This window comes from Cyprinodon tularosa, unplaced genomic scaffold (assembly GCF_016077235.1).
Source record: "Cyprinodon tularosa strain WSP-4 unplaced genomic scaffold, ASM1607723v1 ctg152, whole genome shotgun sequence".
NCBI classification, from domain to species: domain Eukaryota; kingdom Metazoa; phylum Chordata; class Actinopteri; order Cyprinodontiformes; family Cyprinodontidae; genus Cyprinodon; species Cyprinodon tularosa.
Window position 1 is genome coordinate 1,157,118 of NW_024038354.1, and position 64,309 is coordinate 1,221,426.

General features: G+C 39.5%; 2 protein-coding genes across 3 annotated transcripts; both read right to left on the minus strand.

Annotated features, from left to right (window-relative positions):
- Positions 1–661: 661 nt before the first annotated feature.
- cdc42 (cell division cycle 42) lies at positions 662–14,669 on the minus strand. 2 transcript variants are annotated; one of them, XM_038279712.1, is made up of 6 exons: positions 14,546–14,668; positions 12,303–12,443; positions 9,337–9,409; positions 9,114–9,223; positions 5,582–5,779; positions 662–1,947 (listed from the first exon to the last, which is right to left on the minus strand). In XM_038279712.1, the coding sequence occupies exons 2-6, from the start codon at positions 12,405–12,407 to the stop codon at positions 1,858–1,860; spliced, it is 576 nt and encodes a 191-aa protein (XP_038135640.1). In that variant the 5' UTR covers positions 12,408–12,443; positions 14,546–14,668; the 3' UTR covers positions 662–1,857. The 2 variants fall into 2 exon arrangements, with proteins under 2 accessions (XP_038135640.1, XP_038135641.1); XM_038279713.1 differs by lacking the exon at positions 662–1,947 and adding an exon at positions 4,781–5,001 and having other exon boundaries at positions 14,546–14,669.
- A 550-nt stretch (positions 14,670–15,219) lies between these two features.
- snrpe (small nuclear ribonucleoprotein polypeptide E) lies at positions 15,220–24,769 on the minus strand. The gene is made up of 5 exons (XM_038279714.1): positions 24,587–24,769; positions 22,990–23,016; positions 22,844–22,906; positions 22,430–22,508; positions 15,220–15,374 (listed from the first exon to the last, which is right to left on the minus strand). Exons 1-5 carry the CDS (start codon positions 24,638–24,640, stop codon positions 15,319–15,321), a joined length of 279 nt encoding a protein of 92 aa, XP_038135642.1. The 5' UTR covers positions 24,641–24,769; the 3' UTR covers positions 15,220–15,318.
- Between the last annotated feature and the right edge of the window lie 39,540 nt (positions 24,770–64,309).

A 64,309-nucleotide genomic window follows, 5' to 3' on the forward strand; every position in this document is an offset into this window, starting at 1 on the left:
ACATTGGACTTTATTTCCAAGTCTGAAGACGTTTCACTTTCCATCCTAAAAGCATTTTCAATTGAAAATGTCAAAATGTGACACAAAGTAAGGCAGCTTTAGCCCTTTCCCATTGGTTATCCTCCATCCTTGATACTCTGAACAGCAATGCCTGCTATATCCAGTTACTCCAGCCAGCTCTGCTCCAAGCTTCCTTAGAGCCTGAGATCATGCTGGAAAGGTATAATTGCGCAAAAGTTGTGAATATGACAGAACTTTTCCTTTTAAAATTTTATTTCTATGTCTATATTTACGATATACTGAAACCACTTGTCATTCTAACCAGAATCATTCACTGTTAATTTTTTTCTTCTCCTTAATGTGATCCTGGTCCAGAATAATCTGAAATCCTTTCCAAGCTTGGTGGCCGGTTAAGAAAATCACAGAAAATCCTAATTTAAAGTTTACAATAACTAATTCCTGTCCTTATATGTTCTTCAAGTGAGATGAAAGTGAACCATCTCACAGAAGCCAAAAGGAATAAAAAAATAAGTAGACATCGCCACCTTCTGGATAACAGCAGCATTACAGGCTCATCAGGCCGTTAGGCTAAGAAATAAACAGAAAACATTTATTTCTATTATTAAATTTTAAATGCAGAATAATGACAAGGCAGACATGGTAAAGGCAATTAAGGTATAAGTTTAATAATTCTGAAAAGAATGCATATACAAAGAACAGACTTTAGACAAAGCATTTGGTTTTGCACCAAAACAACAACAGGTTATAATAATCATATTGACTTGGGCTGGAGATCAACCCAACTCTAATCCACCAATAAAAAAAACAAAAACAAGGGAAAACAAAAAACAGAAACCAGTCAGTCTTTTAGGATTTTAAAATGAATTGTTTCTGGTCAAACTAAGCCGATCATCAGTTTTCTCTGTGAAACTGGCAGCAAAGAGTTCAGATGAGCTCCAACCCTTAAATGTGAAAGGAGTGAAAGTAACCTTTTTATATATTTATATATTTTTTATATATAATAAAAAAAAAACATCACAAACATAAAACAAACAAAGAAAAGATTTTGGTAAAAACACCTGGAGCCAGCTTCCATTAATCCCACGGTTTGGAGCAGAGACCAAGGCTCAGCTACGCAGCACCACACACTCTGAACGGTACAACACACACCTCAGGACGGACCGATGGAGACCGCAGGAAGCCGCCATAGAAATCTGGTGGAGCTTTTAGTTTCACCATTAGCCGTCTACAAACCCCAACGGTCAGGAAGTCTCTGCTGCATCGCTTCAAAGTGTGTGGTGACGACAAACGTTACAGCATCCTGCATCCCTTGGTCCCTGATAACGCATGAAGAACACACCACTTGTTCTGCTAACACTGTTTAAACGTTCTCTGCTTCTTAAAGGCCAATTTCTGTGGTGGACCTGCAGAGCCTTCAGCTCCACATCCCAAATGGACGGACACTCGGCCCTGTGGAGCTCAGACGGACAGTTAGTGGTTGGGAGTGCGTCCATTTGGAATGCTGCTGCTGCTTAAATATGGTCTGGTTATTGTCTGTGGGGCGGGAGGGGGGGGGTTGGCAAATCAAAACAAAACATCACCACACATCTATTGGTAGTGAGGAGAAAACCCAAGTGGCGGGGCGATGGATGTGCTCATCCGCAGCAGCATGAGGAGGATCAGCGACGCCGCTGCGGCCTCCTGGCTTCCAGCTTCCTCTCACGTCTGAAATCTGCTCTTCCCATCGGAGAACAATGCTGCCTTATTAGAGCGAGGAAAACGGGTGTGGGAGGGGGGAGATGGGATGTTGTAGAGGTGTGTGTATGTGTGTGTGCGCTGTGAAAAGTGAGGAACCTCTCATAACAGCACACATTTGCGTTTCTTCTTAGGCTCTGGGGGCTCCAGTGCAGCCAATATGGCCTCATCAAACACATTCTTTAGTCCTTTCTGTGAACAGACAGACAAACGGAATCAGGCAACAGAAACCGGGAGCAACACAAAGCAACCTGCAGCTCAACTCAAACTAAATGATAAGAAACGGCAAAGAGAAAATTGGCTTCATTTCTAAGTCGAACCGACAGCCGGTCTCTGCTGCCGATCCTTCATTATGTGAGAAAACTGAAAAGATTTGAAACTGAGAAATAATTTAAACTACTTTTCATTTCTGGATTTCTTTTTTTTTCTCAGATTCAAGGCCGTTCCCTCTGGGGGGCGGGGCTTAGATGGGATGTAAAATGATGAGTGGCAGTTTAGGTGCCTGGACAAAAATACTCTCAGATGTTGCATTCAAGGACCCTGGGAAAAACAAATGTCTTTGAAGCTTATTTGATCACATGTTCATGTGATCGGTTCTAGGAATAAAAAAAAATAACACTTCAGTTTCTATTTTTCTTACCATCCAGTTTTAAATTGTTCTGATTTAAATCTTTTCTTTCCAGTTTAAAAATTATTTTCAGTTTTAAGCCTTTGTTTCCTTCGACGGAGTTTTACGGCCAGGCTAGAGATTTTTTTTTTTTTCTGAGAATCAATTCGTTACAAGAATAGTCGTAAAATTATGAGAATGAAGTCATAAAATTACCAGAACAAGATTTGGACAAATTGTAGACTTTTAATTGAATTAATTGGATTTATCACCCAGCCATGGATGAATATATGAAGTTAGTAAAGATGTGGTCAAAGGGTGTATTATCGTCGACTCAGCAAAGCTTCCACTTCATATTTCTGCTTTAGTTTCTGATGATCTTAATATCTTCATAAATATACTGAAGTTCTCATATCGAAATGTGATCAAATGGGAAAAAAAAGGTTAAAAGGATGTGAGAACTTTTGGAAAGATCCTATAAGTAAGGGAAGTGGGAGGAGTTTGGGACAAAAAACATCAAATTATAATTGCAAAACATTGTAAACAAATAAAACAAACCAAGAGGATTTACAGACACGTGTCACTAAGCTGTAAGGAGGGAAAAACAATTTCAAACTAAAAATGTGAATGTTTGCTGAAATCAAAGACAAGTGAAGCAAGCAAGTGGAGGAAAAACCCTGAAACAGTAAAACGCTTCTTTCAGCTCAGGCTTCTGCTTCTTCTAAATTCACTGATTAACAGAAAAGACTCAACCAAAAAGAAAAGAGGCTTTCCTGTAACAGCAGAAATAGAGAAAGAAAGAAGCAGCAGAGAAGAACGTGTTCATTGGTCCTTTATTATCTTCAAACAGCATCAAAATGCTCATTATAGTTCAACCTTTAGCAAAACAGTTATTCCCACGTGCAAAGTCCCTGATCTGGTTAAACTGTCTTTTTGCAAACTTCTTTTAAAACATTACAGTAGAGCAACAATCCTAGATCCGCCCATCAGAATCTGATCTACGGTTTGTCTCAAGTCGTCACCTGTTGGTACAGATTTCAGCAAACACTGATTTCTGTCTTCAGAGCTATGAAAATAAAAAGAACAGCTTTCCAAATATTCTTCTTGTAGACGTTATGCGTATAAGTTAACCCTTTATAGGCGCTCAGTGTTATTGGAATCCAGGACCAGACCTCATTACCTTTGGAACATTGAAAAAATATTATGATGGCAAGAATTAATGGCAATGTAACAAGAAACGGCAAGTTGCCTGAATATACGAGGAAAAATAAAAAAAGTGCTTCTAAAAGAAATTCATGAAAAACATTTTATCTTGGTCCAACATAACCTTAGAGGCATTAATGCTGATACTGGCACTGACATTTTATAGTTTATAAACCTAAATATGATTGACAACTAGGCTTATTAACTTTTTAACTTTTCAATTAGCTTTTCAACTTTTTTTTTGACTTGTTAACTTTTTTCAACTTAATTTCATATTCAAGGACTCATCTAATTAGTCAAATTCCAAAATCAGATGTACAGCCATGTAGCAGTATCTTTGCTTAATGGCTGGAAATGGATGTTGTGCTTCTAGACCTCACTGAGGGTTGGGGGGGTATGCAAGTAGTCAAAAAAGCTAACTTGCCCTATAAAGGGTTTAGCCATGAACCAGTGGCCATGTTAGCTAGCAATGCGTGCAGGAGTACCTTGTACGCCCTTTACCAAACATATTAGAACGCCCTGTTTTTCGGACGTATGTGGGGACAATCAGATTAATCGTGATTAATAGATTATTGAAATAATCATCAACTAGTTTAGTAATTGATTAATCATTAGTTGGAGTATAGAGACTGTAAAACCTGCCTCTAGCAGACAGAGGAAGGAATTATACCGAGATTGTAAAAACAAATCTCTATAAACTTTTTGCATTTACGATAAAAATCTTGTTCTTCTGTCCATCTGATCTATAATCCAGAATTCCTCAAGAGGAAACTTTTTATTTTCACCTGGTTTCATTTTGCATTTCTTCACATCTCGCCACAGATTCGTGCTATTGGTGATATTTGGGCGTAACGCTGCGAGGATGTGCGCCGTTATCGTTTATCTAATTATAACAGAAAACAAAGCAGTCCTGGCTGCTGCTGCTGCTCTCCTCTGTTGGTTTGCTGATGGTGTTGAAGATGCTTCAGGTTCTCATTATTGTTCAAACTGATTTCTATGAAACAAGTTTCACCTTTAGCAGAAAGTTTAAGGTACACTTTCTGATAGTAAGAATTAAAGTAAGCAATATGTTATTTAACCTAAAAATAACCTCATGTATTACTTAGAAAAAGCTCACATCCCTCCCATAACCAGGACTAAAGTAGCGTTGGAACCAAAAGAAAAATACGGGAAATAGAGTTTCAGTCTAAATTTCAACATCTACCGCAGAGTAAATACCCCCCTGATATTTATTAGAAGTAGCAAAGCAAACCTTAGTAAACCCCCCCCCTCAGAGAATCTCCATCAGATTCAAACAGTCAGGAATAAAGGATGTAGAGGATAAACAAAGAGCAGCGGAAGACAGATTAGAATATACAGCATTTCCTCTTTCTTTGGGTCTCTGGTGGCTCTAGGGCAGCTAGGATAGCTTCATCAAAAACATTCTTCAGTCCTCGCTACAACGACAGGAGAGGACGGAGAGCAGAGCCATTAGCAACCAGAGCCACGGGATCAATGGGGAGGACTAGAGGAAGATGGAGAAGCACATGACACAGAGGAGTGCAGCTGGGATTAGCAACAGGAAACAGGAAGTGACATTAGCAGCTATGCCAAGTAGAGGAGGAAGGAAGGAGCAGAGGTGGAGGCTACGCCTTGGCTTCATCAACACTATTGTTCTCTGTCCATGCATGTTCACTTCCTGCTCACCTTCAGCCCGGCTGGACAAAGACGAGCGAACAGAAAGACAGACAAGTTTGTAGCTATGGAGACGACTAAATGTCTCTGAGCAGCCTGTAGATGTGCAGCATATTGATCAGAGGGTGAAACTACCAAACCACAGATTAGAGCTTCATCCCTAGAGCTTAACCGGCCCCCATGCGCCTGACAGCAGAGGGCACCAAGCTGGCATGCAGTTCACACCAATCCACCACAGCGTGCAGCAGCCATGTTCCTCCTTCCTCCACTTTCTTACTTCTTGTCTTTGAGCTTTCAGTGATGGCGTGCGTGTCTGATGGTCTGTTTCTCTGTAATGGTTACCTGTGTGAGGGCGGAGCATTCCACATATTTCACCGCCTTCAGGTCCCTTGCCAGCTTCTCTGCTGTCTCTGGGGTGATGGGCTTCTGCTTGTTCTTGGCAAGTTTCTCTATAGTTGACGGATCGTCCCGCAAGTCGATCTGAGTCCCGACGAGCAGGAAGGGCGTCTTCGGACAGTGGTGGGTGATCTCAGGAACCCACTGTGTGGACAGACTCAGTGTTAGCATGAAGCTGGAACAAAGGGCTGACATTCTGGAACGACTCGCTGGCAGGACGCTTCCACAGCATCTGTCTACTGTTTTTGTCAGAAGTTTGGGAGCAGCCAATCTGACACTGAACCGTGTTTAGTAGCCATTTTGTTCTGTCATCCCACCTTTTCATACAGGATTCTGATATCAGCTTATTTTTCAAAGAAAATGTTTCAGTTTATTTCTAAAGCGCCAATTCACAACACGTCATTACAAGTCTTACAGAGAAAATTCAGCTTTCACATGTTCACCATTACGACACCTTTTTAATGCAAAATCACCACATTTTGTTGGCGTAAAAATCAATAAACCTTGCATCAGTGTATTTTGAGGAAAATTGTTTATATACAAAACATTTTTAAGACAATCTGTAAATTAAACAACTTATTAGATGTTTTTTTTAAGATACCAGTGCAATTAAAATCTATTTCTCTTTTCTGTAGTGCAAACAAAGTAGAAATGAGGTCACTGGTTTTTTTTTATTTTATTTTATGTTGAAGACGTTTAAAAAATACTCCAAAGAACTATAGTGCCTTTTTGTCATAATCTGAAACTTTTAGTCGTCTTTATCGACTGAAACTTGAACAGAAACTATAACTAAATTTGAAGCAGTTTGATCTGTTTTTCACCTCCAGGAAATAAAATCTGAACTGCCTGAATTTCACTTCAGTATGTTTTAAAGTTTCTTTTTTTTCTAACCTTTTTTTTATTTAGTTTTTTCTTCCATATTTGCTCATGATTCTGATCCCAGTTCAGGCCAGTTGACTCTGATGAAATATGACGGATAATGACCAAACATGAAACCAAACGAATTATGAGCAACTTCTTGCAGATAAACATTAAAGATTACAGACATGTAATCACATCACTGCCCCCCCCCCCTTCCCGTAAATAAACGTGAGAGACGATTGCAGCACGTTTGCTCTCTTAAAATGACCTGAAACCAGAATTCAGATCTGAAGCAGACGGGACATGTTGCTCTTCAGTTGGTTTATTTACTGCATCTATTATCGTAACAATAAAATGTTTTTGCTTTGTTTAAACCAGCAGGCGAACATTGTTCTGGTGACCACCCCTCCTGATAGATCTCACAGTACGCTTCCAGCTTTCATACATGGTGAACCATCGCACCTATATGACTCTAAAAGCTTTAAACATTTCCTCAGATTTTGTATTTATCCAAATTCTCAGAAATTGAATGTTAACTGCCTCCATGCTATTTATTTACATGTTTTATGTGTTCAAGCTAGAAATAGATTTGATGCCATAAACAGGTTCCCATGACTCTCATATGGAAGACATGGACTGTCTGCCGTACTCCAGCCTGTTCTCCGCATTGAGCTTGTTTTCCGAACACACGGCTTTACGATCAGCTGTAGGGAATTCTGCGCAAAACATGCGTTCCGCATTTATATCTGAAAAATCTGACAAAATTGGTTTTATAAACATTTTTTTTTAAACAAAGCATTTTAAATGCCACTATAATAACTTTTAATACATTTTAATGCCAATTAAGGCCTTAATTTAAATAATAATTTAATGACTTATAATGATTTTTAATGACCTGTGGAAACCCTGATATATAAAATACTGTAAATTATTTTTACAAACATAAATACTGTGCACTAGAAGAATGGATAATCAGTAGGGATGTTATGAGACGGGCCAAGGCTCCGAGGCGTGTCGAGTGGCGGAGGAAGCGTTTCCACGAGGCGCGAATCATCAAACTGATGACGTTTGAAGCCTCGCTACCCCGCCATACCGCGTGACCGCTTGGTTGGAAAAACAAGCAATCTAGGCGAGTAAAACTATTTTGGTTGGATTATAGAAGATGTAAACCTGAGGCCAGCTGCTGGTTTTAACATTAATATTAAGCAGTATTGCTGTCTGATGAGCAGTTATCAGTGTTAGTGGCGTCAGCTGTATGACATGGACTTCCACTCCTGAGGTTGTTGGTTTGAAACCCACCTCAGACTTTAGTGCGATGAAACAAGTATTTTGGGTAACGTCACTAAAGGCTGATTTATACTCAGAAACCAGGTTGTCTGTGTGTGTCGCAGTTAACGCAGATATGCCCCGCCCCTTTTGCAGAACCCCTGCTGCACCTCTCCCAAATTGTCAGTGACAGTCGACAGGAGGCCTCTGATTGGTCAAATCTCCATCCGCTCTACACTATGCGTATTTCCTGTTTGGTTCCTTAGCGGCTTGGTTTGTTTGTCTGACCGCCATTGTGGAAAACGACTGGTGAAGATGGAGCAGCTAGCAGAGTGAGGTGCGCGAGAACGCTGGGACCCTTTTTCCACCTGGATCCCCGCTCTTTTTGGCCCTCATGTCCCTCCATTGTCGCACAAACTTGCCCCCACTTCCTCACCGCCTCGGCCGTATCTAGACCCACAGCTAGTTCCTGATTGGCCCTCTGGCGTTGTGGCGTGGAATAACGTAGCGCAGACCACGCTTCAATATTGGGCAGAAATCAAAAATATCTGTGAAACGCTCACTGCGACACTCTGCAGGAGGAGGAGAACCAGGCCATAACTTGAATTGTTTTACCCTAGTGAAAATATAGATTGAGTAAAAAATCTGCCAAATTAGATTGGTTGGTTTAACTAAAAGATCGGCTGAACACATCATTTCCAACCTGATTAAAACCAAAAACTGTGGAAAAACTATAATTCTTGAATAAAACGACTAAAACCTTTACTTTTGCTCATCATTGCCCGATTTACACAAACACTTTTACTGTCTGCTTGAGCTTATTTCACTAAAATGGCAGAAAAACAGTGAACCTTAAATCATTTTTCTCATTAAACATACCAATCATTAACAATTTCAAAGGAACTTAAATGAGAAAAAAAAAAAAAAACAAGAAAAACAATTGAAAAAAATCCCAGATTCTATTACTAACTGTAGTTCTGCTCTCCACCAAAAGGTGGCGACATGTTCACATGAAGCTTCATGAACTGCGGGGATCGTTTAAAGCAATTAACCCAAACGGTTTAATGAAGCTTCTCTCACCATCACTAATAATCAATATACAGCTCTGGACATTTGAGTCTGTGGACTTTAAGTTATTTAACAACAAGAAACTAAAAAGTTATTCGTGAACTAAAGAAACGTCCCAAAGTTACTAAAAACTGGAATAGCATCATTATAGTCTTTGCATTCAGAAAGCACCTCCTGGGTTAAAACCAAATAATTAAAAAAAACATTACATTTTTTCTTTCATTTTACAGCATTGTGGAGCAGATTTTCATGAAATAAAGTCCAACAATAAGCAGCGATTTACCTTTTCTTTAACGTTTTCGAAGGAGGATGGGGAGACGACTGAAAAACAGACGAGGAAGACGTCTGTCTGGGGATAACTCAAAGGACGTAGTCTGTCATAGTCTTCCTGACCTGCGGGAGCCAATAAAACCAGATTTCATGTCTAAAGCTGATCAAAGCGGACGCACCAGTCCGCCTTCTTCCACTGCAGGTTTAGCTCAGAGATATGATTTAGTATGTCCTACCTGCGGTGTCAAACAAACCCAGGGTGTAGGGTTCACCTCCAATCATTACAGTTACAGCATAGTTGTCGAACACCTGAACACACAATCAAAACCAGGAGAAATTTAAAGTTTCAAATGTTTTTTGTTGAAACACAAAAATGAAAATCAACATATATTCTACAGGATTTATACAGAATTGAGTAACTGATTTAATGCTTTTTAAAGCTCTTTGAAATATTTTAATGCCATAGACTGGTAACCATGACGAGAGAAAGAAAGAAAATCTTTGTTTTCTAAAGTGCCTTGAGAAGATTTTAAGACAAAGCCCTGAAAATTAAATGAAACTTAAACAGAAATATTGGAACACAGTGGATACAAAAACACATGCTACAAAAATGACATTGAATGTGGAATGTTACCAGATCATGTGAGCTGAGCCTGGAGCAAGCAGGTGAAATATGGTGGAGCGCAGAGCGGTTAGCAATTCAAAGGCCGGAGCGAGGATTTGGCTCTGCTCAAGTTTGCTCCAACTTTATTAAATTAATGTTTGACTAAAATGCAGCAGCCAGAGTTCTGATGAAAATGAAAAAGAGAGATCATATCTCTCCTATCCTGGCTTCTCTTCATTGGCTTCCTGTTAAATCCAGAATAGAATTTAAAATCCTCCTTCTCACATATAAAGCCTTAAATGGCCAAGCTCCATCTTCTATCAGAGATCTGATTGTTCCTTATGTTCCTAACATAAGGAACAATCTGCAGGTTTACTAGTGGTTCCTAGAATTTCAAAAAAAAATTATTTTAGAAATCAGGATTAATGCACGTTCATTTTTGATTCGAGTTCAACTTTTTCAACTCACTATGTTTGTCCTTGTACCTCTTCCATAGAGTGTTAGATTCTGTTAGCATCTGAGCCATAAGTTTGATCAAATTATTTTCCACAGGGGAAAGAATCGGCGTGTCTGGAAACATTGCCTGGAACAACTGGGATACACCGTCACTAGAAGGGCGTGCTGCACGGCAGTGTTCAGACACCACTGCAACCCGCACGCATTGCAGCACTGCATAGGATCCAAATGTTGTTGGAAGTAGGGGTGGGCGATATATTGAACATACTCGCATGATAGTAGCCATCAAGTACAAATTCTCATGAAGACATTAAGCCGCCTGCATCTATTTGACTGAGAGTTTTATTTTTCCCACAGACTGGTTCGGTTTCCTATTGTCAAAGACTGGGGTGTCAGACCGGTCACATTGTAATGTTTGACTTTTATAATACAGAAACCACACAAAGGATGTAAACACAATAGTACTTATCACCCTAAACATCAATGTATTTTTTCAAATTTTTTCAAAAGACTTCAATATACAACGAAGGAAATAGCAATTAAACAATGTCAGAATCACAATTCTTTAAATTAAATAATTAATGTACTTTGCATTTAGTTCAGTTAAAAATAAAACAAATAAATAAATCCAGTCCACGTCTTGGTACTGATCAGTCCATTCCAGGCAGCTTGAGCCAAAAAACAAACTCCAGTCCATGTTTTTCCACCAATCCTCACCAAGGAACCCAAACACAGCATCCAGCTTGTGCTCAGTGGCACACAAACTTTCAAACCAAAGCAAAAAAAAGCAGCTTTAACACCAGGACTCCCAGAACTCTGATCCTACTAGAACTCCCACTGGCCATCAGTTTTAACGGGGATATTTTTCCCCATGAGTAGTGATGATGTCATCAACTGATATGGTTCTAGTGTGTTATATAAACCCATTGACCTTAAAACAGGTCTAATATATATTATATATCTAATATAACCAGCTCTGTGTTTTACCAGTTCAAGGATAAAATCTCTGTCTGAGACGGTGACATTCAAACAGTGTTTATGTCTGCCATGTCCAAGAGATCATAAAATATCAGCCACAGGAGCTTTTACAGAATACTTTCTACTCATCTGATCCCACACATCCAGGCCGACCTGTGAGTGATTGTAGGAGACCCCGGGCTCTGGTTTGGCTTTGGGCTGAGTGTCGCGGCTGAGGTGTGGGCAGAGCTATCCAAACCTTGAACATTTTCCCGTGGGTGGGCGATCATCCTCGGACTCGCTGTCAGAGTCTGAGCCGCTTCCTACCCAGTCCTCCTCCTCGGTCTCTCCCTCTCCGCCCGAATCTCTATCATCAATATTTTACAGCATTTCTAAAGCCTGTTTCACTGTTTTCTAATGAAAGCCATTTTTCCAAATTAGCCAAAGAGTTCTAATAAAATGTCGGTCGCTAGGCAACGGCAGAGTACGTCAATCATCCGCGGGAATAATTTACACTGCAACTAATAGAGCTGTCAAAATGACGGCTGTGGGAGATCGAGGTAAAATTAAGCATATTTAATTTTTATGTTTTTATTTTATTACAAAAACGCGAAAATGAAAAAAAAAAATATAGAAACAGGAAAAGTTAGTTAACATGATCAATATATGATTAATTTAAAATTCTTTCCCTTTAAAATCTCAGAACGGTCAAAATGACGGCGTTGGGAGTTCTGGTGTTAAAACCAACCAGAAGACGTTCTGCGTGTTTCGGTGCTGCAGGACCAAATATATCAGATATTAAATATCTGTCAAAGCTGGTTTTATAAAAGAAAAAATTAAGGTAATTTTTATGTTACCCATAATCATATTTAATTTATCTTAATGCCAATCAAGGCATTAAATAAAATTTTTTTTTGATTTAATGACTTTTAATGCTTTTTAATGACCGGGAGAGACGATGTCCTAGTTTGATTCCATCTATTCAATGACTGAGAACTACTGAGACACATTTGGTCAACTAGGAGAGAAAACTTTGCAACGTTGCTTTTATTTCATTTAATTCACTTTCAGTGAATCTGGATAAACTATGAACGTTGGTTCCAATGTTCCCCTCCGATTCAACAACATTCCAGTTTGGTACCAAGAGATTTTAAAGTGATGCAGTGATCGAGGTCACATACGTACCGTGGGGACATATTCAGAGGGGAACTTGTTTGTAGTGTAAGAGATGAGCAGGCAGGTTTTACCCACGGCACCGTCCCCGACTACAACACACTTGATGGTCTGCATAGCTGTGCTTTAAAGTCTGCCGTACTCATTCAAGACCTGCAGAGAAAAGCAGAAACAAAGCAGAAAAGTGATCAAATACGCAAATAGATGGAAAAAACAAACCCTCAGGTCTTCAAACTTGGAAAAAAAACCTTTTTTGGAGAGATTAGCTTTTAAATATCAAGTTAATCAAAAGTCAAATGATCTTACTGACTTAATCTTAAACAAGCAAATTTATATTAAAACTTGAGTTCTTTAGTGTAAAGAGGGTTTTTAAAACTCAAGCATGACTACACAAATATTAAGGCCTATAATGTCCGGAGTAGGTCCAACTGAGAGGTGAGATGCTGGCTGCCCATCACCATAGCAGGAAATTATGTTAAACAGCCGGCGTTTACCGTTATGTTTAGTCGGATCACACCCAAGCATAAAACAGAAACAGCTAATGCTGGAAAAGGTTAAATCCTGGAGGTGGGGACACATGAAGAGCCCTGAAAAGTGAGGGTTGGATAACATCTGGAAAACTAGAAATATTTTTTTATATCTTCTAATACAAATCCCATTAAAACAAAAATCTGTACAGGTAAACAATGATATAAAACTAAATCTGGCCAATAAACATCACATTTCTAAGTATATACATATGAAACACTTACACACTAGTTTTAAAGTCTACCCCTACAAATTCAGATGAACTGCCCCCTCCAGGGTTTATACAGGAATGAGTAACTCTGATTTACTGCTTTTTAATGCTCTTAAAAATCATTTTAATGCCATCAACAACTACCCACACACTCTCTTTCATTCTCTACACATATATAAACACAGCTTTAAGATCAACTAGAAGCAGTTCTGCACAACCACGTGGAACAAGTTATATCTGATATAATATATCTGATGTTTTTTTATTTTTTAAATAAAGCATTTTAAATGCCACCAATAATCACAGAATCGTAATGCCAATTAAGGCCTTAATTTAAAAATAATTTAATGAGCTTTAATGATGAAAGGTTTACTCTGCAGCGATGAGAGCCAGCAGGATTTTGAAAAGAAAGATTTTTATTGACAACAAATCGTTGTCATTATCTCAGTAATCTGCTCTCTAAGAACCAGACTCACATCCTTAAAGGAACAATTTAGCCCAAGAAAACAAAACCTTCATATAGTTTCAAGTGTTAATGAATACTCTTACGGAATCATGAGGTTAAAATCCTCTAATAAGCAGATTATAAGGAAAAACAGCCAGACTGTGTTGGATGTGAGGAGCTGAAAAGGGGCGGCTGCAGTTGGAAACCTTTTCAGACTTAATCCATGCATCTGTGTTAGTAGGGCAGGCCTGTTCAACAGTGGGAAGGATCAGTCTTATAAAGCAGGTTTTTGTTAATCGATAAAGCAGATAAAGCCAAACTGACACGACTTAAACCCCCAGAAAAATACAAATATGACCCAAAAAACCAAACTACTATAAGACGTTTACACCTCTCTGCGCTTCCTTTCTCATTCTCCGAAAACATACCACCCGTAAAACATCAACATATGTGTTGATGATTTCTGCATTTTGGACATCTGCTCTTAGCAAAGATAAATTAAGCCACCGTTTCAGCTGTTGCGTTTGAACCACATCCCGGCCTCTTTGGCCTGTTTCCTGTCTGCTCTTTAAATGGCCAGGTAAACAGATTCTGTCTCTAACTATCCTCGTTTATAACTATTATTTATGTAGTTAAAATTATACACCGTTAAACCTAGTACCTTACTTTAATGTCAAGATAAAATTACCATTTCTATTCTACCCACTAAAACCTTAAACTCCAGTCTACTGATCAGAAATGTACTGCTTTATTTTAAACAAATAAACCCATTTAATTAAGGTTTAAATTAAATTAAACATTCATTAAACAGAGAAAAGCTGCATTTCCGTTCCGGTCTATTATCGCGGTAGTCTGTGTTTACTTACCGAACCTGCCGTTAGCTACAGGGCTAGCATGCTAAGGACTAGCATGCTAAGCTAAAGCTAGCGGATGCTGGTTTTTAAATTACATAAACAGATACAGTCCAGTTGGAAGCAGGGGACATTGTAGATAATATTCACACATAATAAAACAATACGAACCATTAAAAACATGCCTCTAACACAAGGTTTGAGTAATAAATTTCCGTACCGTATTCTCAATTTTAGTTTCAACACCGGGCGTTGGCAGCTCCACACTAGGGGCTTCCCAGGCAGTTCAGCAAGGGCACCTACGTCTTGTGGTTCTACGTCATTACGTTTCTTCATTTCCCCCATAAACGGAAGGACAATTAAAGACTAATGAAAACAGCCCAACAAATAACTGCAATATGTAGAAGTTTATCGAAGTAGAAATTTGAACGTTTTTGTTTCTAAAGTTCAATGGTTTGTTTAAAATTACAGCAGGCAGGCTAAAAAAAAAAAAAAAAACCTCACTGAAAAATAATTACAAATAGACCCAGGATGTGCAATTAGTTTATCAAATGTTTAATTAGTTGGAAATATGTTTCTATATTTTATATTGGACAGGGACATTAATAAGCATTCCTGCAAATTCAGCAGAATTAACCAAAAGGCTATTTTTTTATCTGTTGTCCCTGGACAGATCTTAAATTGTCTACTTATAAGTGAAAAAATTTTGCTACATTTTAACTCCACTAAATATTTCTCCAGTTCTATATATGAAGTAAGGAATTTTAACTAAAAGAGACTGCATTCAAGCCTCTGTGTATCCCAACCACCCACATATATTTTTTAAATAACACACAACACATTTTAGGAAAAACAAAACTTTATTTGCAGAATGGAACCATGTGGCAGACGAAAAAAAAAAAAAAATCCATCTTCATGTCATAATAACAAAACACCCAGACCGTAAGAAAAGGAAAAACAGAAAGTCCAGAGCTGCAGGCGTCTTTTCCATGTCTAGTTGGACACGCTCTGCAGCAGCGTTATGTTGTCTCCTTTCAACATGATCCTCCCTGGGAGAAAAGGAAACAAAGAAGGTGATTAGGAAAGCCACAATTATGCAAAAACAGTTTATTTTTTACATCAAGATTATTTCTAAACTGGTCTCATTAAAAACAGTCAAAGTCACTTTAAAAAGGATAGAAAAGAGTTTTACAGTTAAAGGTGGATCAATTTAAACTTTGTCGCAGCCTTCTGTTCCAAAAATACCAACATTTCCAACAAAGGCTATGGATGGTAACAGGTGGCTTTTGGCTTTGTACGCACTCCCAACTTGACTTATTTTATTGTAAAAGCAAAGACAAAATAATCACCTAAAAATGTCTTGCAACTTAGTGAAAACGAAAAATGTAAATTAAATGTTTGAAGCTCTAAAAAAAATAATTTTACAAAACCTCCCGTCCAAACCAGACATTTACCAACCAATCCAGCACGGCACCTGCTGTGTTCTTAATTACACCAACTAAAGGGAGGATCCAACAATTAACCTCATCTAAACAATACCAAACATAATAAGTTACAAATTTTGGTTCTAAATTAACTTAAATATATTCTACCTACCAAAAGAAGAAAACTAATTTGATAGAAATGACAAAAATGTATCATAAATGGTCACAACAAACTTGATAATCACCAATAAAATAATTTATTCGAGGCCGATTCAATGTGCCTTACAAAGCTTTGCTTAACTCTTAAATTATTTTTATTTTATCAAACTTTGAACACAAACACATATTTCCTGCCAAATGTCAATCAAACTAATTAATTCATAAAAGTGGAAACAAAATGTTCTCAAATAAATAAAATTCAAAAGGCTTGAAATGTTTGGTATGCATTTTATTCAGATACAAATTAAAAACCTGCCATACTTGGGGGAAGAAAATGTTTATTTAAATCTGAGAGAACATTAGAGAATAAAGCCATGACAGAAAGGGCTCTGGTCTTATTTTTAGTTTTTAAGGCTAATGCTACATTCAGAGCGCTAGCAGCAGAAGCAGCTGGTTTACAATCAAACTTAATGTTTGACACGCATCAAGGTGTAGCTAAAGGCCGTGCAGTGTCTATAGCAGCAGCAGGAGCAGAGCCTCATGAGCTTCTGAGGCACTTCACAAGCAGCAGCCATTTTAACTTTAGCTGCTGGACGCGCCGCATCAACCAATGAGAGAAGCTGATCTGGGAGCTGGCAGGGAGTCAGACACAGCACTGCTGATGCAGAGCGCTATGATCACTCCTCTGAAACAGTTTATTAACGCCTAAATTAACTGAAAATGTAGAAACCTGCCGGCAGAATATGTTGGCTTTTATTATCCAGCTGCCTGCAGTTTGTAGCACAGACCTGAAAAACGCTAACATCTACTTCCAGCCGCCACCAACAGGAGGGGAAAACCCCCAAGAGGCTCCCGGGCCTGAGGCAGCTGCTGCTGGGGATTCCCAGTGACAGCGCAGCGCCGGTATGTGGGGGTCTGAGCGGCTCCCACAGAGAAATAATCTTTGAAGGCAGGATGGTAATCTGGATGAACTGACTGCACAGACCATGTCTTCAGGAGGACTTTCTCACTTCAACATAGATTCTAACTACTTTTTACCCGCTGATCACAGCTAATATAGCTGCCATTGTTCCAGGAAGAGAAAGGATAGGGTAGCTCCGCCCACCGCACATCAGACCCACCGCGCAGCTAGAGCAGCAAAGATGCTTCAAACTGGTACAAGAACCAAAATGAAGCAGAATGCTCATTTTTTGCTGCTCCTGCTTCATGCGGTCTAAACGTAGCATTAATCTATGAACTGTACAGAATAAAAACGGCCGTGTAGAAGTTAGGCCGTCATTGGACAGAGGTTCTGACTCGTTATCAATACTCTATGTATATACCCAAAATTGAAAAAAAAAAAATACATAGAAAGTTCAGCTCATGAGTTTTAGGAGATTCTGGGACGTAAGACATAAGCTGGATAAGTCGTCACGTTGTGGCAGGGCCCTCACCATGTTTTTAGTAGTAAGTGGTGTTTGATTTTAAAAAGCATGAGGCTACAGTAGTGATCCGTTATTAGAACTTACACCAGAGGACTGGGTGCCAAATATCACCCCAGAACGTAGCGCGCTTCATGGAGGAGAACCGGGACAACAGGGGTAGGGTGAGGCGGCATTTTGGAGCTCCAACAGGAGCACCTCAGTGAAAGATGGAGGATTTAACAAGCCTTTTAAAAGTTTTATTATAACAGCCTTTTTTAAAAGAGCATTTCCTTCTTCATATCAAGTCAACATTATTTTCCAATCTTCCATTTTAATAAAAAAAAAACTTCACCCCCTGCTGGGTACCTCCGTCCTACATCAGAGCCACAGTTCCTGATGGGTTTTCATGATAGCATAGAAATGTTAGCAGTTTTTAGCTTTAGCAGCACTTGCTGCTGATCACAGGTATTCTGTCAATAATGCTTTATCCAGCAGCATCAGTGCAGGATGTAATTCAACCTCTCTGATCGGCGGGAAAGGGTTCACGTTCAACAAAGTCGCTATGGTTATTTAGATATGAGGAGGGAGTCGGAATAGGTCTGTCCAGGTTTCACTAAATAAGGAGGCAGTTGCTGTAAACGGTTTCCTTCTTCTGAATCTGAGCACCGTAAGTTTCACGTTTGTTTTCTTGCAGCCGGTTTTTAGAATTAAAGCAGCTCACTGCTCCCTGCATGTTCCTGCAAGCCTTTTGATTGTGGCCGGTTTCCTGGAAGCAACTTGCTAACCATTTTTTTTTAATTGAAATGTTCTAACTTTTAGGACAATATCGTCTGATCAAGAGTGTTTAAGCCAGAATTATTTGACATTTTTATATGACTTCCCTACGATTTTAAGTTTAAGATTAGTCCAGACTTACTTGAATAATCATTCAGTCAGACGGAGCTGGAGCAGCTCAAAAAAACGGAGAATAAACCTAAAAGCAAATTAATCTTTGACGGCAGTAACTAGAAAGACTGATTCAGGTTTTTAGGCAGATGCAGATACCAATGGAATAGGTCGATTTTTTAACCCTTTACTGCCCGCTTTTCAACGAGGGGCGACCGCCTCCCCACCAGTCACACAGGATGAGAACAAACATGGTGAGCTGGGAACTTTTAAACTCTTAGGTTTCGTTGTACAGTGTGAGCTGTAGCTGCGTGCAACCATTGAAAATATTGTACAGTGTCGACCCAACTTAACCAATCAGCGACGCGTGTTGTCGATATCTGGACTGATTCTTAGAGCTTATGTTTCTTTTTTTCTTCCTCCATTTACATTGAAAAAAACAACTCAATAACAAATGTTACACAGATCTAAGTTTATACAAATAAAGTATGTTTATTGAAAAAGCAAACAAATCCTAACAATGGATAGTAAATGGAGAAAGCAGAAAGGCACGTCTTTCACACCATCTCAAAATTACTGAATGCACTAATGAACTGAACCAAAACAAAGAAAAAACTATCGGCTGGTCTGAACTCTAGGAGTAACATTTACTTCTACAAAGTACTGAAGGCTTAAAACACACATCTACAGATTTAAAAAATATTAATAATTATTATTATTTAGAAAAATTATGTCCTTTCACTTTACAATCATATGCAACTTCATGTGGGTCTTTGGCACAAAATCCTGGTAACATACATTAAAGGAAAAAGTTCGCTCATATTCAGAATTCAAACTTCTGAAAGTTCTTTAAATATAAAATTATTACATACTGTTCAATAAATGATCAGTGTTTTTAATTAAAAGTTATTTTGCTTGTAAAGAGGGGAAAATGGCGATAGGCTTACTGCACCGTCACTGCCGGAGGATGGCAGGAGGGAGGTGTGGATATATATATATTAGGGATGGGACGATTTATGAAAACTGAACTGTTCGGTTCGATTGTCTCGGTTCGGTTCGCGTGTGTTTCATTCGGTGCATGCGCTGCTCCTTTTTCTCATAGGCGAAGCGTTTACACTCCAGAGCAGAAGGCGGCGGTACTGCGACCAAAGCCAACCACCAGTAGTAAACAAGAAGAAGAAGAAGCGAAGCAGCGTAGCCGGGTGTAGCAGAAAAAAATCAGTTGTTGTGGAGAATTGTGTGGGTATGGCGAGTGGGAAAGAACAGGAGTTGGAAGACGCGCCAGCAGCACTTTATAGGTCTGCTGTATGGGACCACTTTGCATTTAGAGTGACCTACGATGACGGCGGAAAGAAAGTTGTGGATAAAAGTGCAACAGTGTGCAAGCATTGTGCAACACGTTTGGTTTAGGGCTGCAACTAACGATTATTTTAAAAATCGATGAATCGGCCGATTATTTTTTCGATTAATCGATGAATCGGACAAAAAAAATTTTTTATATTAACCTCTTTATTCCAAAATAAACATTTTAGACAGAACAAACAAGCACACAAGTACAGGTTGCTCATTACCTGTCCTGGTGCAATATGAAAAATAAATGTTTGTGTTAAAACTACGCAAACTTACATGAGAAATGTAGCTGTACATCCACAAAATATAGGGTACTTTGTTTCATAAAGCGCAAAAAAAGACATTTTTGTTTTTTAAAGCCCCTAAGGGGTTCAACAATAGGTCCCCCCATTTCAAGAAATGAGTTTTTTTTAGACTAGAAGAGTTCTGCCTTTTAAGACAGGAAAGTACAGCAGTTAAAGTTGCTGCTTGAGAAAATACTGAACCATAGAGATAAAAATAGCCTGTGATTCAAATTATAAATTGTATTTGGAATAAAAATGAGAGAACTAGGGGTGGTAAAAAAACACATCCTCCAAAGACAGATATTTACATGGGAATGTGGCAGATAATTAATTGACATATTACTGATCTTGCTGGATTTTATTCTGCTTTACTTCCATAAATTGCAGGATCTTTACTTTATCTTTGCCAGAAGATTTAAACTTTAAAAGCCTTGCCCTCATAATTTGCAAGTTAATTTATTTATAAAGTAAATGTAAACGCTGCTTAAACAAATGTAAATGAAATTAAAAGTAAAATAAGTAGCCAACCTTATCACTGTCTGTAACCTACTAACACGGTAAGGAAAGCATCAGATGAGCTTCCTGAGAAACTAACGTAACGTTTCCCCACTTTAAAACCAAACAAACATGGTCGCTCATCCTGCTGATCAGCTCTCTTCACTGCCATCGAAGGCTCCAAAGTGTTTTCTTTTCAGGTGCTGCGTCATAACAGTGGTGCTTCCGTGCCATGTTCATTTGTTTTTACAAAAGTTGCATGTTATCACTTTTTTCACTTTACAAAGCGCAGGCTATTTTAATTATTGTGATCAATTTGCGCCGTCAATCCCGGCGCATGCGCGCTTCATTTGCAGTCTGGACGCTGAGGGTAAACTCCTCACTAAAATCCTGCGGCTCTGACTGCCGCGCTGAGAGGGATTCCTGTGGGAGAGGGAGAAAGGCGTTGGGATGGGGGAGGCGCCCCACGGCAGGCAAAAGCCGCCAGTGACACCGTAAAAAGTCGCCAGATTTGTCGCTAGTCGCTTTTTTGAAAAATAGTCGCTGGAGGGGTCTGAAAAGTCGCTGAGTTGGCAACACTGCAACTGCGGCGCTGACTCACTCCGCCATATTTTTTTTTCTTCCCCCGGATGACCGCGGCGGCGGATGACGCATTAATCGCGCGACACAACTAATCGATGATTAAATTCGTTGCCAACGCTTTTAAAAGTCGATTTTTATCGATTTTATCGATTCGTTGTTGCAGCCCTAGTTTGGTTTATGCTAACAGCAACATTTCATGCTAACCCCGAAATCCCTCATACTCCGTCAGCAACCCCCGCTGTGCTCCAGACCGGCTGCTCAAAGCAAAGCCTACAGCCCCCACTGTGGCTTCGTCTGCTCCCCTCTGAGTTCCTTGGAGATGGTAGAGAGCATGTAACCTGACAACAGCCAGATGCATGTGGCGGAGCGAGACATGCATCTGGCTGTTGTCAGGTTAGAGAGCATGCGCCAGATGATTAAATTCAAAGCAGCAAAACATAGGGAAATTATCCAGGGTTTCCGCGGATCATTAAAAATAATTAAAATCCATTATTTTTGGGGGGATTTTTTCATTAATTTCATAATTTTTTATGGAATTTCGGTGTAACAATCAACATGTATCGAATCGAACCGAAAACCGTGACCAGAAACCGTGAATCGAACCGAACCGTGGATTTTGTGAACCGTTCCACCCCTAATACATATATAAAGCCACTATAATCAGATTTAATGATTTTAAAGCAATTTAAGGCCTTAATTTAAAAAATAATATTTTTATGATTTTTAATGACCCATGGAAACCCTGTAATCATGGTCGGCCTTTAAAAACCTGCGTCATTGATGTCTATCGGTACCCACATCAAATCTCAGTGTTCCCAGCAAAAAGAGTTTAATTAAATGGAAACTAGGGATGCACGATATAATCGGCCCCCTATCGGTATCGGCCTTAAAACTGAATATCGGACATCGGCCACCCCACCGATATTTAACCCGATATTTGATCAGCTTCTGAGTTTCTAAAGTCTAAAAAAAAAAAATACTACTACTTCCTCAAAAACTTCTTTTTACAGACTTAAAAACTTCTAAAGACGAGGGAAAAAATATTGATCCATTAAAATATCACAATATCTTCATATGCTGATATATTGCCATTTAAAAACACCATATCAATCTCTTTTACTAATGAAATATTGCTATATGTCATCGTTATGCTACGAAATCCCCCCAAAATTCACGAAATGTTGCCATATTTTTATATGTTGATATATTGACGCGGTATCGATCTATTTTACTAACAAAATCTCACAAGAATTTGCAAAATATCACGAGATTTTGAAAGTAAAATAGATCGATACAGCGTTTTTAAAAATCTATGTGATATCAGCATATGAAAATATTTTTGAGTATATTATTTTTCAAAGTGTCAGAAATGGATAACAAAACTGCTATTTTCAATGACTACTTATTTTTGTCCAGCTTTAACATCGGTATCGATATCGGTTATCGGCTACATGAGTTTTAAAATATCGGCATATCGGCCAAAATCCCAATATCGTGCATCCCTAAAATGAGCCCTTCTTACCGAGCGGCTTCCTGTTCTTGGTTTTCATGTGGATTTCTTCAGCGTCGTCTAGAACCAGGTTCATGTACTCATCAAAGCCCTGAAACAATAAAAGAGGAGAAGGTCCCAAAAAAAGAGATTTAAAGCAAAACAATTCAGTGCGGCATCATACATCTTAAACCCAGTTAACTTGGTGATTTGTATTTTTCCACTTTTATATCACAGCCTGCCTCACAAGCAGCTGCAACTAAATCCTGCCTTAAAACAGAGCGACTGCCTTCTAAGATCACTGGACATTTAATGATGTAACATGACTCAATAATTAGTTCCTTTTTCCACATTTGGTTTACGTTGATTGGTTGAGAATTATTGGTTAAAAATATGAAGATATTTTTTTCAGGGCAAATATTTTTAGAGAAAAATTCTGTAACTTACAATAATACATCCCTCTATCCGCATGTTGACCTGCTCATACAGCCACACCTGGATTCTGGAGCGCTGGGAACAGGAAGGAAAACGGAATGAGACACGTCTGATCCAGACTTTACCGCCGATTAGTAGAATAAATGACGACTACTTACATTCTGAAGGTATCTGAAAATAAGGTTCTGAAACACCAAGTTAAGGTAAACAAATACTGAAACGACGACAATCACAGCATCTTTTCCAGCGACTCATAGAACCAGATGTGTCATTTAGAATCAACCAGACACAGGATTTAAATTAGCAATATTTATGGAAAGATTTTTTTTTCAACTTAATGTCCCACTGAATATAAGTGACAATAGTTCAGTTGGTCAGAGTAGTAGTTTTTCATCCTGCAGTATTTTCCTTATTTAACAGCAGCTTACTCTGGAACACCACCGAATGGATTAGCTTGGATTATACAAAATAATCTGATTTACAAGCAGAAAAATCTGGTGATCAAGGAGCAAGTTTTACAGTTTGGATGAGAAAATGGAAACATTTTGTATTTCTTTTTTTGCCCAATGGCCACTTAGGTTTAAAAAACCTTCTTCAGTTAGTTCCAGAACTTATTGTATGACAGAGTATTAGGGTCAGGCTAGAGATTTTTTTCCCCCCATTTTTACTTCAGGAATAAAGTCGTAAAATTACGAGAATAAACGCAGAACATTAAGAGATAAAAGTCATCATAGAACAACCAGTTTCAGAAAGAAAGCTTGGAGCTCCGCCCAGCAGATGACGGTCGACCAGCTCCACCAATCAGCAACCAGAGTACACTTTGACATCCTGCCCAGTGTGATGCTGCTGCTAAAACATTTCCTGATTTATCAAACCGATGCTAAAGTAGAACTTCACATGATGCTCCACATTCCTCATTTTAGGGAAGACAGGGCTTCTTTTTAGAGTTGTTATAAAACACAACTTGTTCCTTGTAATTTTATGACTTTATTTTGAAAATATCATGTTTTGTGATTTTATTATCTAAAGGGAGGAGGAGAAACAATAAAGATCTCCCCATTCCCCAAAATAAATAACTGTGCAGCAGCACATGATGAGGAACTAATCGGGGTCAGCCTTTAAAAACCTGCATCATTGATCTCTAGCTGTATCCATGACATAGCTCAATGTTCCCTGATTTTACGACTTTTCTCATAATTGGACTTTTTTTTCTAGAAAATAGAAAAATTATCTCTAGCCTGGCCCTAATACTCCTTCATATTACGGTGCTGCACAAAACCCAAAATGAAAAAAATCCAGTTCCAGTTTGGAGTCTTTCATAAACTCTCAATCATTAAGGGCCAATAATCAATTATTTTACCCATATTATAAACACAACAGACATATATAAAACCCTAAAAAAACAAATCAAAAATGTACAATCTTTTATGAATAACTGCGTTTGGTTCGGAGTTAATTATAAATGTTAGTAAAGCAGACTCCATTCCTGTGAATGGATGATTGGATGAGATGCCGCCATAGCTGCTAGCAACAGCAGCTCTGTGAGGCGGTTCCCTACAGCCGCTATGCGACAAACAGGCGGACATACAGCTAACAACTAACAATGTTCATGTTTCCCTTAAGAAAAACACAGACAAACACATCAGTAGCTCACAAAGAGGTGGCTAAAGATTAGCCTAGCTACTAAAGATTAGCCTAGCTGCTAAATGTTAGCCGCTCATTCATTAGCACAGGGCTGCTCTTTGTAAAGGATACAATGGGCTGGACCATAACCTTCTGGACCTTCTGTCCTTGTCCTCTGTACGCCATTTCACCGTCAGCCACCCGAAGAGAAGAAAACTATTTAAACAGCACCGTATTGCTTCACTGAACCTGTACGTCCCGCTCACGTTGCGAGTCCGCTGTAATGGCGCCTTTACTTCCGCCTGTCTGGATTACTGATAAAGCTGGACAGCGCCCCCAGAGGCAGGAGGTCAAACACGCAGACTCTTCTTCTTCTTCTTATGAGATTTTATGGCGGTTGGCAAACTTGTGAAATGTGCATTACCGCCACCAACTGATATGGAGTAAAGCAAGGAAACAGGAAACGATTCACCCCCCCCAAAAAAAAAAAAAAAAAAAAAAAAAAAAATACAATAAAATAACCTGTGTAACTTAAACCCACATAATACTAAATTATACTAAATTACATTTGCCCGTATAATTTTAATTTACTCTAGGTCATCGTACCTCTGCCAGTTTCTGATGGTCCCATTGGTCTTTCCATCATGCTTCCAACCATCTCCCAGTTCATATCTTTAACATCCAGATATTTTTCTGCAGCCTTCACTATTATTTTGATTTTTTCTGTTTTTTTTGTCGTCTGAGCAGTACAATTAATCACTTCCACCATGAAAAGAACAAAATTTGTCTTTTTAACAATTAGTGAGTCTTCATCAATTTTTGGAGATTTCTCTAGAGGTTTGAAATTTGCCGTGTGTTGAACTGTAGGTTTGGGTTTTTCTGACTGAGATGGGATCCTTTTTGCAGCTTCAGCATAAGTTATTCCAAGCTCAAATTTCATTTTTTTTATTTCTTCAGACCTTTTGCTTGCTTCACAGCCGCGATAAGCAGCAGTATGTTCTCCACCACAATTACAGCATTTTATTTTAGCTTCTTTTCCACATTTACCATATTCATGTTCTCCTGCACACCTTCCACACCTCTGTTTCCCTTTACAAACTGCTGCAATGTGTCCGAATTTTTGACATTTGAAACATCTCAATGGTGGTGGATTGTAGATTTTGACATTGTAACTGATGTAACCGATGAATACTTTGCTTGGTAATTGCTCTTCCTCGAATTTAATTAGTACAGATAAACTGTCAGATCTTTCTCCGTTTCTTGTTGTTTTTAACCGTTTTACTTCTTTTACTTTTGCACCGCTTATGTTTTCCAGAATCTCTTTTTCAGAAATTTTCAGAGGAACTCCTCCAATGACTCCCCTGCTGATCTTTTTGTTCTCCATTAGGCTGCACTGAACTCTTATCCCGTCAATTTTGTTAATACGTATTGCTTTGCCTTGCTGGGCGCTGTCTCTGCAGTTAATTAGCAGGTCTCCACTGTACAGAATTCTGGCACCTCTGACTTCTCCAACAAGTTTATTGATGGTTTTTGTTAAGTGAACCGGATTCCAGTTTGTAAAAGAGTCTGCCTGATTAACGACTTTGAATATGACTTTGAATTCATTTTGTTGTGCTGTGGAATGTATGGATTGATCATCACTGGATTGTTCTGAACTAGATTCCCCTTTAACTGATCTCTGTTTTTTCCGCTTTTTCTCATTTTTTGATGCTGCTATCTTCCAACCTTCATTGTCACTATTTCCCTCTTCCATCCCACAAGAATCGCTTCCTGTTTCCTCACTACTCACGGCCCAGGACATTTCTCCACAAGCAGAGCAGCTTCAAAACACGCGCCATGCACCAAACGCCTCGCCGCTTCCAACACGCAGACTCACGGCTGCAGTTAATCCTTTATAGGGCACTCAGTGAAATACTCTGAAAATCAACATTTCAAGCCAGTAGTGTTATTATACGGAAGAGAATAAGGGCCACTAAAAAGTGTAAAATAAAGTAACAGATTTTTACTTCAGTATGATATGAGAAAAATTCAGAATTCTGACTTTAATCTTAGAATTCAGGGGTTTTTTTCCCTCAGAATTCTGACATATTCAGAATTTATTTAGAAATAATATGAAATTATATAATTTGATATAACATTATGGACTTCTCTTAAGAAATGCCATAGTTCACAGGTGTCAAACTGTTTCCAGAAAGGGCCGTGTGGCTGCACGTCTTCTTTCCAACCAAGCAATAGCACACCAGACTCCTGTAATCTCATCAAGTGAGTCCAATCTGAACATGATGACTTGATGAAATGAATGGAGTCTGGTGTGCTATTGCTTGGTTGGAAAGAAGACGTGCAGCCACACGGCCCTTTCTGGAACCAGTTTGACACCCCTGCCACAGTTCTTGCATTAGGAGACGCAATTGGACAAGAAAATATTTTACACCTAGTTATACCATCACTTGGAAACCGAATAAATCTTCTGTTTATATGGTTGGCTTGGTCAGTAATATTTTTATTTGCATATAATTAGTAAAACAAAATAGCGTTAAGGTTAAATATTTTGTCCCCTGTCTGAAAAAGATACTCCTTAAACCTTAAATACGAAGAAAATCTGTAAAACAATTAAATTAATGCTTCATAACTTCAGATGTAATTGTTCAATAATGACGTTTCAGGCAGCTAGGATGTTTCTGCATGCTGTGGTTTTCTCTCACATCCAATATTGTTTTTACAACCTGTTCTCTTACAAATCAAACCACATTTAAACAAATAGAATCATTACATAAAAAAAGCTTTAATCATTTTTGCTAAAAACCTGTTTTGTACCACCATTGTTATATTCTTGAGACTTATAATCTCCTCAACTTGGAGAATTTTAAATACCTTAAATTTGTTTGCATTTTTTATAAAGCACTCAGTGAACTGGCACCACCGCCATTAAGGGAATTAATGAAACTGGAATCCTCTTCTGGTAAAGCCACTCGGTCTACGAATGGAGGAGACTGTGACGTGCCCTTCAGGCAGACCACCTTTTGTCAGATTGTTCTTTCAGTCAGTAGCTGGAACATCTGGAACGGCATCCCTCTAACACCTGGAACAGCATCCCTCTAACACCTGGAACAGCATCCCTCTAACACCTGGAACAGCATCCCTCTAACACATGGAAGAGCATCCCTCTAACATCTGGAACAGCAATCCATCTAACATCTAGATCAGCATCCCTCTATCATCTGGAACAGCATCCCTCTAACATCTGGATCAGCAATCCCTCTAACATCTGGATCAGCATCCCTCTAACATCTGGAACAGCATCCCTCTAACATCTGGAACAGCATCCCTCTAACATCTGGATCAGCATCCCTCTAACATCTGGATCAGCATCCCTCTAACACCTGGAACAGCAATCCCTCTAACATCTGGATCAGCATCCCTCTAACATCTGGAACAGCATCCCTCTAACATCTGGAACAGCATCCCTCTAACATCTGGATCAGCATCCCTCTAACATCTGGAACAGCATTCCTCTAACATCTGGAACAGCATCCCTCTAACATCTGGATCAGCATCCCTCTAATATCTGGAACAGCATCTGTCTAACATCTGGATCAGCATCCCTCTAACATCTGGATCAGCATCCCTCTAACATCTGGAACAGCATCCCTCTAACATCTGGAACAGCATTCGTCTAACATCTGGAACAGCATCTCTCTAACATCTGGATCAGCATCCCTCTAACATCTGGATCAGCATCCCTCTAACATCTGGATCAGCATCCATCTGGAACAGCATCCCTCTAACATCTGGATCAGCATCCATCTGGAACAGCATCCCTCTTACATCTGGATCAGCATCCCTCTAACATCTGGAACAGCATCCCTCTAACATCTGGATTAGCATCCATCTGGAACAGCATCCCTCTTACATCTGGATCAGCATCCCTCTAACATCTGGATCAGCATCCATCTGGAACAGAATCCCTCTAACATCTGGAACAGCATCCCTCTAACATCTGGATCAGCATCCATCTGGAACAGAATCCCTCTAACATCTGGAACAGCATCCCTCTAACATCTGGAACAGCATCCCTCTGGAACAGCATCCCTCTAACATCTGGAACAGCATCCATCTGGAACAGCATCCCTCTAATATCTGGAACAGCATCCCTCTAACATCTGGAACAGCATCCATCTGGAACAGCATCCCTCTAACATCTGGATCAGCATCCATCTGGAACAGCATCCCTTTAACATCTGGAACAGCATCTGTCTAACATCTGGATCAGCATCCCTCTAACATCTGGAACGGCATCCGTCTAACATCTGGAACAGCATCCGTCTAACATCTGGATCAGCATCCCTCTAACATCTGGAACAGCATCCGTCTAACATCTGGATCAGCATCCCTCTAACATCTGGAACAGCATTCGTCTAACATCTGGAACAGCATCTCTCTAACATCTGGATCAGCATCCCTCTAACATCTGGATCAGCATCCATCTGGAAAAGCATCCCTCTAACATCTGGAACAGCATCCCTCTAACATCTGGATCAGCATCCATCTGGAACATCATCCCTCTAACATCTGGATCAGCATCCCTCTAACATCTGGATCAGCATACATCTGGAACAGAATCCCTCTAACATCTGGAACAGCATCCCTCTAACATCTGGATCAACATCCATCTGGAACAGAATCCCTCTAACATCTGGATCAGCATCCATCTGGAACAGAATCCCTCTAACATCTGGAACAGCATCCCTCTAACATCTGGAACAGCACCCCTCTGGAACAGCATCCCTCTAACATCTGGAACAGCATCCCTCTAACATCTGGATCAACATCCATCTGGAACAGAATCCCTCTAACATCTGGATCAGCATCCATCTGGAACAGAATCCCTCTAACATCTGGAACAGCATCCCTCTAACATCTGGAAAAGCATCCATCTGGAACAGCATCCCTCTAACATCTGGAACAGCATCCCTCTAACATCTGGAACAGCATCCATCTGGAACAGCATCCCTCTAACATCTGGAACAGCATCCCTCTAACATCTGGAACAGCATCCGTCTAACATCTGGATCAGTATCCCTCTAACATCTACATTATGGTGTGTGTATATATATATATACATATATATATATATATGTATATATATATATATATATATATATATATATATATATATATATATATATATATATATATATATATATATATATATATATATATAGTTTATTTATTTTTATTGGAATGTATGAATTTATTAACCGAAAATCTGTAGTGCAGCGAATATTTTTGAAGTTTTGAAGAGTTACAGCTGTTTGTATTTATTTTTATATTTGTATTTTTCATAGTAAAATTCTTACTCTTGTGTTTTTATGCAGACCATTTTAAGACCTGTCCAGGGACAACAGATAGAAAATAGCCTTTCGGCTCATTCTGGTGCATTTGCAGGGGTTGGGGTTTCCAAGGATGCAGTCTAACTGGACTGGATCCTTCGAAAATAGGGAGACCAGAAGAGTTTTGGCTGTGGATTCAAACAGGTACAGCCTTCAGAGGCTTACTACGTCATATGCTCTTTTTTTCTCAGTTTTTTCTTCTTCTTCTTTTTTTACTGTAAAGTGAGCAAAGACTCGTAAGAATCCAGAGTGGAATAAAGATTCCAACCACCGGGAGCAGGAACAAATAAAATCTAATGTAATGATAGAAACCTTAGTCAGTTCAATAACCTGCTGCTGTCATTCTGCACATCTCTGATGTTGCTGCTATTTTCAAATATCCATTACTGTAAAAATGTCCATAGCTGCATATTGGTTATTTATTCTACAGTTTGATATTGTTAAAATACTTAACAGTATTTTATTGTTTATCTTTTAACTCTTCACTATTATGTTATTCTTATACATTTTTCTAAGGTCCACATTTGTGAGACAATTTTTTCTATAATATTTTTGCTGCTGTAAACACCAGAATAACCCACTTGAGGGACAATAAAGGGATTTTCTATTCTATTCTATAAAAGGGGTACAAATATCTAAGTAAATATAAATGTATGTATAAAAAACATATCTGCAAAATATCTTATATTCAACAGCAAAAAAAATACTTAGTTAAGCATATTGTGCAAAACAGCAATAACAAAATAAAAATCCTATCAGATTTATAGTCCCCCACCCCACCCTGCAGAGATAATCTGAGCTTAAATTACAGCCAAACTCAGTAACAGATAAAAACCTTTAGATAAATCAAACATTACCGCCACATATCTGACTTAATAACCATTAAAACAACTATTTTCATTCATTTCAGACGGAACTATTCACAGACTGGATTATATTAAACTGCACTTCCAATATTCACCACTGCTATGCGCCATTTCCCTTATTTCTCTGATCTCGGAGCAGCCGGCTTGTTTGGTCTCACAATGAATCCTGTCTGAACAAATACTTATTTTCTCCCATAATTTACAAACAAATCCTTTAAAAATCATTTTATTTTTAGTTATCTCATAGTTAAATTGCATCTATGATTAAATTCTTTACCTTTCATTGAAGTAAGAGAACTAGCACAATCAGTGGCTGACAAACTTTTTTTGTTGCATTGTATGAAACAAATGCAACAAAAAAATCCAGCTCCATCTCCTTAGTATTCTTGTAGTTGACACAGAGGGTATCGTCTCTGCACCACTTCACCAGGTGTTCAACCTCCTTTCTGTAACTGGACTCATCATTGGGTCGTGTCCCTCTACTGCTGAGTCATCTGCAAACTTTGCCATATAACAGATGGGATGTGTTACCCTACAGTTATATGTCTGCTGGAAGGTGAGGAGCATGGTTCATATAAGAGGTTTGGTTCGGATCTTCCCTAGACGCCTCCCTCAAGAGGTGTTCCAGGCCTCTCCCAAAGGTGGGAGGCCCATGGGACGACCTGGGACATCCTGCAGGGAGCTAAACCCTAAGTATTGGGTCTAATGGTTGGTCCTTAAATGCTTTGTGCAAAATTAATCTATGAAAGAATTTCTAAGAGATTTCACTGTCAGTCTGTAGATAAAAATTTGTCCACTAGATGTTGCTCTGTCACAAACTTGACTAACGGTTCTTTCACAGAAATTAGTGCATTACTGGAAATTCAAGTTTATATCTGTTCTCTATCTTGCATCTTCTCTATCTTCTTTTCACTTTTAACTTATACATTTAAAAAGTTGTTAAGAAAAAACTAAACCAATTTACCTGGAAGAAGTCACCACTGACAAAACCCCTTCTGACACCAGGAGGATATAACCACAAGACATCAGGATGTTCTGCCTGCAAAAAACCACCGTTGGACAAGATATTCTCTGTGATATTAATAGACAGTTTTATATAAACCACCAATGGCAGTTTTCACTTGTGAACAATATCTCTGTAATACGATGAGCTGAGTCAAGCGCAGCCTTGAGTGTGCAGTTAACAATAGTATTAATAACACACAGCACAGGCTTGCCCCACACAGTGAAGAAAGTGCGATTGAAATTAGCAGCCGAGGAAAGACAAGAGCCCGCAAGTGGGGAGATAGAAAAGATTCAAGGAGCCTCGATTGCGCAGGCAGAGGTGTCACCTTTCAGGGCACAGAACGCCTTGGCCGCATCTTTAAATGGAAGGGCCTTAGTTTCTCTCATCGGGAGTCGCTGTCAACTGCCACATGCTTTGTGTCTGTGCTGTGAGCGCAGGAATGGACGGCTGACTCTGAATGCCACATGCCAGCTGACATTCTTAAGGAAGGCTGAGAGAAGTGAGGCTGTGCAGACACTGGCTCTCCAAATAAGTAGTCTAAATAACAATGATAGAGGCCGCTGTTATAATGCCGTAAACCTTTCAGGGTCAATGGCCAAGTGAGAAGAGCTGTCCAAACTAATCCGGCCCTATTCACAAATTATATTTAATTTTCTCAAACAGATAAATTTAGATTTTGCAGTAGATCAGAAAAAGACGCAGTGGCCTGATGTTAAACAGGCCATTAATATGTGCTGCTCAGAAACCCTCCAATGTGGCTGCATAAAGAGTATCAGAATGAGTCAAAGTTCTTTTTTGCAGTAAAAAAAACAAACAACAGATACTGAAAAGGTTCAATCGAAGTGTTTGCCACCAATTTCAGAAAACGTATTATGATGTTTAGATTGATAAATAAATAAAAGTCAAATTATAAAGGTTTGTCCTTACTGTTGGTCTTGGTCTTGGAGGGTCTGGTCTTGGTCTTGGAGGGTCTGGTCTTGGTCTTGGAGGGTCTGGTCTTAGTCTTGGAGGGTCTGGTCTTGGCCTTGGAGGGTCTGGTCTTGGAGGGTCTGGTCTTGGTCTTGGAGGGTCTGGTCTTAGTCTTGGAGGGTCTGGTCTTAGTCTTGGAGGGTCTGGTCTTAGTCTTGGAGGGTCTGGTCTTAGTCTTGGAGGGTCTGGTCTTGGTTTTGGAGGGTCTGGTCTTAGTCTTGGAGGGTCTGGTCTTAGTCTTGGAGGGTCTGGTCTTGGAGGGTCTGGTCTTGGTCTTGGAGGGTCTGGTCTTAGTCTTGGAGGGTCTGGTCTTAGTCTTGGAGGGTCTGGTCTTAGTCTTGGAGGGTCTGGTCTTAGTCTTGGAGGGTCTGGTCTTGGTCTTGGAGGGTCTGGTCTTAGTCTTGGAGGGTCTGGTCTTAGTCTTGGAGGGTCTGGTCTTGGTCTCGGAGGGTCAAGTTGAGTGGAGGTCTGTAGAGGGCCTAAATGCAAAGATGGATTCTGAGGTGGTTTCTCACAGATTTTAATAATTACAGTGGGGGCAACGGAAGTATAAATCCACAAATAACTAAGCAGGGAACAAAAACAAAATGGAACACAGAGCTTCAGGAAGGAACGAAGAGAATCCAGCAAAGTGTCACTGCAGAGGAATATATATGGCAGACAGAACAATGAATGGAGTAATTACTGATTGGGAGCAGGTGTGAAAAGAAGTAGCTAGAAAGGAGCCAGACAGGAAGCAGAGGGGCACCAGGGGCAACTAAGAATAACCAGGAAATAAAACAGGGCTTAAATATTACTAGAAAAGTGTTTAAATGACACTAAATGGAAATGAAAGTAATGACTTATAAAACACAGAATGACATAAATACAAGTGTGACTGAAAACCTAAATAGGACCAAGAATCCAGATCAGGAGATCATGATATGAAGGGTCTGATGTTGGGCTTGGAAGAACCTTCCTGGACTGCATACGATTTTACTCAAAATCTATTTCTATTTTCAAATGAGTATTTGTGAAAGTAAAAACTGTTCTCCATTTAATCTATTCCCAAGAGTTTAATATTAGTTGTGAAATGTGTGGAATTGGTAGATTCTTTCCACAAAGGCCCGCAGCTGTGAATGAAGCTAAATGAGGAAATATTATAACCAATCAGTTCTTTACTTCAGGGGTACGTTCAAAAGCTAAGTCACTTTTTTCTGATTCTGTTGGTGAAAACCTTTCAAAATAATGAATACTTTTACTTCATACTTTACAATTGTGCTCGTTTATAAACCTTGTGTATAAAATTAATCCCAATAAAACACACTGAGTTTTGAAGTCGTAAATTGACCAAATGCGAAACATTTAAAAGTTTATACATATTTTTTCTGAAAGGCACTATAATTGAAAACTCCCATAAATAGGAAGGTCCCACACACACATACCAAAACAGGAGGCCCTGCTGCTAATGAATCCATCTTATTTCCAAGTCTGTCCTTCCTACATTTTTCCTCCTAGCCTGGTAAAGCCAGAAGGAACTTCCCTGGTTAGATCAACCTCCTGTCTACATCACATCCTGTTCCTGTTGGTAAAAATTGTTCTGAGTAGAAAGGAAGGCAGACAGGATAGAGAGGGGGGAGGGAGGGTGCAGTTAGCTCTTCATTCCTCCTCTGCTACTCACCTGTAAATGAAGAAGGAGAATAAAATCAAGCCAATATTTGGGTGTTTGATGTAAAGAGTGAGTTTTGTTCCATAATTGTTCCAAGCAAAGAACACTTCTTGTTTTAAATAAACAAAAATGCAATCCAAACATGAGAATCTCAAAAATGAATTAAAAAAGGTTTTCACTGTAGGTCGTTTCTTTCATTTTTTTTTATTTCCGAGTTTATTTTTTTCAAATTTTATGTTTTCAAAACTTTTCTAAATTTTATTTGTTGAAGTTATTATTTTTTTCTTCTAAATGTCCCTTTTTTAGTTCAATCTCTAACGTTCTGCTCTCTCTGCTTTTCCTCATAGTAGCTTCATCTGGTCTGTTCCTGTTTGGCTGTGACTCCATCCTGGAGAGAAATATCAGCTGTGCTGCTGCCATCAACACCTTTGTTTATAGATGTTGGAGCTTGGCCTGTTTTCCAGTGTAGTCCTGTTTCTCTGACTGTGACTAACTGGATGTGCTCTCTTCATCCTCTGACATGGGAGCTGGCTCGGAGCTCGTCTGCCTGGCTGTGTGTTTCCTGGACGGGGCCGCCTGTGGAGCTGGTCGACAGCTGCCTTTTGTATCTATGCTTCTTTTTCTATTTCTGCTTCTGTCTCCTTGAACCCCAGTGGGCCTCAGCAGATGGCCGCTCACACTGAGCCTGGTTCTGCTGGAGGTTTCTTCCTGTTTTTCCTCTCCACTATCACCATATGCAAAGCCAGGAGGAGATAATCCTGCAAATAAATGACTGCATTAGCTTGGGTTCCTGAATCAGTGAACTTTACCCTTAGCTTATTATGTCTGCAGGATTTGACTGAACTGTGTCTTTAAAGAGCCTTAAGATGACACGTTTTGAGGATATAAATAAAATAAAGGATATTAAAAAAAACTAAATAAAATAAGGAGAAGAATGTGTTTTGGAACCTACTGGACCTGCATTGAATGCTGTGAGGCCTCTTCCTAAAAAAAACTGCAAATTTATTCTTTCTAACAATTTTTTTTATTGAACCACTAATGTCAAATGTGAAAGCACTGAAGCAAACTTTAACCTAATCAATGATTTCACCCTGCAACCAGGGGTGGATTTAGGAAATCTGTGGCCCTAGGCAAAGACAGGCAGGGGGGCCCCTCTGAATGGAGAAGACAACACATAGAACAGCCACATTCTACAGATAGAGAAATGTTAATAGAATAGACATCCATTATCTGTTCTAGGTTGTGTCCCTCTCTTCTTGTCCCTTTTCTTCTTGTTTTCTTCTCTATGTTTTGTACTCAGCTGACTTTTCATGCTGTCTCTAAAGGAATGAAAGATTTTTTCCAAGCACTAAGCTCACTTAGCTGATTGCTCCTTCCTGTGTTTCCAAAAAGGCCAAAGTAAATAACCCAATCCTTCTTTTCACTGTAGACAAGCCATGATCTGCTTATCTGTTCTCCATTTTTCATTTGGATGAAATAATAGCTGCATGAATCATGACAGCAGACAAGATAGAGGAGAGCAGGAGGCGGGGTTACCAATCTACTTGCTCTGGAGAGCAGAGTTCGCTGCTTTTAGATGTTGTCTCCAAAGTCTCCAGTAGCAAAAAAAAGTCTCTAGATTTGGCGCTAGGAGCTTTTTAGAAATCAAAGTGCTAGACACTGCATGAAAAGTGGGATTTTCGTCAATATGCGGCACTGTAGATTGTCGTGGAACTTCAGGTTAGCGGCAGTTTACGACAATTTGCAGGCTTCGCCGAAAACTCCCGTAAATTGTCAGAAATTGACGTGGACTCTCTTAGGCCCCGTCCACACGAAGTCAAAACGAACACGAAACGCTGATATTTTCCAAAACGTTTGCCGTAAAGACGGAGACGTAAAATAAATGTGAGCGTCCACACGAATGCATGAAAACGCTGCAAAATGTATGCCAGGCCTGTAAGTGGCGCTGTGGTGCCAAAGCAAAAATAAGCGATGAAATGTTGGGCATGCGCACTAATATTTATACATGGTTGCCCTGCGGGTCCATTTTCGTGGTTAAGTCAAATTCAGGTGCTGAACTATGTCGTCGATATTGCTCTGTTCTTCCTGGAGATATTCCAGAAGAAGAAGATTCTGTTGTAAGCCCGACAGCAGGGTGAGTAGCATTAGCAGCAACGGCGCCATTGTTGTTGTGATGTATCGCGCATGCGTGTTTAGAGGCGACGCTATGACGCATGCGTGTAAAAAAAAATATGCGGTTAGAGCGTAAAGATGGAAACGCGAAAACGGCGTTTCAGAATCTTCCCACTCTGAAGGCTGAATAAAAAAAATATCGTTTACAGACCCCCGAAACGCCGGCTTCGTGTGGATGAGAGGCTGGTTTGGTGAAAAATTTGTGCGTTTAGGCCAGGGTTCGTCTTCGTGTGGACGGGGCCTTAGGCAGTGTTTCCCCCATGCCTCCCCCCCATGGAATTCTAGGGGAGGCTTTAACATGTAAATGAACATGCTGTGAGCTATACAAATGCAAATCAGGGTTGCAGGGGGAGTTTTACTCCAAGTGACATTTTTCTAAAAGGTAAGAATACAAAGAGATCAGGCTCAGTATAGCCTCTTACATTTTAGCTTGAATTGATTTATTTAATTAAAGTATAGAGACCAAAACAGATCTTTAGCTGAAAGAGCAATACTTTTAGAGCAGTAATTATAAAAAAAAAAAAAAAAATTGCATTTAAGATAAAAAATAAAATGTTGTCTGTCAATATGCTCAATTCACAATTACTTAAGTGGAAAAGTTTCAAGAAATGAGTCTGAGATGATTCACTTTATAACATGGCGCATTATCCTGTTGGAAGTAGCCATCAGAAGATTGGTACACTGTGGTCATAAGGTCCGGCCAGGTCAAGATCCGCAATTGCAATCGCACCAAACAGGAAAAAGAACATCGACAAATTCCGGTTCGTCAAATTAAAATATAGCAGCAACAGATCGGTGACTAGAAATTATAGCACAATTCTTATATATATATATATAAAAAAAAAAAAAACTAACACCGTTTATTTAAATGATTGGATCCAAACTATTGGTTATTCACCAACGAGGAAGCAGATTTCTCATCTCCATCAAAATATTTATTTTATACCGAGGGACTTAAACTTTAATCAAATCCATTCAAAAGAAACTTCTTATTACAGGAATGAAAAGAGATGCTGAGTTTGGAAGTAGAGAACAAGTTCATTCAAAAAAAGCAGTTTTGAATTATCCTTATCCCCGTTACAAAAATCTACAAAAAAATATATATATATTTGGGCAGAAACTGAACATATGCTGGATGATGGTGGGATTTTTTTAATATGTCATATTAAATTAAGCGCTCACAGGGTTCATACAGGAATGAGTGACTCTAATTTAATGCTATTTTAATGCTATTAGAAATGATTTTATTGCCATCAACAAGAACCATGTACACAAGTTATTAGTGTACATGAAATATGAAGGACTGTAAGCACAGTTCCATGACTCCTGTATGTATGTAAACACACACACACACACAAATATATACGTATATATATATCCTCTAGCTTTTTCTCCGCCTGGAGCGATATAATATATCTGACGAAATTGTTTTTATAAGCATTTTTTATTAAAGAATTATAAATACTTCGATAAACATATTTAAATAATTTTAGTGCCAATTAAGGCCTTGATTTAAAAAAAAAATGAATTAAGTTTTAATTATTTTTATTGATCCGCGGACAGCCTGGTTCATCTCGCGCATGCTCTGTACGATCTCCAAGAAACTCAGAGCGGCGCGGCTGGATCCACAGTGGAGGATGGATGCTTTGCTTTGTGCAGGCGGTCAGGAGCGGAGAATGGGGGATTTCGGGGTAAAACTCCTCTTGGACGCGATGGCGACTCTGCATCGAACAAGACGAACTCAAAGAAGAGATGCTAGCGGTAAATATATGTTCGATTACTGCCTGCTAAGCTAAAAGCAGCCTAGCCTAAGCTACGGCTAATAGCGGCTAATAGTAGCCTTGCAAGAACAAGCTTTATTAAAGTGTATTTTTTGTGATTCACAGGAAGCAGTACGCCGTCTTCACAACTCGGAGACTAATTGCAGGCGCTTTGAACCGGAGCAAGGGTAAGATTTAAAGAATATGCTTTCATTCTGCGGTAAAAGGAAATGGATACGGATGGGTACCGATCATAGCTGTACATTTTGTTTTCACAGACCTCCTATTTGCTCGGAGCCATATCAGCAAGTCCAGATTTGCACGATGTTGATAAAGACGACATTGTGTGTAAGTGACTTGTTTTAATGTTTTCTCCTTCCTTGTTACTGTGACTTGCGTTTGATTTTTTATTTATACCACTCTCATTTAATTGTTTTCCAGCTGCCTGTAAGACGTATTTTCAGACGGTACGCAGGAGCTTCAGATATACGCAGCCAGCCAACACGCTGCGTGCGGAAGCTATCTGCTCGGAGTCGGGCCAGAAGAAAGAGGGTAAGACTTTATTTGGTGAATATTTTTCAGGTGCATTGATAGATGTGTTGTGTCCATACGCAGTGCGCTGATTCATTGTTTTTTTTTTTCAGCTGCTGAAAGCGAGGCAGAGTGTGCTAGCAGATGAGGAAGTGGAACTCTGGAAGTCCGCCTTCCTCGGCGGTGTCTCTGGATGGATTGTACGGTCACCGCCATTTCGTAGGCCGGATCTCACTGAACTCTGTGTTGAGCTGCAGGCTGTGTTGACGCACAGTAGGCGTCTGCACATCGGACCTGCCTCGGAGGGAATGCTGCCAGTTACCTCCAACCCCGAGGAAGCAAACGGACCGTTCACGGACTTTTAATTTTTAGAAACGCATGTGTTTGGATACGCGTTGTATATAGTTGTGTGTGTTTTAATAAAGCTCTTTCTTTGCATAAACAGCTTCCTGGCAAATCTACATTTCCTGTATAAATTCATTCATGTCCTTGATGGTAGCATAATAATTGTGTAGTAGTGTAGGATAACATAAATACACATCATATGAATGAATAAATATATGAATGAATAAATATATATATATATATATATGAATAAATATATATATGTAAATGTATATGTAAATATATATATATATATATATATATATATATATATTATATATATATATATATATATATATATATATATATATATATATATATATATATATATATATATATATATATATATGCCAATCAATCACGAGCGACTTTACTTGTTTAAAAAGAAGTGGTTCCGTCCAATACTCAGTAAGAAAATTAAAGCCTGGCGTGGCCACGTGTGGTTTTGCTGCCAATCACGAGCGATTTCACTTGTTTGAGAATAGTGGTTTCAGCCAATACTGAGTAGGTTACTCAAGCCAGACCTGGCCAGCCGCGCGGGTTTGCTGCATTCATATGCTAATTAGGGCCATTAGTACAGCTGATCGCTCTCCACATACGTCAGAGTCCGTTTCCGACAATTTGTGGCACGACAAACGCGGACAAGCACGGGTTGCAAATTGTCGGAAACTGACGAAAATCAGGCGGATCTGCGGGAGTTTACGGGGGTTTACGGGGACGAAAATCTCACTTTTCATGCAGTGAGAGGGGTCTGAAAAGTGGCTAAGTATAGCGACTAAAGCGCTAAGTTGGCAACACTGCTCTTTGCATGGTTTGTTTTCAAATGGTTTGCTGCTGTCTGTTTGGACCTTTCTGAACATGTGCAGCAAATGGACTGATCCAATATGGTGGACACTGAAGGGGGGGGCTGAGACACAGTTAATATTATCAGCGTTCTGATGGCCTTTTAGCCAAGGGATTTTATCAAAAACATCATTAATGTGCAGAAATAAGGAATAGTTGTATTAACCAGACATGGAAACAGAGTTTTATGGGGCCCCCAGGAACTTGGGGCCCTGGGCAGCTGCCTAGTATTGCCTAATGCTAAATCCCCCCCGCCTGCAAGCACAGATAACCCATGTTTGACATCTCTCCAAGCAATCCGCTAACAACGAGTCAGAACCAGTAATCTCTTAGTGGGTTGTTTCAACCTTTATGGAAACTTCTTACCCATTCATGCTCTGTGTTATAGAAGGCTCTCTATTAGCTTTTGGTTTTTACTCCAGAAGATGGTATCTTCTGGAGAAGATGCACACAGGCAGCTCTCCTAGCGCTACTCAAAACATAATTACTGACATATTTATTCACTTCAGTCAGTGTGGACGATCAGTCTGCTTCTGTGCAAATTATGTTGATTTTAGTCCAAAACTGATCAAATTTGAGGCGTTTGGATGTCAATAATAAAATACTTAGTTCCTCCTGACATATTTTAACCATTTTCTACTGTAGCTATAGAAAAACCAGGTTATGGTTTGTGGTGTTGGCCCTAGCAGCATACCATCACTTGTGTAAATACAGACACAAAACATCTGCTATAACCTAGTTACTAATTATTGCATCCTCATAATTTGATTCAGGTTTAGTTTTCAAAGGTCATGATTCTTTTTTTTTAATGCAGTGGGGAACTTGGCAAAAAGTGTGGTTGTTATTGTAATATGCAGAACATGAGAGTTTATATGAAAAATCAGAAAACTCAAAATGTTTTGGGCCAGATTAACGTTAGCATTTATACTTTTCTCTTATTTAATGCATCGCTGCTTTACTGATAGTTATTTACTAGCCGGAAATGTTTCAAAAACATTAAAAGTTTATTAGAAACCTGCCAGGCAGAAAAATTGGGTCTGTCGCCTCTCAGTTGCTTCAGAGACGTTAGAGCAGGATGGATCTCCATCTGATGCACTTTTTAAATTTCTTTTTTTTTTTTTTTAGTTACTTTATACTGTTTAGAGTCATGGGAGAGGTTGAGTCCCGCCCAGATGTCAAAAGCAAGAAGCAGTCAGTAGTTCCAGGTTCAAACTACAGCAGCTTTGGGTGAGTCCAGTTGGAAAGAGACGGTCTGTAAGCAGCAGGTTTCAAGCTTTGAGCACTGCAACCACCGATCTCCATTTATTCCCTGATAGCCCGTTGGTAGTACGGGGTTGAAGTACAGCCACCGGCAGCCATATTGGTACTCCCTAATTAGACCGGTCAAAATGTAAACAATCTGTGCGCTACAGCATCGAACAACGATGATATTCTCATTCTCAGGGGGACTTAAGACTTTAAAATAAAGATAAATTCATCAGTTTGACACAGACTGGCTGTTTCATAGCATCAGTAGATTAACTTTAACTTAGAATAAAAAAACAGGCCCATCACATTGCAGAGTCATTATGAAGTCTCTAACTCATGCATTATAACATATTATACAAATCCATCATAATGAAATTAATGTGTTAATGGAGCAGAATAATACAGATGAGCTAAAAGTGATAAAATGATGTTATTTATTACATTGTTATGGTAATGACATCTTACATATAATCTTAAGATTTTACATAAAGACTGAATTACATGTTCATGTCTGTTAATGCTGTAGTATTTTTCTATTTGCAGATTGTGCATCATTCCATATACTTTCTACTGTGTCTGTGCATCAGCCTTCAAATAGACCTAAATTAACGAACCAATAACTCCAAAGAGCTTCAGTTTCTACACTAGCAAAACCACATCAATTGTTAAAATAACAGGCAACATCAAATTCATATTTTGCTTTATGCTCTTAGTTACAATAATCTGATCATTTTTAAAAACTATACATTCAAACATGTATGCACACACTGACACTGACTGGGAAATGACCTGTGGAACTTCTTCCATCATCCGGAAAACTGCTGGTTTTTGCAGCCTAATGCTGCACAGGGAGGCATTTTTACTGCACGTCTCTGTGGAAGTGGGGAGTACCAACATGGCGGACGGTGGCTTCACTTCTTTTGGGCATTCAGTAATCCAGTGAATAAATAGAGATCAGTGGTCTGGATCCTTGCTGAACAAATAGATTTGTTTCAGTCCATTGTGGCTCCCATGTATGTCTATAAGCATTGCTCCACTGGAACTTTAAACCCAGGCCTAATCTTAAGTCTTTGTCAGCCTGTGACAGGTTTTCTTCCAGGACCAGCCTGTAATTTAGCTCCATCCATCTTCCCTTGGTTTATCCTTGGATCCAGTTTGTGGGGGTTTAATCCTGAGAAGAGGGAACTCGTTGCAGAGCGGACAGGCAGACATACGTTGGACCCAGAGGAGTAAAGGAGCGGACTCTCACTTGGTTTTCCAGGTGTGGACTTGAACGGATCATGTGGAGGCTTTCCCATTGCTCAGTGAGACTCAGTAAATCTTTGCAGGGGTAGAAGGTCCAAGCTTATCCAGTAACACAGGAAGTCTTCCTGCCGAAGAACAAAGACAGAAAATAAGTTCAGTTTTGACCCAACGAGCCGCAGGTGTGCAGGGAGGCCCAACGATGACGGGGCACCGCCTGGTGGTGGAGAGAGGAAAACACAAAATAAACAACCAACGCAAAATAGAATCCTAACAAAGAGCAATGCAAAAAAAAGCTTAAAGTTGAGGTAATTTTTTTTTTTTATATATATATAAAGCATGGTCCCCATGTACTATTTGGAGTGACAAACTTTTTTTTAAAGCCGGGCATACACTGTGCGATTTTGTGGCCCTTCTCAGTAGTTAGAGAAATTTTCTACCGGGTGTCCTGCGTGGTGTAGCTGTACAGGGGGTAACGAGGGGCGATCAGCCTCTAACGAACACCTCCCCATCAGGAATCGTAAGGTCTGGAAAAATTAAACATGTTTGAAATTCAGTCGGCCGTCATAAGGTGGTCATGGGCAAATCACTCAGAGGGCAAACAAGGATTCTTCTTCTTCCTCTCAGAGGAAAACCCAGCAGCATGGCGGGGGGGCTATGAGTTCTTTCTGTCAAACTGACAGACCGTAGTAGCCATGTTTGCTCAGCCATGTCTTTGTCCAAATACGTCGTCTCCTTTTCTTTTTAGGGCTTTCAGCACTAAATTGCCCAAATATCCAAAGCAGCGCGTTTCACTCTAGTGAGCTTCATGTTCCTCTGCTACTGGTTTGGCTTCCAGATAGACGAGTCCGAGTCCCACCAGGTTTTTAGACGTACAGTGGGAGCAGATATCGCATCAGAGCGTCGGGTCGCACAGTGTGAGAACAAACATGGTGAGCAGTGAACTCACACTGTGTGATGAAACTCTGAGGTTTGGTCGTACCGTGTGAGCTTTAGCTGCACACAACGATTGGAAAAATCACAGTGTATTCCCAACTTAGGGATAGGTGGAAGACAAAGTACAAATTTCTCATTATGGAATAATAAAGGTTTATTTACCATTTCTTTCAAAAATATATTTTTTTAATAATTTCAGTTCACTTCTATTTACAATGCATGTCACCTTACGACGCTTCACAGAGATCGTGCAGACTGATCAGTTCAATGATTTCTATCTAACTTTTGCTAATAAGCTAATATGTCAAGAAAAAGCAGAGGTAATACAAATTTAGAGGTTAAATAAAACAAATAAGGCAAAATTGAAGAACAACAGTAGAGTGAAGCAAACTGATGAAAAGGGGTCCCTATGTCCTCCAGCAGTCTAAGCCTATAGCAGCACAGCTATAGAGATAGCTCAGGATAACCTGAGCCACTCTAACTATAAGATTTAATCAAAATAAAACTTATCATAGTCTAAAAAGTAGAGAATATCTGCCTTTTAAAGTGAAACTGATGGTTGGCTCCATAGGAGATTAACCTGATACCTGAAAGATCTGCTGCTTATTCTACCTTTAGAGATCCATGCAGCCAGTGATAAAGAGTTAGTGCTATAAGATTTAGCTTTCTTTTTAAGGTGTTACACATGAGAAAGAAATTCTTTTCTGGATTTAACAGAAATCCAATGAAGGGAAGCTAAGATAGGAGGAATATGATCTCTCACAGATACAGAACGCCATAGCAGAGCAGAGGAAGGGAGAGAGGGAAAAGAAAACCTGTTTTCAACATTTTCACACTTGCCTTATTAAACAATTCATTCGTCGGGTACTGTCTCGGACCTGCTCGCACGGCCCTTATCTTGTTTGAACAGCACCGTCAAGATGCACAATGCATTTATTTTCCCTCCAATTAACACAGTGAATAATACATGGCTGCGATAAGGGCTTTTTTTGTTTCAGATGGTGTTTATGAAGCCGGGGAAATGTGGAGGCATTTTTCATTGTGAACTTGTTTGGCTCCAACACAGGGAATCTGATGAACATGACGGCCAAAACTGCTCCAGAGGTAGCAGGGGTCAGAGAACAGAGGCACCAGAAGGTTAGGAAGAGGAGGGGAAAAGGGAGATATGTCACACAGGGACCAAAAGATAAACCTCAGAGTCACATCCCCTATTGGAGTCTTTCATTCATTTTAATGCTCCAGTTTAGACATTTAATAAAGTAAGACATAATCAAAACAACTCAGAGTGTTTGGTTTGTAAGAAAGACACAAGGAAACAGTTTTATCTGAAATTTATAAAACAGCATGAAATCACCACACTATATTAGGCTTACTTTGTTTATTAGCTGTTACAAAAAAAGTGAATCAGGTAGTATTATGGCTGAAACCTAATGCATTTAACATCTATGGATGATTTCCAAATGAGCATCAGATTAAGGAAGACATTTTATTTTGGAGACAATGATTGAGGCACCACTGTCTGTGCTAAATGGACTGCTCTTTAAGAAGATGCTGATTTACTGCTATCTAAACAGTTAAGGAAAAGTCCGGTCATCCAGGAATAATCAATGGATCATTATTTATTCTCTGGGAGCGGCCATTTTTGCCCAAATATAGTAGCCCCTCCCTCCTGCCATCTTCCAGCAGTGACGTCACGGTGCGGTAAGCCTAGCGCCATTCTCCCCGCTTTACAAGCTAAATCAATGGGAACTACTAGACACATCTGCAATCAACAACAATTATTGAAGATTTCCAGAGGACTTCACCATTGAAATTCACCAGAGCTATAGTGAAACTGACAATGCCCACGTGCATGGCAGCTGGATGCTGGAATACATCGGGTAAAAGTGGAAAAAAGAGTTATTCCACCTTTCTGATTCCTGATCCTCCACGGACGGGTTGGTCGTTGGATCGCCAAGTTGAAGAGGGAGGATTTGCCATCGAACTTCTGAATGCTAAGGCCTCCACACGGCAGCATGTCATGCATTTGAACACAGCTGTATGAAATGGCATGAATTGGAGTTTTCCATTTTATACATGAGTAACCTTAAAAATTACGGATTTTTTTCTTCAAGGATATGGTTTATAACTTTTAAACTTAAAGGTTAGTTTAACCCTGTTCCAGAGCCCAACCCACCCACATCTGATAATTAATCTCTAACTTATTAATGAAAACAAATATGTTTGATACTAATTAATGAATAGAATGATTAATTAATTTAAATGATTACCAACAGTATTCTCATCTACACAATTTTTGTGTGCATTTACTATGCTTGGGGAAATAAATGTATTTGCAATTAATCAAAGAGCAATTTTCAAATAGAGGTTCTGTGTGGAAGATACTACATTTCTTCCTCCAGCCTGTTAGGAGACCGGAAAAAGCTTTGGGTTTGTCCCCAACCGAACGATTAGAGAGAGTTTCCACCAGCGTGCAGATTCAGGCATGTAAGTAGAAGTAAGCACTTTTTCACACAAAGGTTACAGTAAATAATAATAATAATAATAATAATAATAATAATATGCTGGTGAAGATTCTCAGTCATCCAGGTCATAGTCATTCCAAAAAAAGGTTTTAAAAAATAACTAAATAAAAAGCGTTTCTCTTCCCGTCCATGAAGCTTTTTCAAGTTTTTTCAATTGAAAATGTTAGAAATAGTGTTGAGTTCCAGGCTTTATAGAGTGGACCAAAAGAAAAGCCTCATTTTTGTTTGGAAATTATGAAAATAGAAACAGATGTACGGGTCCACCCCTTTGGAATGGAGGTCATTTGGCTTCTTTGTTAGCCTGCAATGCCCCATACCTGTCTATGTCTCTGAAAGGGGGGGCGTTAAAGGGAACTGTTGGCCTGGCTGAATAGGTGAGGTCTTCTGTTCTCCTGTAAAGGGGTTGGGGCTGCGATGATAGCGGGAAGGAATCAACTCTATCGCTGCATTGGAGGTTTTTGAAAGCTGAAATCTTTTCTATTCTATTCTATTCTGTTTCTAGTCAGATTAATTTCCTAAATAGGTTTTTATCTAACCCTGTTTTTCTGTAAACGGTCTGTATCTAGACTCCAGCTGTGGAACTAGTCCAGCTATGGAGGCTTGTAGAGAGACTAAGAAGCTTTTATATCCGTCAGCAGGGGAGCACCTCCTGTCAGTTTTTCCTGATGGTCTCACTTTAAAGTAGAGGTCTTTGGCCTGCGACTTCCTAGTAGGTCATGGTGATTCTTGCAGGGGGTAATGAGATTTTCCCTCTTTAGCTCAGACACTAGGCCAGCCTAAGGGATGGTTTACAGTTTAAATCTTTGTCCCCCAACTCCCTGTGTACTGATAATAGCTTTGGGACCTGCCTGGTGAGGGTGAAGGCCTCTGCTGTAGAGTCAACGCTATTGCAGGACACTAATAAAAATTCAATTCTATGCAGTTTATTTCTAGAGCTCCAATCGTTAGTTCACCAGATCATCCAGTCAGATTGATTCAAAGTTTTCTATCTAAGGAAAACCAGCTGATTGCATCGACTCATTGACTCATTGCTTGTAGCGACAGTGGAGAGGAAAAACTCCATTTGAACAGGAAGAAACCTCCAGGAGAACCAGGCTCAGTGTGAGCGGCCATCTGCTGAGATAATGACCAGTTGTGGTCAAGCAGTAGAGGTAGATCCCAGCTGAAGGGCTGTCAATCTGGTGAGGCGGTTTGCCGCTCAGAGAGTCCCAGATGCAGGGGTAACAGAGGTCAGAGGACAGGCAGGAGATCAGACGTGGGAAGATGAATGTGAGCAGGATGAGCTGTAGAGCGAAGCCAAAGATGAGATCGGGGACGTGGTCGATGGTCAGAACCAGGAGATCAGAGAGCCGGTCAGAGTAGTTTCACGGTTCCAGGTCTGATTCACAGAGCAGCAGACAAGGCAGACAGGCTCGGTAGTCAGGAAATGAATCCGGTTGGATTCTGTAGGTAGTCAGGTCAGACGGAAGCCGGAAAAAAGGTCAGGCAATCAGAATCAGAGGCAGACAGGTCAGGATCAGGAAGTCAGAACTAAGAATGCTGGAATAATTCTCAGCAATGGCTCAAATAATGTGGCACTGATGACTGGTCTGAAGGCTTATTAAATAGGGACCAATGCAGGTGGATCAGATGAGCAAATGAGAACTGGGCGGAGCTCAGCTGGTGTGTGAAATGAGTGATCAGACCAGGCATCAGTGCTGAGATCATGACACTAAAAGACTTTGATGTTTTTATTGAAGTAAAAGTAGAAAGTATTCACTCAAGAAGTTACTTAAATAAGAGTAAATTGTTATTTTGACAGCTCTTAAAGAAACACCCCTGAAATCCTCCTTCCCACCCACCTCCTCATTGATCCCACAAGCAGAGGAAATCAGAGTTTTCTATGCATTCAATCTAAAAGAGACACATTTGCAACTTACAATGTAAAAGACAAGAAATGTTGCTTCAGCTAATGTGTAGATCGGGAGTAACCAATTAAAAACCATCCGGGTCTGAATAAAGAAAATCATTAACCAGTAAAGGTCCGGAGACATTTTTAATTATAATCTGTTACTTTAAACAGAATTTAACACTGAAATAAAATTAGGTGTTTATGCATCCATGTTATGCATGAAATTTTTAAATAAAAAAAAATATTTAAAAAAAGAACATTTTCCATTTTAAAATCTTTTTTTTGAAGTAGAGAACCACAATTGTTTACATTTTGTCTATAAAGACAATTTCCTGATTCCCATATTTTCTCAAACCCCTGAACTGATCGTTTGTTATTTTCTTTCTTATTTCTGTCTTAATGTTGGCAGTGGGCTTTATGCTGCCCTGCAAGGCTTTAAACCTGGGTTTAACCGGAGACTAAGCCATTCTAAAGCACATATCAAGGAGCTCATTCTGAGCCTGGATCCAGATTTATTGTTGATTCTGTTCATGGTGGAGAATCCTGCTTCACAGCAGCAGGTTGAGCCAAACATCCTCTAAATGTGCAGGGTCATCTTTGAGCACGCCATTTCACTTTTCTTTCACCAGTTCACCACAGTTCTTCCAGCAGTCCACACTTTCTCTTCTCTCTTTTTCTCATCGTCTTCTCCTTCTTTCCCATCGCCCGGCTTGCCACAGGTTTGCCTGCTGTGTCTAAAAGTAGCAGCAGCAGCAATCCTAGGGTGACCAGATTTGGGTTTCTGAAAAGGAGGACACTTTTTTTAGGGGGGGTCCTGCTGGACCGGACCGGCCACTCCAACTGAGCTGTCGGCTTCGGCCGGTCCGGGAACCCCAGCGGACGGGGGCAGGGAGCCAGCCAGGGATGGAGCGAACAAATACGACATGGCGACGGTATGGTACCACCCACCTACCTTATCGTGCTTACCACGTCCGCCGGGGTTCCTGGACCAGCCCCAACGCTGGCGGCTCGGTTCCAGTACCCGGTGTGTTTCGACTACGTGTTGCACTGTAGTCCAGCAAAATCCCGGACGGTTTTTAAATTCTCCCATTTTTTTTAGGTATGAAAAGTAGGACATTTCCGGGAAAAAGAGGACATCTGGTCACCCTAAGCAACCCAGACTGACAGCTCATTGGCTAATTTACATAATGTGTGGCCTGGTCCCAGACGCTCCGTAGAACTTTACCGTATTAACAGGAGAAGTGGCGCAAGTGAAATTAGACACTGTTGTCGGACAACATGCTGTAATTTATGAATGTTTTAAATCAGGTTGGGTCCGCAGTAGCCAGCAGGTGGGTCAGGATCCGGACCGCGGTCCCCTAACAAGCGACCTCTGATGTAGACATTATAAAAGGTTGTTGTCTTACTCAGTGGCGTGCTCAGATATTTTTCGGGGTGGGTGCTCAAGTTGGAAAAAGGGCACCTTTTACTTCTCATGGAGCCGCCCGGGAGCCAAACACCATCTGAAGCTGACGTTTAACGTTTAAAGCCCAGGAATCCAGAATACCTTTAAGTTTATTGGGTATATATGAAAACTTGCAGATGAACTAAGATTTGCATTTAAAATATGAAAAAAAACCCTTATCTTATTTCAACTGCATAATACCTAATAATCTTATTTTAATGTTACAAACTCTCAATCCACTGACAGATCATCTTATTTTCCTGTTCAGATTAAGGACAAGTAGTTATTTTTTTAGAAAAATTTATACATTTTCAGGTCATTTTTTTCAGTCCAAGACAAACACGAAAAACTGAAAATGCAGCTTAATTTACATGCCTGAATATAACAAAAATAATAACTTTACTCTTTTGTAATTCAAATTAGGAGTTTTCCCTCGTGTTTTCTGGTTTGTTTCGTTCTTTGTATTTTGTATTTTTGGATGTCTGCTCCAGTTATTTTATTAAACCAAAAAGAACTCATCTCTGCATTTAGCTCCTCAAGCAACCTCACCTCCATAGGTGACCAAAAAAATAAATAAAACGTGGGGGGCCACAGATGAGGAAGCAACTAACAACAACAAGGAACCAGCAAATGGTGACTGAACATGAGGTGAATAAATGGGAGACTGAGCAAAGACCAGACTAATCAGCAGATTGGGAGCAGGTGTGAACAGAGAAGTCTAGAAGGGAGATAGGAGAAGGAGACGAACACAAGAGGGCAACAGAGGACAAACAAGAAATACCTAAGAACTTGAATACAATCAAAAATAACTAGAATAATACAAAATGGAAATGAAACCAATAAACTAGAAAACACAGACATTATTCAAAGTATAACTGAAAACTGAAAAAAGAAAACCTAGACAGAACCAAAAAGTGCAGAGTCATGACATAAACACCAAAAAGTATTTGTATAAAAGATGTCCACATATTCAGACTCCTTGACATGGTTTTGGTTCTGTTCAAGTTTTATCTCTGGGTTTTCATTTGTCTTATTTCCATTTCTTGTTCTAGTTATTTCATATTGTATTTCAGTTCTTAGATATTTCTTGTTTGCTGTCTTGTGTCAGTGTCCTCCTCCTAGCTCCCTTCTAGACTCCTCTGTTCACACCTGCTCCCAATCTGCTGATTAGACTGGTCTTTGTTTCTCTCCCATATATTCTCCTCCTGTTAAGCAGAAGTTACTGTACTTAAGTACACTTTTTAGGTATCTATACTTTACTCTATTACTTATTTTTCTGCCTACTTCTGAGTTCTTGTTACATTTTCACACAAGTATCTGTACTTTCTATTCCTTACATTATTAACACAATCGTTACTCGTTACTCTTGGCTTGGCTCCAGTGTTATGCCAAAAAGTGCATCCCTGCCGAGATATGCATCCCCAGTCATGGGAGCGCGCCTCGCTCTGTACAACTGCGACTATCGAGGAAAACGTATTAAATTATGACCAACGGAGCTACTTGTTGTTATATTGATGATATAAGAAAATTTAAATATTCCTCTGGTTGGAAAAAAACGTGGTTATTTGGCAGATTCATTTACAAAAGTACGGGTGTTATGAACAACATTAAATCCGAGGATTTTATCCGAGGTACGGCTGATTTATTTGCTGTAGTATCTTGTTATTCACACACAACAATAAACAGTGATGCTGACGTGAGTGTGGAAACTGCAAAGCTTCGTCTTAAGCGGAAAATCAAACACGCATCTCCACAGCACAGCGTTCACATAGACCAGTGTGATGCATTCACGAGGGTCAGATAGCTATGGTGCATTCAGGAGCATGGGACATTTCACATTTACAAGGAAAGAGACATAAACGGAACAGAACTCATACAATAATGTATTTATTCAGAAACGTTGTGGGCTTTCTTACAATACTGAATGCTCTATAATTCTATTTCTGTTATTTTTCGATTATGCACATATGCTAGCTTTTTATTCTACAAAAATCTATAATATTACAGCAGCAAATTATCAAAGTTTTTCAAAAGCCTGTTTAAAAGCTTTAAATGAGGCGTCAGATAAAGCAACAATTACGCTGTCATTGTTTTACAGGCAGAATTAGCATTTGCTGACCCTTGACCTTTAACTACTGATGGATGCAGGAATACAGTCATACAAGGTTCAACTTTGAGATAGCACGGGATGCAATTTTTTAAATTTTTTTATTGAAAAAGTCAATGTATAAAATGAATGCATAAATACCTCTTTTTATTTCAGTGTTAAATTTTTTTTTAAGTACCAGATCATTAAAAATGTCTTCGGGTCTTTACTGGTTGATGATTTTCTTTATTCAGACCCCGATGGTTTTTAATTGGTTCCCCTGGTTTAATGTTTCTAAATATTTATTTCCCGTCATGTGCTCCATCCAATGCAGATCATTGGCTCCATCCACATCTAGTGAAACTAGTGTCATTGGATGAGTCTTATAATGCAAACACTCATTGGTTAGCTAAAGGAAATCATCAGAAGCAAGCAGGTGTTCTTCAAACTGCTAACGTGAATTGTCTATGCCATGCTACAATGTGGGATTCAGAAAAAGATGTTGAAATGTCTGAAAGGTCAGAAACAGGCGAGAGCGTATCGGGAGAGGGAGACCAACAAGACCTCCCTCATCCTTGGACCTATCTCAGAGAATTATTAGAAATAGTCCAAAAATTTAGCTTTCAATTCATATAGTGGCATCTGGCTGTTTTTTTAAAAGATTACTTTATACTTTTATACTTTGAGTAGTTTTTGGAGCACATACTTTTTCACTTTTACTTGAGTAAAGAGGTCAAGTTGATACTTCAACTTTTACCAGAGTGTTTTTAAACTGCAGTATCTATACTTCTACTGAAGTAACAGACGTGTTTACCTTTGACACCACTGCTGTTAAGTCACTGTTGGTGCTTTGCCACCATTTCTTTGCCCCCTTGTTGTGAGTATTCCTGGTTCTAAGCTTTTGTGGATTTATTTTTTGGATTTTTGCTTCTGTTACCCTTTTTGTTATTAAATCTTCCAGAAACCACGTCAGCTTCAGTGTCTGCATTTGGGTCCTGTCACTGCTCCTCCACACCACAGTGACACTCGACCATGGATAATCTCCGTCCATCTGATGCCCCATGGAAGATCTCCTCCAGGGGGGTCAAAATAATCATAGGGAGGAAAAAATCCCAGATCTGCATGAAGGACCCAGATTAATGACCTGCAGAGAGCTGAGACCAAGGTAACAAAGGCAACCATCAGCAACACGCTATGCTGAGAGGGACTCCAATCCTACCAGGCGTGTCCCCCTGCTTAAGACAGTACCTGTCCAGGCCCGCCTGAATGAATGGGACCATGTATGGTGAGATTTTGAAATCCTCCTTCCATCAGTGAGAGCATTGAAGGTGGAATGTGGCTGGGTCTTCCAGCATGACGATGATCCCAAACACACAGATCAGGCAACAAAGGAGTGGCTCAGCTGAAAGCATCTCAAGGTCCTGGAGTGACCTAGCCAGTATCCAGAACCCTATAGAACATTTGTCAAGGGAGTTGAAAGTCTGTGTTGCCCAGAAACCACCCCAAAAATCTGTACTAGAGGAGATCTGATGAACCACGGGACAAAATAGAAACTTTCACTGCCACCATAATTTAATTTCCACAATGCACAATCAGAACGCTAACGGAAGTTTTTGTTCTGTATTACTGATGCAGCATAGAGAGATAATCGAGATAAACCACAAACTAGTATTGGGGGTTTCACTGAGACATGGCTGTAACCCAAAATAGGAGCAGCAGATGTGAATGAGGTTGAATTGAGGTGGTTTTCTGTAACTGCTGGGTCAAACCAAATCATTCTACCTTCAAACATTCGCAGATCTTCTTTTGAAATGGTACCTATAGGTTTTATACCAAGAGAGTTTACAAGTGTTATCTACCTCTGTTTTACCTTAGCAATAATTATGGAAACAGACAAACTTTGCCTAAAAGTTCAGCTCTGAGGTGTTAGTTTGCACCACATGATCATCTATTTATTTTGTTAGAAATGTACACCTATTCATTTCTTGGTATACTTATTTATTTAACCATATATATTAATTTTCCGTCATGCAGGGCAACACAACGATTCACACTGACACCTACGGAGAATTTAGAGAAGCCAATTAACCTTTATGTTTATGGACTGTGGGAGGAGGCTGGAGTACCCAGAGAGAACCCATGCATACTCAGGAAGGCCTATTTTGCATATGAGGAAATAAACAATATAAATATTTCAAACTGCCAATTTTAGAAAACCTTTGAAGTAATGATACAGTTAGACTAAATTTAGATTTAAAAAGCCCTTGTATGCATTACTGTGCAAACTGCATGCAGAAAAACCCTGGGCTGGGAATCGACCCGGAACCTTCCTGCTGCAAGCCAGCAGTGCTGCCCACTGCTCCACTGAGCAGCCCAACCATGAAATAATGACACTTAGAAGGAAACTAATAAAGGTGACATCTATTATCTATCTAATACGCCATTAAATAAATAATCAAATATATATTTTAAATTTTAAATGACCTATAATATTAAAAATACATAAAAGTACTCTTTATTTATTTGTTTCATGGTGTCTGCGCAGTTTCCCTGACTTAATAATTGCTAAAAAGGTCTAATAGAAGAGTTCTTTAAATGTCATAGCTACAACTTTTTCACCAAAACCAAAAAATAACACATCCACACAACGTCTACATTGGTGCAGAACAAAAGGACTTTTTCACTGAACAAACAAAAAATGTGTTTAAATATATCTATATATATATATCTTTTTTTATATATTATAGAGTATTTATCTCTGGTGATACCAGATTCCAATGGCTACACGACAGAGCTAAGAAAAACCTTCTTCTCTGCTAAAACAAGATAAAAAATAAAAAAACAAGATAAAAGAAGCTAAAAGAGGGAAAACATTGGTAAAGCTTTTGTGCACCAATGTCGACTTAAGGAACAAAGGAGCCCTTTACATCGTAAAAAATGTACGTTTAATATTTACGACTGCGTTGAGTTTGAGGCTTTATATAAAAACTGGAAATAAACCCATTTCTGACATTTTGAATTGAAAAATCTTCCTGGATGGAAGAGAAACGTCTTCAGATTTTTTTGGAATGACTCTGACCTGGATGACTGAGAATCTTCACCAGAATCCTAACCAAAGGTTATGCTACTAATAAGCTATTGTTGGTACATAATGTACTTTATTTGAGCCAATGCTTTTGTTTCTGTTAGAGGATGGTGTTTGGCGGCTCAAAATATACATATTATACACATACATAGAATAAAAAATCATCAAAACAAAGAATATGTATCCTTAAAGAAAACTTCAGAAACTTAGAAACAAGAAAGCATATATAAATATATTTGTTGTATTTAGTGTTTGCCTAAAATGTAACTACAGCTAAAACTGTCCTGTTATTTAATGGACCTTTTTGCTTTTATTCAGTTATGGCTTTGGTCTGGAATTAAATTTATTTCAGATAATAGAATAAAAAATCTCGGTATTATGATGAAAATGAAAAATTCTCTTCATTGGCTTCCTGTTAAATCCAGAATAGAATTTAAGGTTCTCCTTCTCACATATAAAGCCTTAAATGGCCAAGCTCCATCTGATATCAGAGATCTGATTGTTCCTTATGTTCCTAACAGAGCACTTCGCTCTCAATCTGCAGGTTTACTAGTGGTTCCTAGAATTTCTAAAAGTAGAATGGGAAGCAGATCTTTTAGTTATCAGGCTCCTCTCTTGTGGAACCAACTACCAGTTTTAGTCCGTGAGGCAGACACCCTGTCTACTTTTAAGGCTAGGCTTAAAACTTTCCTTTTTGATAAAGCTTCTAGTTAGAGTGGCTCAGGTTATCCTGAGCTATCTCTATAGTTATGCTGCTATAGGCTTAGACTGCCGGAGGACATAGGGACCCCTTTTTCATCATTCTGCTTCCTTCTATCTCTATTCTCCCACTCTGCAGAATCTGTTAGTTCAATCTCTAACGTTCTGCTCTCTCTGCTTTTTCTCATAGTAGCTTCATCTGGTCTGTTCCTGTTTGGCTGTGACTCCATCCTGGATAGAAACATCAGCTGTGCTGCTGCCATCAACACCTTTGTTTCTAGATGTTGGAGATCAGCCTGTTTTCCAGTGTAGTCCTGTTTCTCTGACTGTGACTAACTGGATGTGCTCTCTTCATCCTCTGACATGGGAGCTGGCTCGGAGCTCGTCTGCCTGGCTGTGTGTTTCCTGGACGGGGCCGCCTGTGGAGCTGGTTGACAGCTTCTTTGACTGATTGTATTATCTGGTTGAATTGTAAAGTGCCTTTAGATGACATGTTTTGCGAATAACAATTGCTTTTAATTTTATTTCAAGGTTTCAACACAGAAATGAAAGACCTGAATTTGTTTAAAATTGAAATTTTAATAATTGATCAATAAAATTGATTCTAAATAATTTAATGTTAAATTTTTTGCTTAAGAGTGGTTCGACAACAAACTTATTTCAATAGAAGTAGTTATCCATGATCGTTCCTCTCCTCCATATTGAAACCCAGTCACTGGTGGCAATGTTCTTAGCAGGAAGTGGGGCAACATTCAGTGATATTTATTTGCTCTGTTAATCTGACCTTGGAGGTTAACCTGCTTTGCGAGGGGCACTCTTGCTGCACATGCATTGTTATGGGGAGGTGCACCAAAGCAGCACCATCACCACCACCTAAAGAGAAAACCTGCGTTGGTGAGCTTATGACAGGAGTATAAAGCAGGTGCAGGGTTGTTATTGGCCCAGAACAACTTGACCTCACAAATCTATGAGGCCAAGATTTTACCTTCCCACTGTGGAAGTCTCGTTTTCCAGTCCTGCTGTGAAGCTCCAGAGATGGGAAGTAACGAAGTACAAATCCTTCGTTACTGTACTCAAGTAGATTTTTCTGATATTTTTACTTTACTTTACTACTTATTTTTATGGCGACTTTTTACTTCTACTCCTTACATTTTTACACAAATATCTGTACTTTCTACTCCTTACATTTAAAAAAATTGGTTCGTTACTTTAGTTTTGAATAATTTCAATGGAGTTACCGTTATTATTTTTCACGTCATCAATACCAAATTCAATCTAATTGGATGGGAATCTACGTTGCATTTGACGCACCGCTACAAGATGAATCGACAGATTCGGCGGTATTCATTGGCGGCGAATCATTACAGCTTGGTGGCGGTGGCGTTAGCATAGTAGCATGGACGACGAGATGATTAAAAAAAAACACAACGGAGATCTAGTCCTATTGGCAGACATCCATTTAAAATGTAGGCAACGGCATGAAAAAAGTGGTTTCTACTTTTACTTTTATACTTTAAGTAAATTTACAAGCCTGTACTTTATTACTTTTACTTGAGTAAAGAAGTTTAATCAGTACTTCCACTTTTACCAGAGTATTTTTTAACACAAGTATCTGTACTCTTACTCAAGTACGGAAAGTGAGTACTTTTGCCATCTCTGTGAAGCTCTAACCCAGTCATGTCCAAGTCGGTCCTGTATATAAACCAGGCTTTGTTGGGCTGCTGGATAAAACCTGGAATTCAACGCTATTTCTGACATTTTGAATTGAAAAATCTTCCTGGATGGAAGAGAAACGTCTTCAAACTTGGAAACGAAGTCCAGGGAATTGTTTTTGTTTTTTACTTTTTTGGAATGATGATGACCTGGATGACTGAGAATCTTCACCAGAATATTTACCCCACTGAGTTAAAAGAAAACAACTCTCTTTTTTTTTTTTTACCACAGTAACTGTAGCCCACGTCATACCTCCCAGTTTGCTCTGTCTGTTCAACCTCACATTCTGCATGAGCTCAGTTTGATTGTCTGGACCTGTCCTGCTGGTTTCAGTGCGGTTCTACTGCATCTAGCTGCCTGTTTTCTACATTTATAAGCGTACTGTACTTCCAGCAACATGGCAGAAAAAAAGTGGCACTTTAGATCGCAAGAAGAAGAAGATAAAATATTGATGCTTGATATTGAGAATCGATCATGGAATATTAATCTGTTTTTTCTATTTAATAATTTACCTCTCAAGGGGAGCAAGAACTTATAAACAAATAGTTTTACTTTCCTTTCCCTTTCTTTTCTTCTTCCCCTGACTTTATAAAATGGCACTGCATTATCCCTACAGTAGCTTCCATTCAAAATGGCTGTTCCCAGTCAATAGTTCACGCCGAATGGCAGCTCACTTCCCTGCAACTCCTAGCAAAATCCCTTCCAACTTCCAGCCACTGCAGTGACCCCCCCTCTTTTACATGTTTATAACTCTGACTCCACCCTTTCACTGAATTACAGGGTCTGACCAGGAGGTGGCGCTTCTTTAGATGTTAATTTCCACAAATCATGACAGAAAGAATATTTTAGTACAAAGATTGACGTTTAAGAATAGCAGGGGGCCAGCCAGGGGCCAGCTGAAGACCCATCAAGAAAAGTGGGGAAATTTTGAATGGCTACTACTGTAGGGGGTTATTATGTCATGTCAGTGTTGTGCTTTTGGCCTAATGGTGTGGGACTTTTACCGATTGGAAAAACAATCATTGTTTTATCTTCTAACCTGCCAATCACTGGTCACTTCCTTTAAACCTTTTGATTTCTGGGTTTATTTCAAAGTTAGCGCCTTTCTTCATGTGAGAGAATAGTTGCGCTTAAAATCTAATCCATATAGTTGAGTTGCTTTTTAAAACATCTGACACTAGATGTTGGGTATTGCATAGTTTTGTGCTGCAGTGTAAACAAAAAGGCCGTCTCCATGAAGACGGACATTCATTCTGCACGATGCACCAACTGCTTCGCTCCACGGACCGAATGTTTCTTTTCCCAGAATCAAGAGCGGCATCGGGATCAAACCAGTGTGAGATGCTTACCGAGGCTTTATTTCATCTCTCAGAGCTTTTCTATCTCGCTTCCTGTTTTTATCTTCTCATGAAACTGACACCTGCTCTCTCTCTCTCCCTGCCTCTCTATCTTTATCACACACACCAACACACACAAAGGGCCACGTTGGCAGCAGATCCAAATGAAGTACCTAATTGTGGCGAACAAAGGGTCTGCAGGGGAGTGAAAGGAGAAGCGGAACAAAAAACAAATAAGTAATGAAATTATAACAATACAGGGAGAAGGGGTGATAGAGAGACAGGGAGAAAGAGAAAGAAAGAGAGAGAGAATCGGGTTGCCACAATGGTGAGGAACAATCGTGCCGCGTCAATGGAAAAAGAGAGGTAGCGGTGGAGGGGAGGGCTATCTGGACAATGGAGCCGGTGACAGGAGCACAATGGCTGCAGTGTTTTCAATTAGACATTATCTCATAGACAGAGTGGCAGGTCTCATTGTTCAAGGGGGCTATTTCAGGGCTGCCTTTGTGTCGGGTAGTGCTGTACCCCCCCCCATACACACCTCTACTAGAACTCAAACTACCGACTCCCTCTTGCTCCCTTACAGGCCCTGGTATCTCCTGTCTCTGCAGAGCGAGGCTTTCATTGGGCATCTCAGTTGCTCTGATCGTCAGAGCGCAAAGTTTGGCCTCCTAAAGAAACAGAGAAAATGTGAAAAGGTCAGCGCTCGGATCCATCGTTGATGTTCTGAACCCCCCCCCCCCCCCCCCCCGCCTTGCTGGAACATTTCTGTAGGTAGAATGTTCTATACTCCATTATCGGCTTAATCGGGTTATTGTGGTCTCCACATCTTTATAGGGTAGTGTTTGCAGAGAGCTGGTCTCGCTTTCGGCGTGCTTCCGATGCGTTGTTTTGCCGCTTCGAGCGGATGAGGGGTCGGAAAAAAAGCGTTGATGCGGTGTGCTCGTTTCTCAGAAATAATCCGAAGTTTTGCTTATCGGATAGAAAATCTGCAGCATGTTGACATATTAAGAGGGGGGAAAAAACGGTTGTTTCGACAAGTCCCATTCAGAATATCTCGTGCGGTCTGCCACAATTCGACATATGTGTGCTTGTGTGTTCTTTTTTTTGCAGGTTTTGTAAATGCACACATAAGCAGATGTGTGCTATCACGATGATATTGTGTCAGCTAAGCAGAATAATCTTATGAGGTTTTTTCCACTGTTGGTGTTTATCTCAGCGTTGTCAGTCAGGGCCCCCACCTCTCTCTCTCTCGCTCTGCTACAGGCTGCATTTGGGCTACATGTCAGGGGGTCACGCTTCAGCAGAATCACAAATGCTATGAAGTGCATGAATCTCTATAAAATAAAGGTAATCTCATACATTTATGATTTCCTCCTTTTTCAGGTAATTGGACCAGAGAACTCTGATCTACCCAGTTAGATTAAACTAACTGACGAATTTCCCGCATTTTTAAACAGTTTACTCCTGATGAGAAATAAACACATGCTAATATATTGAGCACATTGGATTTTAACCCAATCTAATAGAAAATCTACATTTTAGATCCAACAGGTAAAAAGGTGAGAAAAGTTAGAAACAAATAGTTAGATTTCTGAATAAAACCATAAACATGATAAACAATCAACTCTGTGGGATTAAGAAGATATGATGATTTTCTGAAATAATTATAGGTGACAAAAAAAAATCAGTTTACTTTTTTTAAATGTTTGAACATAAAGTCTATAATTAAAAAGCCATATCCAAACCCAAATCACACACTTGTTTCCTTATATTTCTTATTCAGCTCTAATCTATTTGGTATTTTTTACAAAAAAACACAAATAAAAATATACCTCTTTGTTGTTGTTTTTCCTCTAAAACGAGTGGCTTTGGATTGAGTGATTAGAATCATTAAAGGGAAAGTTATTATTATTGACAAAAAGCTAAAAACAAACCACCACTTTAGTTTTATGTTCAATTCAATTCAATTCAGTTTATTTATATAGCGCCAAATTCACAACACATGTCATCTCAAGGCACTTTACAGTTCAACCAGATCATACAGTCAAATTGATACAAAGTTTTCTATCTAAGGAAAACCAGTTGATTGCATTGACTCATTGACTCAAATACAATCCCCCACACTAAGCATGCTTGTAGCGACAGTGGAGAGGAAAAACTCCCTTTTAACAGGAAGAAACCTCCAGCAGAACCAGGCTCAGTGTGAGCGGCCATCTGCCGAGGCCGACTGGGGTTCAAGGAGACAGAAGCAGAGATACAAAAGGCAGCTGTAAAAGGCGGCCCCGTCCAGGAAACACACAGCCAGGCAGACGAGCTCCAAGGCAGCTCCCATGCCAGAGGACGAAGAGAGCACATCCACTCAGTCACGGTCAGAGAAACAGGACCACACTGGAAAACAGGCCGATCTCCAACATCTATTAACAAGGGTGTTGATAGAAGCAGCACAGCTGATGTTTTTTTCCAGGATGACGTCACAGCCAAACAGGAACAGACGAGGCAAAGCTACTCTGAGGAAAAGCAGAGAGAGCAGAAGGTTAGAGATTGAACTAACAGATTCTGCAGAATAGGAGAACAGAGAGAGAATGAAGCAGAATGATGAAATGGGGGTCCCTATGTCCTCCAAAAGTCTAAGCCTATAGCAGCATAACTATAGAGATAGCTCAGGATAACCTGAGCCACCCTAACTATAAGCTTTATCAAAAATGAAAGTTTTAAGCCTAGCCTTAAAAGTAGACAGGGTGTCTGCCTCACGGACTAAAACTGGTAGTTGGTTCCACAGGAGAGGAGCCTGATAACTAAAAGATCTGCCTCCCATTCTACTTTTAGAAATTCTAGGAACCACTAGTAAACCTGCAGATTGAGAGCGAAGTGCTCTGTTAGGAACATAAGGAACAATCAGATCTCTGATATAAGATGGAGCTTGGCCATTTAAGGCTTTATATGTGAGAAGGAGGATTTTAAATTCTATTCTTGATTTAACAGGAAGCCAATGAAGAGAAGCCAGGATAGGAGAGATATGATCTCTCTTTTTCATTTTCATTAGAACTCTGGCTGCAGCATTTTGGATCAGCTGAAGGCTTTTAACTACAGTTTGTGGACTTCCTGATAGTAAAGAATTACAATAGTCCAGCCTTGAAGTAACAAATGCATGGACTAGTTTCTCAGCATCACCCCTGGACAGGATATTTCTAATTTTTGCAATGTTCCTCAGATGAAAGAAGGAAATTCTAGAAACCTCTTTGATATGGGATTTAAATGACAGGTCCTGATCAAAAATAACACCAAGATTTTTTACTTTATTATCTGAAATCAGTTTAATCCCATCCAAATGAAGTGACTGGCTAATCAGTTTCTTTTTCAGAGACTCTGGTCCAAAGACTATAACTTCTGTTTTGTCTGCATTCAGAAGCAGAAAGTTAAGAGTCATCCAGGTTTTTATGTCTTCAAGACATGCCTGTAATCTATGTAATGGGTTAGCTTCATCTGGATTTATAGACAGATATAGCTGGGTATCATCAGCATAACAGTGGAAATTAATCCCATGCTGTCTAATAACTCTACCAATTGGGAGCATGTATAAAGTAAAGAGAATTGGTCCTAGCACTGATCCCTGTGGTACTCCACAGGTAACCTTTGAGCGTGTTGAAGATCTATCATTAACATGAACAAACTGAATTCGATCAGATAGATAAGATTTAAACCAGTCTAGTGCTGTTCCTTTAATTCCAACAAAATATTCAAGTCTTTCTAAAAGAATATTATGGTCAACTGTATCAAATGCAGCACTAAGATCCAACAGGACGAGCACAGATACAAGTCCATTATCTGAGGCCATGAGAATATCAATAGTGACTTTCACCAGAGCTGTTTCAGTGCTATGATGAGCTCTAAAGCCAGACTGAAACTCTTCAAAAAGTTCATTATGGTGGAAGTGATCGCAAACTTGTTTGGCAACTACTTTCTCAAGAATTTTGGATAAGAAAGGAAGATTGGATATAGGTCTATAATTGACCAAGTCATCTGGGTCAAGAGACGGTTTCTTAAGCAGAGGTTTAATTACAGCAATCTTAAAAGCTTTAGGTACATATCCCTGTAACAGAGATAGATTAATCACATCTAAAATGGAGGAGGAGATCAAAGGGAATACCTCCTTAAATAACCTGGTTGGAACTGGATCTAACATACAAGTTGAAGGCTTAGATGAAGACAATAATTTTGCTAATTCAGAGAGTTCAACTGGATCAAAGCAGTCTAAACCCGGTTCAGATTCCATGACTACCTCAGGTACAATCACGGATAGAGGAGTGCTTATGATCTTATTTTTAATTAGATCAATCTTATTTATAAAGAATCCCATAAAATCATTGCTGCTAAGAGCAGGTGTAATGGACGGTTCAACAGAGCTATGGCTCTGGGTGAGTTTGGCAACTGTATTAAAAAGAAATCTAGGATTATTCTTATTCTCCTCTATTAATGAGGAGAAGTATGCTGCTCTTGCTTTACAAAGGGTCCTCTTATACAGCAGTAAACCATTTTTCCAGACTAGGAAGGACTCTCGCAGGCCTGTGGAGCGATATTTTCTCTCCAGTTTCCTAGCATTTTGCTTCAAAGTACGCAGCTCTGCATTAAACCAAGGAGCAAGCTTTCTATTTTTAACGGTTTTCATTTTCAAAGGAGCTGCGTTGTCTAAGGCAATACGCAGAGAACTAGCAACCCCCTCAACAAAATCATCAACCTGTGAAGGGGAATAAGCTAAGCTTTTGCACTCTGCAGCACTGCTCAGTGACACAGAGCAGAGAGAAAGTGAAGCAGATTCTTTAAAATTTATAACTGCACTATCTGATAAAGATCTACTAAAATTGAACCTTCTTTTGGGGGAGGAGAACTCTGTTAAAGTAATCCTGAAGGTTATTAGAAAGTGGTCAGAGAGGACAGGGTTGTGAGGAAATACTGTTATTTCTTCACATTCTATGCCGTATGTCAGCACAAGATCCAAAGTATGAAGATGAGAATGCGTGGGACTATTCACATTTTGAACAAAGCCAATAGTGTCTAAGATAGCATTAAAGGCTGCTCTTAAGCTATCGCCTTCAATGTCAGCATGGATGTTAAAATCTCCCACTATGATGACCCTGTCAGTATTTAATACCAAATCAGAAAGGAACTCTGAAAACTCATCTAAAAATTCAGAGTAAGGACCTGGCGGACGATACAAAGTTACAAAAAGAAGAGGTTTTCTTGCCTTGAAATTTGGATCAGGGAAATTAAGGGTTAAATGTTCAAAAGAGTTGTAGGTATTAATTGTTTTGGGAGTAATCAGTAAGTCAGACTGGAAGATTGTTGCTACTCCTCCTCCTCGCCCAGAACTTCTGGGGATGTGAAAATTTAAATAGCTTGAAGGAGTTGCCTCATTTATGCTCACATAATCCTCTTGCTGCAGCCAGGTTTCTGTAAGGCAAAACAAGTCAATGTGATTATCACAAATCAAGTCATTAACTAGTAGACTTTTAGAGGAAAGCGATCTTATGTTAAACAGACCGCATTTAATTGTTTTAACTTTTTCCCCAATTGGAGTTATTTTGATTTTAATTAGATTATCATGATTTACTCCTTTGGGAATCTTTGCTAATTTATTAGATTTTGGTCGTGGGCAAGACACTGTCTGGATGGAGTAAAGAGTGGGTAACAGTAGAGAAGCTGCAGAGATGTGTGTTAAACTACAACTCTGCTTCCTGGTCTGCACCCTGGGTGGTCAGGGTTTTGGAGGACTAATAAATGTGGCCAGATTCCTAGAAAGAAGAGCTGCACCATCCAAAGTGGGATGGATGCCGTCTCTCCGAATCAGACCAGGCTTTCCCCAAAAGGATTGCCAATTATTAATGTAGCCCACGTTGTTTTCAGGGCACCACCTAGACAACCAGCGGTTGAATGACGACATGCGGCTAAACATGTCATCACTGGTCAGATCAGGGAGGGGACCAGAGAAAATTACGGAGTCCGACATTTTTTTGGCAAACTTACACACCGAAGCAACATTAATTTTAGTGACCTCCGATCGGCGTAACCGGGTGTCATTA

What these genes read in the sequence shown, in the direction of transcription:
- cdc42 (XM_038279712.1), bottom strand. Translation starts at nt 12,407, where the DNA reads ATGCAGACCATCAAGTGTGTTGTAGTCGGGGACGGTGCCGTGGGTAAA. An exon ending in GGGTTTGTTTGACACCGCAG is followed by an intron (nt 9,224 to 9,336) that starts GTAGGACATACT and finishes TGGCTCCCGCAG; the next exon opens with GTCAGGAAGACTATGACAGA. An exon ending in TCGAAAACGTTAAAGAAAAG is followed by an intron (nt 5,780 to 9,113) that starts GTAAATCGCTGC and finishes CTGTCCACACAG; the next exon opens with TGGGTTCCTGAGATCACCCA.
- snrpe (XM_038279714.1), bottom strand. Translation starts at nt 24,640, where the DNA reads ATGGCGTACAGAGGACAAGGACAGAAGGTCCAGAAGGTTATGGTCCAG. An exon ending in TTTTCAGATACCTTCAGAAT is followed by an intron (nt 22,907 to 22,989) that starts GTAAGTAGTCGT and finishes TCCTGTTCCCAG; the next exon opens with CGCTCCAGAATCCAGGTGTG. An exon ending in GGATAGAGGGATGTATTATT is followed by an intron (nt 22,509 to 22,843) that starts GTAAGTTACAGA and finishes TTATTGTTTCAG; the next exon opens with GGCTTTGATGAGTACATGAA.